The sequence below is a fragment of the Saccopteryx leptura genome, chromosome 1, assembly GCF_036850995.1.
Source record: "Saccopteryx leptura isolate mSacLep1 chromosome 1, mSacLep1_pri_phased_curated, whole genome shotgun sequence".
Lineage (NCBI taxonomy): Eukaryota > Metazoa > Chordata > Mammalia > Chiroptera > Emballonuridae > Saccopteryx > Saccopteryx leptura.
In genome coordinates, this window is record NC_089503.1 from 55861444 (window position 1) to 55933532 (window position 72089).

At 37.2% G+C, this 72089-nt stretch overlaps 4 protein-coding genes, 1 non-coding gene and 3 pseudogenes across 5 annotated transcripts; 4 read left to right on the plus strand and 4 right to left on the minus strand.

The window, feature by feature from the left end:
- LOC136388035 (olfactory receptor 51A7-like) overlaps positions 1–331 on the minus strand; it is a 5360-nt pseudogene extending 5029 nt beyond the window's left edge.
- A 7534-nt stretch (positions 332–7865) lies between these two features.
- Positions 7866–8801, plus strand: LOC136388847 (olfactory receptor 51A7-like). Its single transcript, XM_066360656.1, has one exon. The coding sequence runs from the start codon at positions 7866–7868 to the stop codon at positions 8799–8801; it is 936 nt and encodes a 311-aa protein (XP_066216753.1).
- A 6575-nt stretch (positions 8802–15376) lies between these two features.
- OR51T1 (olfactory receptor family 51 subfamily T member 1) lies at positions 15377–16354 on the minus strand. The gene has a single exon (XM_066360657.1). It carries the CDS (start codon positions 16352–16354, stop codon positions 15377–15379), a length of 978 nt encoding a protein of 325 aa, XP_066216754.1.
- A 12404-nt stretch (positions 16355–28758) lies between these two features.
- On the minus strand, positions 28759–29680 carry LOC136388849 (olfactory receptor 51H1-like; annotated as a pseudogene).
- A 1539-nt stretch (positions 29681–31219) lies between these two features.
- TRNAS-GGA (transfer RNA serine (anticodon GGA)) lies at positions 31220–31295 on the plus strand. Its single transcript has one exon. It is a non-coding gene; the product is annotated as a tRNA-Ser (tRNA).
- Positions 31296–38908: 7613 nt separating this feature from the next.
- LOC136388850 (olfactory receptor 51H1-like) lies at positions 38909–39853 on the plus strand. Its single transcript, XM_066360658.1, has one exon. It carries the CDS (start codon positions 38909–38911, stop codon positions 39851–39853), a length of 945 nt encoding a protein of 314 aa, XP_066216755.1.
- Positions 39854–46772: 6919 nt separating this feature from the next.
- On the minus strand, positions 46773–49476 carry LOC136388037 (olfactory receptor 51H1-like; annotated as a pseudogene).
- A 20000-nt stretch (positions 49477–69476) lies between these two features.
- LOC136388038 (olfactory receptor 51S1-like) lies at positions 69477–71163 on the plus strand. The gene is given in 2 exon segments (XM_066360088.1): positions 69477–69672; positions 70415–71163. Coding segments are annotated over 2 exon segments (945 nt in total).
- Positions 71164–72089: the final 926 nt, after the last annotated feature.

Sequence of the window (72089 nt, forward strand, 5' to 3'; positions counted from 1 at the left end):
CCAAAACAGACACATGTGTAATCAGATTCGGCAACTTTAGTACTTCCCTGGTTGAATGCTGCTTTGTTGCCTATGTAGATAAAAATCACTGGAGCTGATCATTTCAGATTTCTGCATCATAATATATATAAATTATATTTTAATTATAAATTCTCTGGGGCAGAACCAGTTCTCTTTGGTAATGTTCAGGTCTCCACAGTCTGTGGAACATCCCAGTCTGAATTAAAACGATGGCCCTGAACCAGACCCTCTTCTGGGAATTTCCAGGAAATTTCTCAGGGAAATAATTTGTTTCAAGAGGGTAGCAGAGCTGGAGGAACTGGTGTCCCATGAGTGCAAGTCAGGAGACAGCTCAAGGAATCTGGGATCTATAAATAAAGATCCTAGACACTGAAGCTGAGAAGCCTTTTGCCTAAGGTCACTTCTCTTTCTCTCTGGGTGAAATGGTAAGTTCAGCAGAGCCCTACCATAATATTGCTTTTATAATATGTCTCTGTTTCCTGAAGTGTGTCTGAAATATGTGTACTGTAAGAACTGGGACTTAGAGAGGACTATAAATAAGGCTGACTAAAAGCACCATAATTTTGATGCAGGAGGGGCTTAAATTAAAAAAAATTATATATATATATATAATTGCCACAAGGGAACAGGGAGAGCTTTTTCTTGGAATTATACTTGCCAGACAAAATGACAGTTTAACTTAAATTTGGGGAGGAAGCTACAAAAATGAAACTTCACTCAGTCTTCTTTTAGCCACTGGTTGTCACTATTCACTTCACCTATCTATAACTAGCAAAATAGATGCCAAAAAAGCATCTAGTTATTCACACAAAGTTACATAACTGGTTGAATGTTAGATAAAGTCAGACTCTATGTAAGACAGAATCTAAAAAATAGGAAAACTAGTCTGACGAAAGGCTAAATTTTCTTAACCAAAAAATTGAAAGATAGGCATTCCAGGTTCAGAAGTCAGGACAAGGATAACAGTCTTGGCCACTAGACTAAAATCAGAGCCAAGGGCTTTGGTCTAGGAAGTGAGGACAAGTGATATGACATTATGATCTCAGGTGTGGATGAAAAAGGGGCCACATGCTGAGCCTGAGAAGCTTAGGGGAGGCCCGCATGCAGAGGTAGATTTAACAGCAGGCACACCAGGTGCACCCTCGGCCCTGATTTCTGAAGGGCCCCACAAAACCCCAACTTGACACTTTTGTCTAATGACACCAAGTTGGGTTTTATATATGCAATTTTAACATTAATTGTACATAATATTTTTTATTTATTTAAAAATATGGTTAATATGTATTTTTATTTTCCCTGTCTCCCTCTTTTTTTTTTAAGGGGCCCAGTAATTTCTTCCTCAGCTGACCTTAATACGCCTTTAACTGCATGGTGGCCTTGCAAGCTCGGAGACCTAAAGTAACCACACAGGATGGTCTCAAATTAAAACTTTCTAACTCAAAATAGTTTATGGTGGGTATTCATGTCCTAGGAAGGGTTTTTTCTCTAACAAATGTTAATGCTTACCTTAATTGAGCCTATCTATTGTTTTTTGCATCTACAATAATGTACCTGATAACATGCCTTTGAAATGTATTGTAATCTTCTTTTTCTGCCCCTCTCAGGTCAGGCATCCCACAAGAGCAGAAAACACAACCCTCCTCATTATTATTATTAGCATGTTAATTAACTATTAACTATCTTATGCCCGCCTACATTAAAGAAGTTTGAGTATATATATTTTTGCATTTTTCCAATCCAAGAGATCTCCCCACTTTGTTTTCTCCTGCTCCCTAATCTATCACCAGTGGGTTTTCTGTAACCCCCTTATGTCTTCTTCTTTGATTTACTATATAAAATAAACAGTAAAACTGCCATTTTTCTGGAGCACTTTCTCAATCCATTGAGATTTTGCTTCCCAAATTGTCAGCAGTTTGGCTCAGATAAACTCATAAAAATTCACACAGGTTGGGATGTTTCTTACATTAATACAGGTTATTAGAACTTTAGAATAGAAACCAGGTAACAACCTAATTATACCAAATAAGTCATTAAGTCATATGCAGTTGGAAAGGAAGTAATATATTGAATAGAAGAAACATATTGAATAGCAGAGTGCTTGGCATTCCTCAGGAGAGTAAGACACTCCTAGGTTTGAATTTCAGTTCTATCTTTTGCTACTTGTTTCTTTTCTTCCCCCTAATTTATAAAGCAGATATAGTACTTGCTTCATAGGGTGGCCCTGAGAATTAAATAAAATGATGTCTAGAAAGAGTTTAAGATATTATTTGTCTGAGAGAATATCCCTAACTTTTAATTCTTATTAGTAATAAAATTTGGGCCTTTTCCTCAAGATAATCAATATACTTAAGAAATATTTGAGTAATTTTTCTACATAAGACACTGTTCTTAAAAAACAAATACATTGGGCCCTTCTTGACAGTAACTATTATTAGTAAGATATTTATTATATTTCAGACTCTTCAGGGATTACCAACTATACCTCTTATCCTAAAAGTAATTCTGCTATTTTACTACTTTCTATTCATCAGTAAGTCTATGAGGCTTCACAGATAAACATCTGTTTTCAAGTTCACATAAAAAGTAGAGCAAACATTTTGAAAACAGATCTACAAGTAAAATTTGTCTAATATATGGATATTGTAAATGTTTGCACATAGTAATTATTCCCAATATTCTTTATTTTCTCCTTTAAAAATATCTACCTTTTTTTCCCCTTCTCACCTAGTCAGAGCCATCTCTTATCTTCCTCACCTCTGGATCTGGCTGAGCAGGTATTGATCATGTACTTTTGCTTTTACTCTTCCACAGCTGGTGCCGCTTACTGGATTTGGCAACCAATTACTTCTACGGGCCATTTATCTCTCCTCTGATATGATTTTTCTTTTTAGGGATGAAATTAAAGTGACTTGTGTTGATTAAAACAGCTCTAGAGCTAACTTTATAAGGTATTGGAACTGGCAATGTAATAAAGTTCAAGGTTTTAGCCTTTCTTGACATTTGTTACTTATTACCTCACTAATTTTTTATATATCTTCCATTATAATGCAATTTTCTTGTGATTTATTCATTTTTTAAACATATTAATTGACACAGGATAGAAAAAATATAATTGAAAAGCTTAAAATCAGTTCAAAATATATGCCTGTTCATAACAATATGTTTTTTTTTAAGAAATTAATAATTAGCATAATCTCTCTGTGCTTCAGTTTTCAAACTAGGGAAACAGGAATAATAATACCATGTGTATTAAATAAAATAACAAATATAAACTCCCAGCATAATGCAAAGAAGTTTAATAACTACTCCTCTCATTTCCCTATTTTCTCTTTCAATCCACTCTACTTTCCATCTTCTTTTTTCCAAAACTTAGAATCTGGGAATAAATGAAGTGTCCAGTCTATCTATCTATAAAGTGATGTATTTATTAATTAGATAATGCAATATACAAAGGTTAAGAGCTATCCTTTTTAGTTTTACACGTTTTATTTATTGCACTTAAATTGAATTACTTTCGTTTTATAAAGAATATTTTTTTAAAATTAATGCTAGTCTTAAGACCTTCAAAGTTGTATTTTTAAAATATAGAAAATATTTTGTTACATTAACAAAAATATCCTGATGGTATCTTAATAAAGATCATCTATATATTTACTTATTTTATCTAACAAATATTGTTGAGATAATATATGTTTGTAAACAAAAATCTAAAATTTTAAAGAGTTTTTATTCAAGTACTAATTTGCAAACCCAGAAATGTGGCCCTCAGTACAAACTGAGAATGTATTTCTGAATGGAAGAATTTGAGCATGGCTTATAAAGGGAAAGGTTTCAAGGAAGTGATGATCAAAGAGATAGATGAGTTACTAGGGGAAACAAGACCATAAACTTATATCATTTGTTTTCTGATTGGTGGAAGCAACTGAACTTTCAATGGTTGGCTCAGTAATTGAGCAAGTGGGATTGTAAGGTAAGAATAATAAGTAATATACAATTAAATATTTATCAAGTCCAGTTTCAGCCCAGGCCTGTAGAACACAAAGGCTGTCTTTGATCATACAGGGGTATTATTTATCAGTGATACAAAGAGTACAATTTATCAAACAGTCACTCAACCTAGGGGGCTGCTGGCTCTGTAGGTAGTTCTGGAGCCCAAAAGAGCAAAGTCATGCCTTGCAAAGAGCTTCAGAGATCAAGCTACAAAAATCCAAATTTGGGGCCTCAAGGTATGATATTAAAGGTCTTATAAGTCCTCATGCCAGGGGTGAATAAAGCAAAGTTAGTTATGCAAATGCATTTGCCTACTTATGGTAAGTAAATATTATATAAGAACTATTTTAAAAAAATTAAAAAAAAAATAGAATAGAGTGACTGAGGCAGTTAGAGTGAGCATGAAAGTCCTCCCAAGGGATGTGATTTTGGAGAAGGAGCAGTTAGAGCCAAGGAAATAGCAATTATAGCAGTCCTGAGACAAGAAGACGGTAGCAATTTCTTAGGAGCAGCAAAAATGAAAAGTGGTTGTAACTTTCTAGAGAGGTTTCTAGAGGTCTTATCTTATTAGTCATTATCAGTTACATTAAAAACTATAGATTTTATTATAATCATGAAAGAAAATACCAAAGAAATGAAAGATTCTATGCATAATAAAGACTCCTCTATTTGTAATTTTGCTGCCTTTATGTTGATAATTAAACATTTGAATAAAAGTTTATCTAATTTATATTCTACATAGACCAGTTTTGCAAACACTCTGGGTAAAAAAGAGGACATTAAAAATTACTTTGACAATGGCATATAGAATGAAGTTGAGAAAAAGGCCCAGGGAATCAGGAAGAGAGACAGAAGAAACGAGCACCGTTTCTGGTCCTCCCAAAGCCAGAGGGTTAAATCCATGCTGAAAGAAGATTAACTTTGACAGAGGGATATTTAGGGGTATAAAATGCTTTGTGGGTTAAAGGAATTTGTCATCGTGATATTGTGATTTATAATAAGATATATGCATTTGATCTTCCCTGTTCCTAGCATAAAACTCTCTTGGAATTTCTGAAGTGCTGGGAGCAATAAAGGTGTCTTTTGTCATGTTAATTATGTGGCTTTTGGACCTCACTTAAGATTGGGGGTTGGATGCCAGGAGAACTAACTACATGATTAGAAGATTGAAACTTTCAGTCCCAGTCTTGACCTCTGACCTCCAGGGCAGAAAAAGTGGCTACAGTTTGAATCAATTGCCAATGGCCAATGATTAATCCATAATGGCTGTGTAAAGAAGCATCCACAAAAAAACAAAACGACAGGGTTTGGAAAAATATCAGGTTGGTAAACACATGAAGCTGAACACATGGAGATGTGGAAGAGAATGGCACACTCAGAGAAGCATGGAAGCTCTGGACCTTTGCCATACATCTTGCCCTGTGTATCTCTTATATCTGGCTGTTCCTGAGTTATGTCCTTTCATAATACACTGATAATCTAGGGAGTAACTGGGTTTCTTTAGTTCCATAATCTGCTCTAACAAAGAAATCAAACCAAATGAGAGGGTTGTAGGAACTTCTGTTCATAGCCAGTTGGTCCTAAGTATAGGTAACAACCTAGACTTGTGACTAGCATCTGAAGTTTAAGGAGGGGATGGTGGAACCCTCCAATTTATAGCCAATTGGTCAGAAAGAGTTGATAATCTGAACTTTTGATTGGCATCTGAAGTTGGGGAGGGGATTTATTTTATAAGACTGAGCCCTTAACCTATGGGATATGATGCTCTTTTAGAATGGATAGTGTCAGAATTGAGTTGAATAATTTTATGACATCCTGATGGTGTTCTAACAATTGCTTGGTGTTGTATGAAAATACCTCTCTCTTTCCAACACATGTTGGAATTGGGTCTCAGAATGGAAATCAATTCAGTTTAATAAGATTCAATTACTAGAGACTGAATGTGTTCTATTTGTCAGGAAATGTGCTTGGTATTGCTACTATCAAAATCATTAACATTAAGGGATAAACTGAACTTAATGAACTTACTGACTACTGTGAAAAGCAGACAGGTAAATAACAAATCACAGGATAACTTCAGTACTGTAATAGAGTTAGAATGCAAATTAAGATAGAGGTACATAGCCCTAGCCGGTTCGCTCAGTGGTGGAGCATCAAACCTTGTGGAAGTCCCAGATTTGATTCTCAGTCAGTGCACACAGGAGAGGCGACCATCTGCTTCTCCCTACTTCCCCCTTCTCCTTCTCTCTTTTTCTCTTTCTTTTCTTCCCGCACCCATAGCTTGATTGATTTTTTGAGCACGTTGGCTAGGCACTGAGGATGGCTCCATGGAGCCTCCACCTCAGGTGTTAAAAATAGCTCAGTTGAGAGCAGCCTGAGATGAGCAGAGCATCAGCCTCAAATACGAGTTACCAGGTGGATCCAAGTTGGGGTTCATATGGAAGTCTGCTCTGTGTCTCCCCTCCTATCACTAAAAAAATAAGTTAGAGGTACATAAACTCTGCTTAGAGTGATCAGGATGAAGACTTCAAGGACCAGTCTTCTCATTTTAATTAGTTGACCTAATTAGAGTTGCCAAAGATCTAGTAACACTATTCTAAAGGACCTCTGCATTCTTCTGGTTGGGGATTTCAGAGGTGAGGGTGTGGCCAGTACCCAGATTATGACTTAACCACTGCTTTATCCTTTTGGGAAGACAGCTCAGGTTCCTAGAAGAAGATTGGTCCTTAATGACAATTTATTATGTCTCATTCTAGAGGATGAACTAATTGAAAAGCTGTGTTTCTGATTCTTAATACTGTTGCCAAGAGTCTGCTAACAAAGCTGAGCCTCTCACTTAAACTCTCACTTTCTTTAGGCAAAAGATATACTTTTTGTATCATAGAACCTCATTGTCTATGATGAACTTCATTCCATAAAGAGAAACCTCTAAATGTTCACAGTTAACTCATTTGACTACGGACGAAAAAAAAAAAAAAAAAAAGGTCTAAAGTTATAAAACATCTATTTTATAGTGTCAGAAAAAAATAGATTCAAATTCAATCTCCTTCATCACCAACAATCCAGATGACTAAACTACTTAATGATAGTCTATATTGGACTGTAGAGAAAGTCCAAGGATCTCTTCTATCCTCCCAAGGATGGAGAGCGCTGGTATGGATTAGTCAATTTTAAGGTCACTCTGCTTCCATACAAAAACATGGGATTTTTCACTGTACTGTGAGAGAGGGTTGACAGTCAAGCTCACATGACCTGTTTTCTGTCTTTTCTTTGTACTGCTTCCTGTGGGGAATTGGGCAAAATCACCTTTAGAAGCTTCAGTCCTGGACTGGAAATTGTTTGTAGCAAAAAACAAAACAAAACAAAACAAAAAACCTCTAAAAATGGAAAAAAGCATTTATTATTGGCTCTCTTAAAATCTAATTCTTGCATTTTTTTTTTTTTTTATAAAAAAAAAACATTTTAGGCTTACTCTGGACCAAGCAAAAAGAGTTACCCTGTAGTTTAAACTGGCTATAAAAACTTTTTCACTGGATTGGGAATAGGGGAGGGCAAAGTAAAAGTAAAAGGGGGTTATTTGCAGGTCACTGCTCCTTACGTGGGTATTTTATTCTCAGGACCTCGCAGAAAAGTGTGATTTATCAAGACAGTACTTACATTTTTGGCTGTCTTTGTTAATTAACATGATCTCTATTATTAATTATTTGTTTAGAAGAAATATTTCATTCTTTTATTCTCTAATATGAGAAATCTCTCAAAATGGTATTTTCTTTGTTTATGTCTCAGACAAAAATGCTGAAAGGAGGATGATGAGTATAATAGACTTGTGTTGAAAGAGTCCTTTCAGATCTGTCATGAACACTCTCAATTTCTCTAACACTGAGATCACCACCTTCTCCCTGGTTGGAATCCCAGGACTGGAGCATGTTTATGTATGGATCTCTATTCCCATCTGCCTCATGTATCTGGTGGCCATCCTTGGCAATTGTGTCATCCTCTTTGTGATCAAGACGGAACCCTCACTCCATGTACCCATGTACTATTTCCTTTTCATGTTAGCAATCTCTGACCTGGGCCTGTCCCTCACATCCCTTCCCACCATGCTGACAACCTTTGTTTTCAATGCTACTGAGATTTCCCCAAATGCCTGCTTTGCTCAAGAATTCTTTGTCCATGAATTCGCAGATATGGAGTCCTCAGTGCTCATGGTTATGTCTTTTGACCGCTTTTTGGCCATACGCAACCCTCTGAGATACAGCTCTGTCCTCACCAATGCCAGAGTTGTAAAGCTGTGCATGGTGCTTTTCATTAAAAGCATGCTCTTAATGCTCCCATTTCCTTTCACTCTCAAAAGCTTGACATATTGTAAAAAAAGCCTGCTTTCTCACTCCTATTGTCTCCATCAGGATGTCATGAACCTGGCCTGCTCTGACAACACAGTTGACTTTTTCTATGGTTTTTTTGTTGCCTTCTGTATGATGTCAGACAGTGTGTTCATTGCTGTGTCCTACATATTCATCCTGAAGACCGTGATGGGAATTGGATCCCATAAGGAACGGCTCAAGGCCCTCAACACCTGTGTCTCCCACATCTGTGCCGTGCTCATCTTCTACGTGCCCATCACTGCTTTGGCCTTAATGCACCGTTTTGGCAAGCACAAGTCTCCAAGTGTCACGATCCTCACTGCTGACATTTTCTTGCTAGTGCCACCTCTGATGAACCCCATTGTATACTGTCTGAAGACAAGGCAAATTCGTGAGAAGATTCTGGGGAAATTAGGTCTAAAATAAAGGTATGGGAGCCTGACAAGACAGTGGTGCAGTGGGTAGAGCATCAGCCTGGGATTCTGAGGACCCAGGTTTGAAACCTTGAGGTCACCAGCTTGAATGTGGGCTCATCTGACTTGAGCATGGAGTCACTAGCTTGAGCATGGAATACTAGACATGACCCTATGGTCACTGGCTTGAGCCCAAAGGGGGTTTGAAGCCCAAGGTCACTGGCTTAAGCAAGGGGTCACTTGCTCTGCTGGAGCCTCCCAGTCAAGGCATAAATGAGAACCAATCAATGAACAATGAAGGTGCCACAGTCAAGAATTGATGCTCCTCATCTCTCTCCCTTTCTTTCTGCCTGTCCCTGTACCTCTTTCTCTCTCTCTCTCTCTCTCTCTCTCTCTGTCTCTCTCTCATTAAAATAAATAAAATAAATGGATAAAATAAAATAAGATAAATGTTTGAGAAAAAGTGAAGTAGATCCAGCCAGGAACAGAAAATAAAATAATACCTTTCTAAATAAATATTACAGATAATTCATTCTTATGTTTTTTAATCATACTTACAGTCAGTTCAACATATAGACTGGGCACTGAGGTCTGTGAACTTGGAACTGAAACAAGTACAGACAGGTGTGTTTGCAATATTATTAAAATCATGAATCAGTACACTGATGTGAAAGTTTAGTTGCACTGTGTATAGCATAATAATAAAATATACAAGGAAGTAAAGATTTGCCCCCTGATAGAGAATGAATATTAAAGGAGCTAGAAGGTAAAAGATGTTACCCCAATCAATTTACTGATTTTCTTTCAGGCAGCCTTTGGACATGCTGTATTTGTTGAGGAGTCTTCAGTCAATTTAATGAAAATTCTTGATCTCTCGTTCAAGTGGAAGAATTCTGTTGTTAATTATGAGTTGATTTGAGATTTTTCTCCCTTTGCTCTTTCCTTAATAATCAAAAACGAATGACCAATGATTCTCTTTAATTTATAATTCTCTTAGCTTTGAGTTATGAGAATAAACTCTCTTTAAGACAGACCTTTTTTTTTTTTTACAGTAGGGTTCCAAAAAGTTATAGTTATTAAAAAGAGAACAGAGGGACTATTTCACTACAGGAGAGAAATAGGAAAGCTAATAGCATAGAAAATTTTAAAGCATTGATGTTATCAATTACTCTAAAATACATATTCTAAAATAATGGCTCTCATTTCTGTTTAGGTACTTGGTTTTGAATTAAGATATTTACAATTACACTAAACAAGCTGGAAATCATTTTAAGCTAGCAGAAAATATGACCATATATTAAGTGATATTAAATCATATTCATGCATATATGTTCCATTTTAAAAAGATAAATAGCAAACTAAAAATGATTGGCTATCTCAAATTATTTTCTATAACATTCATTTGTTTCTTTTCCATCTGTTATTTGTAAGTACTTTGTAGAGACAAAGGTATAAAACATAAAATTTAGAATAAGTCAACTAACCTGTAAAAATTTTGTACTGTTAATGGGGAGAAAACTATGGATAATAAATTTAAAGCTTTGCCCTGGCCAGTTAACTCAGTTGGTTAAGAGCATTGTCCCAAACCAACAAGTTTGAGGATTCCATCCTTGGTCAGTGCACACATGGAAAGCAACCAATAAATGCATGACAGAATGGAACAAAAAATGAATGCTTCTCTTCCCCCTCTCCTCTCTCTCCTTTCCTCTCTCTGTCTTTCTAGAAATCAATCAATAAATTTAAACAAAAATTAAGCCCTGACCAGTGTTGGTATTCAAATAATTTAACAAACAATTCTCTGTCCTAATGACCATTTTCAGTATAAAAAGACCATATACCAAAAGGTAGTTTATTATTTCATGCATTTAATACTTAAATAAGACCAATAAAAGAGGTACACAAAACTAGATTATGTTATCAGTTTTAAAATATTAATGAAAAAATATTAAATAATACCTGACAAAAAACAATAAACCTGTTAAAGATATTTCCATATTGCTTCTTGATTAGCATCCTCTGCAATTTTTTTCACATACGGACTGAATGAACATTACTACAGGCGCAATATTACTGTTGCACAGATGAACATTAAAAAAGAGGAAGGAATATAAATTTGTGATTTCCACATTGTGTTGTTGCCCAGGCACCCACCTTAGGGAGAACCCTGATTACAAGTGCCATTTTAACAACAGGTTTGCCTAACTCAACAAAAAATTAGGTATCAGTTCTTCCAAACTGGCACAAACTAGCTGAATCCCACCACTTGCCCTGGCCTAATAGCTTGGTTGGGTGAAGCATTGTCCCAGAGCGCGGAGGTTGCCGGTTCGATTCCCTGGTCAGGGTACATACATGGGCAGTTCAATGTTCCTGTCTCTTTCTCTCTGCTTCTTTAAAAAACAACAACAAAAAAAACCAACCAAAGTTTTACTGCCTGAGGTGAAATCACAAATAATTAATATTATTTATGTTTTAAAGAATTATTTTGAAGAAGTTTTCTGATGAATAAATATTATTATATGTTTTGTGTCCCCTGGTAAGTTCAACTGATTTCTTATTGTTCAATAGCTGACCCTGTCTAAACTCACAGCCTAATCCAGGAAAGGAAGGACAACTTTTTGTGCCTCTTCCCAGGTTGTTTTCAATTATGCTGTAATCATTAGTTTACATGTCTGTCTCTCTTGCTCGCATTCTGTTTTCTCAAAAAAACTCTACACATCAAATTTGTTGGCATATCTCCAGTACTTTTACAGTGTATATAAATGACACACTTCTCAACTTATGTAGGGGAAAGAAAGCCAATCATAGCAGCAACAAAATAAAAGGCCTTTGATGATCCAGAATATGATGATAAATTACAAGCGCTCAGAAAATCTAGAATGATAGAAAACTTATTACGAAAATAAGTAAGGAGTAACTATAAATTTTAAGTCAAAACAGCTTCTCTGAAAAATATTTTATGTCTTGTGTAAGCACAAGGAAAAGTGAGTAGGTCATCATGAAAATAACATGAAAGAATACTTAGCCTTCTTTTGGTTTTTGCCCTTGACTCAGAAATCCAAATCTACCAGCCAGAAACAGGCCAAGGCATAAGATGTCAATAAATGGTTATTTCTGGATCAGAATAGTGAATAGGCTAAAATTTATTTATTTTTCTTAATTATAATAAAGGTTTAATGCATTTTTAATTATACTTCCAGTAATATTTCTTGAGAATTTCCCAAAATAATTCTAAAACTAGATTTACAAGTGTAAACTAGAGAATATAAGATAAATAATAGAAAGTATAATAAAATTTTATATGATAGTGACATTTTTAAACAGTATAAAATTGTGAGTAGTTTGTCTAACAAATTAATTTTAAAAAAAACACAAAGAGATAGAATAAACACACTGCAATATACCGTACATTGTATGAAAATAGCCTGCTCAGGTGGTGGCGCTGTGGATAAAGCATTGGCCTGTGACGCAGACGACCCAGGTTCAAAAACCAAGGTCGTCGGCTTGAGCATGGGGTTGCTGGCTTGAGCAAGAGGTCACTCAGTCTACTGAAGCCCCCCCCCCCATCAAGGCACATATGAGAAAGCAATCAATGAACAACTAAGATGCCACAGTGAAGAATTGATGCTTCTCATCTCCCTCTCTGTCTGTCCCTATCTGCCCCTCTCTCTGTCTCTCTCCTCCACTCCAATAAAGAAAGAAAATAATATATAGTTAAGGAATATCAGAACACTACTGAAAATAGTAGAAAAAATTACAACCTATTTTTAAAAACAATATTTGTGTGTTATTGCTTATTCACACACACACAAAAATAAACTAAAATATGTAAATTAAAAATTAAATATAAAAACTAATTTTGAAATTTACTTAAACATAAATAAATAAATAAAGTAATCTCTGGGAACAATTTTCTAAGAAAATGACAAAAATAGAAAGACAAGAATAAAGTGTTAAGTATTTTTTATTGAAAAGCGATTAGTTATATAAACAACATTTAAATAACTATAATTTAGAAGATAATAACATAGGATATATACTCAGTGCTTAGCAGATACCAGATATTGAGCTACAAATTAGCCTGAGAACGGAGGCTGGAAGGCTGGGTGAAAAAAGATGAAGAGATTGAGCAAAGAAAAAGAAAACTTATAAACACAGACCACAATGTGGAAGTTACAGGAGGGAAAGAGGTGGGGAGAGGTAGAGGGGATGGGGTTGTAATAGATGGTGATGAAAGGAAACTTAACTTGGGGTCATGAACACACAATGCAGTATATAGATGGTGTATTATAGAGTTGTGCACCTGAAATTGTATAATTTTATTAACCAATGTCACCTCCCCAAAATTCAATATATATTTTTAAAATTTACATGTATTAACTCCATTAACTTTTGCAAGAATATGGGAAGTTAGATCTCATTACATCCCTCTGTTTTGTGGATTAATAAAATAAGCTTATGAAAAGTTAAGCAACATTTCCAAGGACAAAAATAAAAAGTGTTAGGATCTTGAATTTAAACCTATGTAGTAGGTTTCTAGAGTTTACAACCTCATTCACTTCACTAAATGAACTGTCATTTTGCCTCCTTCAAAATTTAATAATTCACATTCTTGAAATCTGAGAACAGAATCAGAGATATAATCAAATATGTATTTATAAGAATATATGTCAAGGGTTATTTCTTATGATAAAAATACCATAAACTATTGAAATTTTAAATAATAAGAAATGATAACATAAGCCATGATACATAAATTATATTAAATATTATCCACCTAGGCAACACAGCATCAACCACTAAGTGATATTTAATAAGCACGGCATTAGCTGTTAAGGATTAAATGAAACATAAAACATCAGCCTACTATCAAGGAGCTAACAGTCTAGTAGTAAAGTAAAAAGTAAACAAATAAATTCACCAAGTAAAGTATGGTAAGTATAAGCACATGTAGGAAAAAAAAAGCACAAATAAAAGAATGACAACTTGCCAATTTTAGTGGAGAATCAAAAGAAAACTTCCTAGAGGAAGTAAAATCTGATATAAAATATGATTTAACAAAAAAAATCAAACAAATAAAGAAGATATTCTAGTTTATAATATATTGGTGTACTAGAAAAGATTAGGTTATATATCATATCATCTCTCAATAGTAAGATTATGAATAATTATTATCTTTTTAACACTTTTCTCAGTGTCTCAATATATTCACAAAATTTTAATAATATATAATATATATAGTTATATATGTATATATGTGCCATTTACAATAAGAACAACTTCCAAATATATCAAAAACATTCCTTGAAATATAACAAAGAAAAAAATCATGTTGTATTAGCAATTACAACAGAAAATGTTTTTGTATTGAACAGGTGAGTTGCATTTTGAGTCAGATGTGAAAAGGATATTTAGAGTAATAAAAGATTAACATGTACATTGCAGACTGCATTATACATTGACCATCACAAAACCGGTAAAATGACTGCACTTTTCTATAATTTTTTATCTGAAACCCTTGGAATTTATAATTTCTCAAACTTCAAAAAGACACTACCTAACCTTTGAGGCACTACCCTGCATTAAAGCACAGCTACATTTCTAAAGTGAAATGTTTGACTATTTACTCAATATTGAATAAATAATGACCATAAATATATACATATCTGTTCATGTTACTCTTTGCTGACAATAAGTTTTGTCACCAAACTTATGAAAAAATAATTTTTAGGTGTTTTTCCAGATGTTTTAAAACTTATGAATTCTGAATAGTTGTGGATCTAAAAAATAACCAAAAACTTTGAGAAAGGTCTTCCAAAGAACCAATTAAAGAGCCATTGATATTAGTAAGAACTAATGAGGAAAGTTTGTTTGGTTAGATTAGGGTGTGGTATGGGATTTCTACTCTGCACCGGTTGATTGCAGGGTCAGAATCTCCATGGTTGTGGGATGCTCTCTTCCTTCCTGTTTCCTACTTTATCTCCACTGGCCTTTCTTAGCTGCTGGGCAGGCCCTTTCCTTCTCTAACTCAGCAATGTCTAAGATAGAAGTCATGGGCTCTTCTAGAGGTTACTAAGAACTGAAATGAATGTGTCAGAATTTCCTAGAGTTTTAAATCACAAATTTCTATGTATATACTTTTGCACACAAAAGTAACTTCTTCATTTACCAGGTCAAGATAAAAATCTTTATTGTATCTAGGAAATTAGACCATAGAAATAAATGATTTTGTTCAACTGAAAGCAAAAGTAAAATTATTGTCATTTATTTTTGGCCTAAGAATTACTGTTTTTAGGCAGATAATTAAGTTGTCCAGATGAAACAATATGCTCTTAGTGTGCTTTTCACATATATAGGAGTCCATGGAATTGATTTGAATGTTGGAATAACATACATAATTAATTTGGTTTTGAATTGTAGTGGTTTTTGAAAACTTTTTGATGAGTTTAGGAGAAAATTATTCTCTTCTTCCTGCTCTTATAATTTAATTGAAACTGCCTCGGTAACCAGAATGCCTGAGAATGAGATGAACCCAAATACCTTTCCTTCTTAAATCTAATTTATGTTACTGGCAATTTCTCCCCTTTGCTACTACCCATCTCTCAGACTCCTCACATGGGGGCTCCACAGACTTTTAGATTGGAGCAGCTGAAGCATAGCCTGGCGAATGGTCTTGGTCTTCCAGCTGTAAATTATAGGGTTCAGTACAGGTGGCAAGAGCAAATAAATATTGGCTAAAATGCTACAGACCACCGGAGAGGTGGAGTTGAGGAGGCGATGTACAATGGAAAGGCTGATCATTGGTACATAGAAAACAGTGACAGCACAGAGGTGACAGACACAAGTACTGAGAGCTTTTTGTTGCTTCTTAGGAGTCACAGCGCTCAACACAGTGTGCAGAATCATGGCATAGGAGAAGAGAATGAACAGTAAGTCAGTGCCACTCAGGTAGAGCAGAAAAAACATGCCCAAAAAGCTGCTGATCCAAGGGTTGGAATATGAGTATTTGATCACATCTGGATGGTAGCAAAATGGGTGGGAAAGCTCCTGGCCTCCACGGAAAGAAACACTCTTCGAGGCTAGACTCATGAAAAATACAAAAATTACTTGTCGTAGGCAGATGACCAGTCCAATCACCATGATCATAAAGTCTGTGAGGACAGTGACATACTTCAGAGGGTTACAGATGGCCATGAAGCGGTCAAAGGCCATGGCTACCAGCACTGAAGACTCCAGGAAAGAGAAGGCATGTAAAAAGCTCATTTGAATAACGCAAGCTTTAAAGCTGATCTCCCGGGCATGAAACCAGAGAACCCCAAGTACAGTTGGAAGCGTTGAGATGGTCAGACATAGATCAACAACTGACAGCATGGAGAGGAAATAGTACATGGGCTTGTGGAGACGCTGCTCAACAATAGTGACAAGCAGGATCATGCTGTTTCCCAAGAAGGCAATGGTGTAGAGACAGCAGACAGGGATAGAGACCCAGACATGAGCTGTTTCCAGCCCAGGAAATGCAGTTAGGAGAAAGTTTGAGGAGAAGGATGTGGTGTTATTTAAAATTACCATGGTGAGTTAAGGGCGCACCCTGAAAAGAGACAAAAATGAGAGAATTTGTCATATTGGTCCTTTATTAAAACTCTGACTTTTCATAAACTCTTCCTAAATTACACAGTTGTTTCTCTGCATTCAAAATCCCAAATCTAACTATGGTGCCTCTCACAATATCCCATAATATCTTGAATTATTCTTGTCAGAACCTAACCTCATTTTTACTCCTCTGCTCTTTCCCAATTATAATCATCAATCTCTCTAGGCAGATTCTTACCTAACCACAGCCCAGATAAGCCCTGACCTGAAATAGAAAATCCTTATAGATTTATATCACACACACACACACACACACGCACACACACCAACAAAACAGCAACAATGACAACCAATAGGTCTTTGCATTAACTTTCCAAATTATGTAAGTTGCTCAGAAACGATGGAAAAATACATAAAAGCAACTGGGCACCTAGGATAGCAAATTCCATAATGTTGCTGGAAGCTGTTCTAAGATATTGTAGCCAGAGATATTCTTGTACCTGAATCTTTGGCTACCTTCTCCTAGTAGATGCTACTAAAAGTATCCTTTTATATCAAGGATTCTTTATTCCTTTTCCTATAATTTATCCTGTGCTCACTTGTGCTCTAATTCTCTCTCTACTTTTCCAGATCTACTGAAATAATGTTTCCTGTTATTCTTTTCTCTGTCTTACACCTCAGGGTACTAGTTTCTACTCCTTCCCATGGATATTTACCATGTGACTTTAAGCCAACCCAAGATGAATTGACTGCCCTATGAATCCCGTGAAAAATTTCAAACAGTGCTCTGGAATACATGACTTGAGGCATCCAAATCTAAGCACAAAAGTAAGCCTAAGTGAAACACCTTATGAGAGGTATGGGAGCAACATGTGATGGATGACTTTGTAAAAAGCATGAATAGGATAGAAGGACTAATAACTAAAAGAGAATCATCTGGGAACAAGTAGACATTGCAAATATCAGGTGAAATTACAATTTGAAATGTCAAGTAGTTCATTGAGTGAAAAAGTCCACCAAATGGTAGTTGCAAAGAAAATAGAGATGATGTCAAAAAGGAGGAAGAATCTATAATCTATATTTAAGATGACCATTGCAATTCTATTCAGGACTTATTCACTGAGTGTTGGTGTCATCACTGCTGAATATTAAACTTTTACTTAATACATTTAGTCATTGACAGAGAGCTAACAAGAACTGATATACCTAGCCCAGTTGTTATGCCAATATAGTCGGCCATAGTATTCTTATTTTTCAGTAGTCTAAGCTTTCTACCTTTGTGTCTAAGTAGATACAAGGAATTTGTATCAGAATAGATATAAGAAATTTGCTAGTACCAAACCCTGCCAGTTGTTATATAAAAACAAATATGAGGGATTGGTAGTAATTTTCTCCCCCTTCTCAGTCTACTAAATATAGTAATAGAAGTAACCACTTGTTACTCTGAAGGGGAAAAAGAAACTAATTGCTCTGTGTGCTATAATATTTAATATTATTATATTATATATGGTTGAAAAATAACACTCAGAATTAGAAAATCTAGTGCTAAATGAAGTCTGGTTTAGACATGCTAAATTAAATCAACCACTCTGAATGACTATTTTAATGTCAATTACTTTGTGGATTGCCAGGGAAACAGAAATAAGTAAACAATAGTTTCTATATTCTAAACTCTCTCAACACTGGGGAATGTATCAATATAACATGAAAAGCCAAGAAAAATATTAATAAAAGGCAATTACTACATGGGAAAATGAGGCCAGACTAGCCAAACTAGAAAACTGAAAGCTGTTAAGATTTTTCTTTCATTTTTCTTCTTCTCAATCTGATAATTACAGATATTAAAAGTGAATTTTCTTCTCTGTGATAACAATTCAGGAATCTCTCTGCAATGCAAAATCACTCAGTCTATTCATTCTTCTCCAATAGTACTTTATATATGCTTTTATACCACTAAAATCCTATTGCCTGATCACATTTTCTTCTCTCTCTAAAATGCTGGCTTCCAGAGAACATAAAATATATGTGTTAATTTTTATGTTTTCTCCCAAGACAAGCACAGTTATTAGTACATGATAGAAACTCTAATAATGTAATTTATATTAAATGTATTGATGGATGGATAAATGATAGATGATACAGGGATGGATAAATATAGATTGAGCCTGGAAGTTGTGAGGGGAAGATGAGCCAGAGGAAAAGCATTTCCGCAGACATCAGGGAACATAGGAGTGTAGTAGTCTTTTCATTGACTGGGAGAAAAATAGGATAGAGTAAGAGGAAAGGAAAAGAATTAAGATACTGTGTATATGTCAACATTGATAGCCATCTGATATATAATTTTATGTATCCCCCCAAAAAAATAATATAAATGTCTTTCACCTATTTTAAAGAAAGAACCCTGCAAGATAAAATGATTTTAAAGGTAAAATAGTTAGATACAGATTCAAAATTCTAAACCAGACTTACTAACTCCAAAGTTTTCTTTTTTTATATTAACCCATAGACCATTTAGAGAAGTCAGGCTTATGAAATAAGTTGAACTGTTGGACAGTATAATTTTCTTCTTTTAAAATACAAGAATTGCTTATATTCTGTTTTATTTCTATATGATTTGGAGGAGGAATAGACAGATAAGTAAAAGAGATAAAAGTGTCCTCACAACTTATTTAAAAAGAATATTTGTGGAGATAGTTCATGTGTGCTTAAAAGAATATGAGTGTCCTCATATGTTTGTATTGTGTATGTCTCTATGTGCTAGCACATGTAGAAAGGAGTTTTGGAATGGAAAAGTAATAGATAAAGCTGACAATTGCTATTTTCTGTTCTTTGAATTGTATCTCATACAGGACAAGAAGATGACAATGGTTGATGTAAGGGTTGGGAAGAGAAGAGACAATGGCTCATTTTGCTGGTGGAGAACTTGTTTCCTATGGAATGCAAACATGTGGACAAGAGAAGGAATGGAGGGCCTTTTCTCCTAACCTGGTGAGCTCAAACATTCTAGAGCCAGCTGTAGGACAAAATTTGTGCTTCAGTTCATCAAGGTTTTCTCTGCATTGCTCACTAACCAGAAGAATAAGCCAGATTTTCTCTTTTGAGTTCTCCCTCTGACTGACCAAGGGAAAAGTAACATCTTCTAATTTGTATACAGAAGGCTAGATTAAATGAGGATATAATCCACCCAAATCAATAGCTTAATGACCCAAGGGGCAACATTCCAGCTTTCTGGCATCAATAATGGTATAGACTTATCTTCTTAATTTACAGATTTCCATCTCTGTTTATTTCTCAACACTGAAATCTATTTTTTCCACAATCTGGAAACTGCACTGACAGCTCCAGGCCATGTTAACCTGAAACTTACTCTTTGCTTCTAAATATCTGTACCACCTCATGTCTGTACCTTTCATTTGACTCAATAATGAGGCATGGCTGATATTGGTAACTTTTATATATAGGTATCATCTCCTTTATCTGCCTAACATGTGAGTCCCTTAAAAGTTTAGGCATGCCTATTTTACCTCTCTCCATGTGAGCTACTAGAGTAGGATCTGGAATAAAGAGAGCTTTCATTAATAATGTTGGCTGATTGCTAAATAATCTTGACCGCAGACAGAGAGTTCTGGGTCCCATTTCTTTTCTTTTTATTCTTTTTGTTCCTTCATATCTTCTATACCCTCATCTCAATTTCTCCAAGACTCCTTTACTTTCTTTTATTTCTTCATCCTATTTTACTCATAGTTTCCATCATTTACTTTATCATATACCCTCCTTCTCTCAGCATTCCTCATTCTTTAACACCTCCCCTCCCATCCCTTTCCACTTATGCACTCTTCTTACCTGCTCACATCAGTGGGAAACACCACCAACTTCATTCCCATCACAGAACAAGAAAGCTCCCAAGGGTGTAAGCTTTATAAGTAGCTTAGAAGAGTTGCCAGGCAACAGAGAGCTATTTTCATTAATGACTGAGTGTACTGGTTGTAGGAAAAGATACAGAAACCATATGAATATGTTCCTCTACAATAGCTCAGACATATCTCTCTGACATGGTTTAAACCTTGCTTGTGGGCCTAAACAAACACCATATGTCATGGGCTAAAAGCACAGCTCTGGCCCTAGAGGCTGACAGTAATGGGTACCTTCAAAAACTGCCTGCCTGAGTCAGATAAGTACAACCATTCTTCTTCATCTCGCCGTAGGCTGCCTATTCTCAGCCAAGAAGGCTCCCTGAATGTCAGAGAGAAATCAGGAGAGTACAAAGAAAGTCATCCTTGTTTTTTGTTTGTTTGTTTGTTTAATTCAGTATGTACTCTTCCTAATAGTTCTCACTGATCCCTTAGTCATTCCTATGTCCCTCCTCTTACTCAGGTACCTCTCCTAAGAAGCCATCCTATTAACTGAGCCACATATGCAGGCCACCTCCCCTTCTAAACATAATTTAACTAGTATTTAATTTTGGAAGATTGTATGATTCTAGAAATTTTTCTGTTTCTCCCAGGTTGCCCAATATGTTGGTATATAGTTGTTCATAATATATGTATTCTTACAATCCTTTCAACTTCTGTGGTATCAGTGTCTACTTCTCTTTCATTTCTGATTTTATTTATTTGGGTCCTCTCTATTTTGGGTCTGGTTAAAAGTTTGTCAATCTTGTTTACCCTTTTAAAGAACCAGCTCTTGGTTTCATTGATTTTTTTAAATCATTTTTTTAGCCTCCATGTCACTTGTTTCAATTGTAATCTTTATTATTTCCTCCCTTGTACTTACTCTGGCTTTGTTTTTTGTTCTTTTTCTAGTACTGACAGGTGCAGGTATAGGGTTAGACTGTTTGAGATTATTCTTGCTTCTTGAGGAAGACATTATGAAAAGTAGTATGGAGTTTCCTCAAAAAATTAAAAATGGAACTAACTTTTGACCCAGAAATTCCACTTCTGTGAATATATCCAAAGAAACCTAAAACACTAATTTGAAAGAATATATGCGCCCCTATGTTCACTGCAGCATTATTTGCAATAGCCAAGAAAACAGCTCAAGTGTCCATCAGTAGATGAGTGGATAAAAAATCTTTGGTACATTTACACAATGGAATACTACTCAGCTCTAAAGAAGAAGGAAACCTTACCTTTTGAGACAGCATGGATGGACCTGGAGGGTATTATGCCAATGAAGTAAGCCAGTCAGAGGAAGACAAATACCATATGACCCCACTTATACATAGAATCTAATGAGCAAAATATTTTAACAAATAAAAAAAACCCAAAAGCATAGATACATAGAACAGACTGACAGCTGTTAGAGGGCAGGGAAGTTGAGGGGGCTTGGTGAAGAAAAGGTGAGGAGATTAAGCAAATATGTATATATTATACATAAGGGAAAGGATGAGGGTAGGTGGAAGAGGACAAAGGGGGAATAAATGGGAACAGAAAGAGACTTTACTTTTGGCGATGGGCACACAATGAATGCAGAGTGCATATAATGTTATGTTGATTAGTACACTTAAAACCTATATGGTTTTGTTAATCAATGTCACCCCAATAAATTTAATAAAAAATAAACTGGCATTTCATAAATTCATAATGCATACTAAAAATTGCACTATACCTTTTAAACATATCATTGCATTTATTTGTTATCAAATTATGAGTTAATTACTATTCTCCAAAATTTCTCAGTTAAAGAAATTAAAAATTCAGAGAGATTTTAAATAACTTCAATTACCTAAAAGTTAACAAATTACATAGCTAATATGTAAGCCCATGCTTGTCTTACTCCAAAGCTCTTTCTTAAGCTTTAACCAATAACTATCTTCTGTAGTCAACTGCTTTGCAATACATGGTTATCAATATGGACTGCTTGATTTCTCTTAGGTTTCATGTCTTTAACCCTGCCAGTAAGTCTGTTTCAGGGCTTTCAGCAAATGACTAATCACAAAGGAATATCTGATGTCACAAGCCAAAAAGTCCTGGCAAACTTCCATAAAAGACCCTCCTTGGTCCAGCAGCCAATGGGCTAATGCCCCACGACCCGTCTCACTCCCACTGCCAAAAGCCCTTAAAACCCAGTCCCAGGCTGTGCCTGGCACACGACTCCCCTTGCGAGTCAGCCCAGCAGGGTTTCTTTCTTCCTTTCAATAAAGCCTGCTACTCTGGTCTTTTCAGACTCCCATGGATTCCAACATTTGGTGCTGAAACCCGGGACAGGGTACTAACTGCCTGGACAATCCCTCTTTGCCATCCAAACTTACAACCAGGGAAGCAATGGGCAGCAGCAGCTTGTCCCGGGCTTACTCCCTGATTCTGTTTGGACGTGTAATTATAGGTTGATTGGCCAGCAATCTGTCCCTGTCCTGAACCCCTGCCAGATCAGAAAGGTAAGGAGTTTCTCCCTTCCCTCTCCTGGTTGGCTTTAATTTGACCCATAAGTCCCTAATCCATTGTCAGACAGCTTTCTCTGGTCAGCTTCATATTTTGAGGGGTTCACCATTTTTCTGTTCCAGGGACAGCACATTCCAAAAGTCTAAGCACCTAGCCAAATCCCTCCACATCCTATTTGAGCTCCTTCTTAGGTGGTGATAATCCCTAAGCAGGATGACTCTACATTCCCAGGAGAGCTTTCTCCTTTGAGATTGTGACTGGAGGCGGGGATGCCCTCTCTAGATCACTAATCTCCACATTGGGCTCTTCAGAGTCAAAGCCATCTGACCAAACCCCATTGCACTGTCTTCTACCCATTTTCTTTTGCTATACTGCCTGGCCACAATATAAACTAGACAACAACTTCCATTGGCCTGAAAACAGGACGTTTGATTACTATATCCTGCGAGGCCTTGACAACTTTTGCCACCGGACAGGGATGGCATCAGAAATTTCTTATGTGCAGGCTTTCTTTTACTTTCTCTTCTGTCCTTAATTTCTGTACTGCTTGTTCTACATGCAGGCCATTTTTGGCCAGAGAAACCTCACCTAAAACCTCCTCTCCTAATCTTTCCTTCTTCATGGACTCCCAACTCTCTCTCCCTCCTGCCTGACTCCTGAGGGCACCCCTCTCTCGGGACCCCTCTCTGGTCCCTCTGCAAATCTCTTCCACTTGAGTCTCTTCCCTTCAGAAAGCCCCCTCCCCTCCTCTTCTCTGAAACCTCTTTTTCATTAACCTGAAAATATCATTCTCTCTTTCTCCTCCCCTGCTGGAAAAAGAGAGAGCTATGCCCTTCTCCCCCTCGTCCTCTCCTCTCTCTTCAGAGCTCCAAATCTTTTTGACTCCTCTAACCATGTGGTGCCACCACTAGCACTTCAACCTCCTCCTTCTCCTGCATATTCTGACCCTCCTTCTTTTCATACACCTGTTCACACTGTCCATCCATCTGCTTTCTCTATTTCTCCCCTCTATGCTGACAACTCCCTGCCATCTTGAAAAGCTTCATAAAGCAGAGTTGTCTAATGAGCTGTGTGAGTGAGTAATCTGTTTTGTCTCTTTATTTGTCAGAAAATATCTCTAGTATAATTTTAATTGAAATAAGTAAAGCGCACTCATTTAAATTCCTTAATTCATAATGTGTATCTGAAGTCTTTGTTTAATGTGTAACTGTCTCTGTTTCTAAGGCCTTAAACCAATAATTACCCACCTCTTAAATCAAGGCTTACTCATCCCCATGGACTCTCCCTGCAATACCCCCACCCTTCCTGTTCAAAAACCTTCAGGGGCTTATCACCTCATACAAGCCTTACACCTAATCAATGAGATGGTAGTTCCCCTCCATCCAGTAGTCCCTAATCTCTACAAGTTACTGTCACACATTTCCTCAAACACCACTCACTTCATGGTCCTAGACCTCAAGGATGCCTTCTTTACCATTCCTCTACACCCTGACTCTTACTTTCTGTTTGCATTCACCTGGACTGATCCGGACACTAATGCAGCCCAGCAACTTACATGGACTGTCTTACCCCAGGGGATCAAAAACAGCCCACACCTGTTTGGACAGGCACTAACTCAGGATTGAGCAGCATGCAATCTCAAAACTAGTACTCTCTTACAATATGTAAATAACCTACTCCTCTACAGCCCCCCCCCTGCCTGCCTCAAGGAGACATACCACCACCCTTCTTAACTTCCTCACCATAAAGGGATATCACGTCTTCGCTACTAAGGCCCAACTTCACTTTTATTCCATAGTCTATCCAGGCATCGCCTTAACCCCACCACCTGAAGTCTCATCCTAAATCAAACTCAGACCCTCCGCAGTCTCCAACCACCTACCACCGCAAATCAAATCCTTTCTTTCCTTGGTCTAATAGGCTTTTTTAGACACTGGATTCCCAATTTTGTTCTCTTAGTCAAGCCCCTCAGTGAGATCTTCTGAGCATGGCTTTTAAGGTCTATAATGGCCAAGGAAGTAGCAGAAAAGGCAAATAAGGCCCAAAAGAGATCAGGAAATACCAGCTTTTGGCATATGCTCTTAAAGGCTCCAGTGCCCTAAAGGGCTTCAAAAGATTCCTTTAGGGCCCTGTTCCAGAGTGGAAAGAAAGGTCATTGACCTGAAGCCTGCGAGACTTCCCAACCCCACCAGTTCACATGTCTGTGCTGTGGAAAAGGGACACGAGAAAGTAAACTGCCCCCTTGCTCCATGGAGGGAGGGTTCAGTCTCTTCTAGCCCTGCTCCAGCTACCTGTGACCTGACCTTGCCCAGCATGCTGGGAATTGCCACTGAAGGCCCAAGGACATCGTACATGAGCCTAAAGTATTTCTTTCAAGTAGCAGATAAACTGATCTCATTTCTTGTAAACACAAAGGCCATCTACTATGCCTTGTCTGAATATTTGAGTTTTATCCCTCAAAGATCTCTACTGTAGGTATTGACAGTCTGATTTTGTTGCTTTAATGTATAATATCTCCTTTATTCTTCTTGTCTCAATGCCCCATGCCTATTGTAGGCTGGGACCTGCTGCTAATTCCAGCTAGAAGCAGTGGTCACTAGAACTTAAACTCTAGCTGCAAAGTGTAGAAATGTAACCACCTTTCCCTAGGTACTTGCAGGATTTACAGGTTACTCAGCAAACTGTTCAAAGACTATCCAAGAGGTGCTTCCAGCAGTACATCACCCAAGGACTGACTTTCACATGGACAGGTCCATACACCATGATCCTGAGAACTCCCACTGCTGCTAAGGGCAACTCTTTCCTCCAACCTGACCATCTGGAGCTCAGAAACAAAGAAACAAAACCGACCCCTTGTCCTTCTATTCTCTATTTACCTCTCAGCCTGCCTCACCCAATCAGGTGCTTTCTACTTGTGTGGGACCAACACCTGTATGTGTCTCCCTACAAATTGGACAGAAACCTGTACCCTAATCTATCTCACCCCAAATATCAACCTAATCCTACCCCATGAGGCTCTTTCAGTTCCTAGTACACTATCCATCAATCTAAGGACCAAACGAGCTATACAGGTAATTCCTCTTCTTGTTGTTTTAAAATTTTCTATAAAAATAGGTCTAGGGGCAGGGGTACTGGCCACTGCCCTGTCTTATTCCTACTCTCTCTCTCTTTCTCTCTGAAGTCCAGTGAATTCATAAAAAACAAACTGAGTCATGAAATCAGTGGTTTCGCACAAACTGGGTGTCTTGACTATTGCCTTTCATTGGTCCATTCACTCTCCTATTTATTTTTCTAACTTTTGGACTCTACCTCTTATGTTTGTTCACTAGTTTCTTACAGAACCACAGTCAGACCTTCACCAATCAGAAAATTGGAAAAATCTACCTCTAACCTTACACACCAACCCTGAAACCTGCCTTCATGAAACAAAAAATCTGGAACCCTATAAATACACTCCTACCCGACAAGAAGCCATCACTGCATCTCTCTACCCCCCCCCCCCCACTGAGAGTGATCCTTAGAGAGGCCAAAACCCCTCACCGCCCCTACTCAGCAGGAAGAAGTTACAGAAGATAATGACCTCCGTCCCTTTGCCCTTGAGGACTCTCTACGAACCACTCTTTCTTTTCTTTTTTTATATATCAAATAGTTGGGAATCTCAGGTTTCATCTCTTTAACCCTGCCAGTAAGTCTGTTTCAGGGCTTGCAGCAAATAACTAATCACAAAGGAATGTCTGATGTCACATGTTGAAAAGTCCTGGCAAACTTCTATAAAAAACCCTCCTTGGTCCAGCAGCCAATGGGCTAGTGCCCCATGACCTGTCTCACTCCCACTCCCAAAAGCCCTTAAAACCCAGTCTCAGGCTGTGCCTGGCGCACAATTCCCCTTGTGGGTCAGCCCAGCAAGGTTCCTTTCTTCCTTTCAATAAAGCCTGGGTCTTTTCAGACTCTCGTCTTTTTGGACTCTCATGGATTCCAACAATTTCCAACTGCATGCCCACATCTGGTTTGAGCCTCATTTGACCAGAATTCAGTTCTTTATAGTAAGCACTGAATAAATAATACTGACCATATCTAATGATATCTGACTTTTTATTCTCCTTAATATATTTTCCATCTATATTCTCAGTATAATTAGGCACACTGAGTAAAACTGCCTATCCTAGTAAGTATCTAGACAGACTAAGTAATTCTATAAAGTTACATAGTAAGTAGATTAATATATGTAAAAATACCACCACTTTTTACTGGTTCTCATCAGGAAAAAAATAGGAGCCTCTGAAAATTTTGAGTGAGACTTACTAATATTAAATGAGACAAAGAGGTCAGAAAGCATGCAGTCAATCTTGACAAAGTGCAATTTTCATTCATATTTTAACTCAAAAAATACCTATTGAGTGTCCTCCATATGTTCTGAACTACATTGAGTATTTGTGATAGACTAAAGTGAAATAAAAAAGGTCCTTGTTTTTATAAAGTGCATAGAACAGCAGGGAAGATACGCTACTAGGCAGTTATAGTACAGTGTGAGAAACTCTAAAATAATAAAAAGAATGTCAGAAAAGCTTTCTGGATGAAAGGAGGTTGAAACTGTTATCTAAAAGTATATAGAAAGGACTTTCCACTGAATGCACCATATTCTCATACTCTTCACATGCTATTTTCTTTTTAATATTTTTCTCTCTTGCTTCCAGTTCATTGAACATACACACCTTATTTTTATTAAAAATGTTTTAAAAACATATAAATAAACACAAAAGGCAAAATAAAATAAATATGCTATGCTCAAATTGAATACCAGCATGATTATAATGGAGCAAAAACAATCTGGAAATTTTTCTTGAAAAAAGTTGTGAAATGTAATACTACTTAGCAATCCAAAGAAATTAATTACCAATTCACAACAATATAGGCGAATTTCAAATGCATTATGCTAAAAAGCTGACATGAAAGACTACATACTTCATGGTTCCATGACACCCTGTACAAAAAAGAGTTATAGGCATGGAGAACACATAAGCTCTTCTCAAGGGTTATGGATAGAGGAGCTGACTACAAAGGAAAAACATGAGGAAATATGGGAAAGTAAGCTAATTTTTCAGTATCTTTGTGTCAGTGGTGGTTTTATGACTCATGTATTTGTCAAAGCTCATAGCACTAAATACCAAAAAAAGTAAATTTTATTGTATATGTGTTGAAAAACTTTTTTTTTTTTTTTGTATTTTTTTCTGAAGCTGGAAACGGGGAGAGACAGTCAGACAGACTCCTGCATGCACCTGACCGAGATCCACCCGGCACGCCCACCAGGGGCGACGCTCTGCCCACCAGGGGGCGATGCTCTGCCCCTCCGGGGTGTCACTCTGCCGCGACCAGAGCCATTCCAGCGCCTGGGGCAGAGGCTAAGAAGCCATCCCCAGCGCCCGGGCCATCCTCGCTCCAATGGAGCCTTGGCTGCAGGAGGGGAAGAGAGAGACAGAGAGGAAGGAGGGGGTGGGGGGAGGAGAAGCAAATGGGCGCTTCTCCTATTTGCCCTGGCCGGGAATCGAACCCGGGTCCCCCGCACTCCAGGCCGACGCTCTACCGCTGAGCCAACCGGCCAGGGTGAAAAACTTTTTATATGCCATTTTGAGGAATATAGTTTGTATTTTTATCAAGTGATATAATATAAATTATTGGTTTTATGAGAACCATTATGCAATAGCTTGTCATAACCTATTAGATTTATACTGTTTAACAGAGCAGTTACAAGCCACATCTGACTATTTAAATTTACATTTCAGTTCATTGAAAATTTAAAATTCAAGTTCATGGTTACACTAGCAAAGTTTCAAGTTCTCTGTAGTCACATTTGATAGTGGTTACTACAACAATAAAGATCTAGACCACTTCTATCACTGCCAGAATTTCTACTGGCCAGTGCTGCAGTTGCTTTTCTTCTCTGATGTGATTGCATTTGCATAGAAGTAGTAGCCATTAAGGGCCAACCTGGCCCCCATAAAGCATTCAAAGAATTTGTCGCCTGATCTGCTTGGCCCTAACACTGTACACAACAGGATTGAGCTCAGGAGGGAGCAATAGGTAAAAATTGGCCATGAGTGTGTGTACTACTAAAGACAAATGCTTCCCAAATTGGTGAATCAGAGTCATGCCAATGAGGGGCACATAGAGCAACACGACTGCACAGATATGAGAGAGGCAGGTGTTGAGAGCTTTGACCCTCTCTTCCTGAGCAGTAATGCCTAATACTCCCTGGAGGATTAGAATGTAAGAGACCAGAAGAACCAAAGCATCTAAAACAATGATGAAGATCACAGCCAGCAGGCCATAGATGGTATTAACACGTGTGTCAGCACAGGCAAGCCTTTATAGCATCCTGATGGAGGCAGTATGCGTGGGATAAAACATTGGAGTGGCAGAAAGGTAACCTTTTGATAAAGAAAGGCACAGGGAGAACAGCCACCACACTCCGCAACAGGACTGCTGCCCCAATGTTGCCAATGACTCCATGAGTGAGAATGGTTGCATAGTGTAAAGGGAAGCGAATAGCCACAAAACAATCAAAGGCCATGGCCATCAGAACACCTGATTCCACTACCCCAAAGGTATGGATAAAGAACATCTGAGTGATGCAAGCATCAGGAGTTACTGAGCGCCAGTTGAACTAATGAACACTTATCATGGTGGGCATGGAAAGTAGTGAAAGGCTGAGGTCCGTGGCAGCTAGCATAGCCAGAAAATAATACACGGGTTCATGAAGACTTTGCTCAACTTTGATGACAACAAGGATGATGACATTACTCAGGATTGTAGTGCTGTAAAGAAGACAGAGAGGCCAGGCCATTCAGAAATCCTTCCCTAGCATTCCTGGAATAGCAGTCAGGGTGAAGGTCTGGTGGTTATCAGTAGTTTGGTTGGATTGTGGCATAGTATAATGAAATTCTGAGTAAGCAAAAGGAGAAAAACTCATTAAGTCAACCAGTCTTCAATTTAAATCAGTGGCAGTAAGTATTGAGATTATAGTCTTAAGAGAAAGTAACTTAAATATTATTTTAACTCACTTGTGTCTACAGTCTGATACAGTAATAAATAGCTCTGCCCCATGAAGCAATAATTCTATTACTCAACATCATATACTAAAATACCTAGTAGAAAGAAAAGAAAAACTTCAATCCACACCTTACCCAATAAGGATACATTTCACCTGGAAGCACTTAGGAGCTAGCTGTCTTGCTTGTTTGCTAAGGAAGAATTTGACATTCTACATTTCTGTGAGTAATGAACACTGATGCCAATAACCACACAGAAAGTATTAGCAAACACAAACATGACATACAGGATGTTCATAAACACAGAGATGCAGATGTGTGCATGTGTGTCTATCTTAATCGTGATCATAAATTATTAGAATTTAGACATGATACTCTTTGGGACTCAGCTTTTCCACCTGCATGATATAAGACAAAGTAGAATTAATTAAATAAAAAATTATATTTGCTATTTGCCTTGAGCTGGGACTTAGGAGGGAGGAGCAATGATTCACAGGGCTCTTGTTGTTTCTCTAATTATTAGCCATTATTAAATAACATACTCTCTATTTAATTCTCATATCTACAGTTAGAAATGTTCATTTTAATGCTGAAATAGCTCAGTTGGGAGAGCGTTAGACTGAAGAAATGTTCATTTTATTTTAGTGAAAAGGGAGGAGGAAATAAAAGAATAATTCTTGCTGAGACTTTGGTAATTCTATGTTCTTTATAGATATGTCAAAATCACAGGCAACAGATTTATATAATCTATAGACAGACAATAGAAAGGCTAATAGGAACAAATTATATATTATTTTAGTCCTTAAGTAAAATTATCTAATATTTACTGGGCACTTATTTATGCTCAGGTCCTATTTTTAGCCTTTTATGTTTACTCTCTCATTTAATAATCATAAAAACCTTATGAGAAAATTGCTGTTTATTATTGCCTTGTATGCATGAGTAAAACAAGGGTCAGATAAGTTTATTAACTTGAACTAAATCTTAAAACTAAAACTTAAATTGAGGTTCTCTGATCATTGTGCTATAAGTTCTGTTTAGTCCTAAAAGTGATGATTAACTTTTAGCCACAGGAATAGTGTTTGCCATCAGATTCAAATTCCAGATCAAACAATGGTCCGAGCTTACCACTCAGTTCTGAGATCAAAAGATTTTTCGATTAATTGTCCATACTATAACCCCTTCCATTCTGTGACAGCATCCTCAGAGAAAGCACTACCCAGGCCTCAGGTTGTTCCCCAGCTCACCCGAAGCCTCATCTAGGAGATGAGAGTTGTTTCTGATGTTGCAACCATAGCAGCACAGCCAGAGCTTTAAAACCAGGGGCACCTTGGCCCAGAATTCCTTCTTCAGTGATCTTCTGGAGACTTGAGCATCACTCTTCCTGGAAATGTTTCCTGGGTCAAAAGCCAGATGGGGCCCTGGCCGGTTGGCTCAGTGGTAGAGCGTCGGCCTGGAGTGCAGAAGTCCCGGGTTCGATTCCCGGCCAGGGCACACAGGAGAAGCGTCCATTTGCTTCTCCACCCCTCCCCCTCTCCTTCCTCTCTGTCTCTCTCTTCCCCTCCCGCAGCCGAGGCTCCATTGGAGCAAAGATGTCCCGGGCACTGGGGATGGCTCCTTGGCCTCTGCCCCAGGCGCTAGAGTGGCTCTGGTCGCAACAGAGCGACATCCCGGAGGGGCAGAGCATCGCCTCCTGGTGGGCAGAGCGTCGCCCCTGGTGGGCGTGCCAGGTGGATCCCGGTAGGGCGCATGCGGGAGTCTGTCTGACTGTCTCTCCCCATTTCCAGCTTCAGAAAAATCCAAAAAAAAAAAAAAAAAGCCAGATGGACTTAGGCTTCTGGGCTTATTGGTCTTTTTATGTTGATCTCAGAGGACCTAGTTTTTCCTAATGTGATGGCAATCTTCCGAATACAGACTCAATCTAAGTCCTACATAAATGGTGCCTCACTAGTTAGATCAAAAAACAAATAAATTTTAGTGACTAATCTTTACCATTCTATGACAGAGAGAAAAGAGAAAGAAAGAAAGAAAGAAAGAAAGAAAGAAAGAAAGAAAGAAAGAAAGAAAGAAAGAAAGAAAGAAAGAAAGAAAGAAAGGAAGGAAGGAAGGAAGGAAGGAAGGAAGGAAGGAAGGAAGGAAGGAAGGAAGGAAGGAAGAAAGAAAAGAGAGGGAGGGAGGGAAGAGAGAGGAAGGAAGGAAGGAAGGAAGAAAGGAAGGAAGGAAGGGAGGGAGGGAGGAGGGAGGGAGGGAGGGAAGGAGGGAGGGAGGGAGGGAGGGAGGGAGGGAGGGAGGGAAGGAGGAGGGAGGGAGGGAACGAAGGAAGGAAAGAAGGAGGGACGGAAGAAAGGAAGGAAGGAAGGAAGGAAGGAAGGAAGGAAGGAAGGAAGGAAGGAAGGAAGGAAGGAAGGAAGAAAAAAAGAAAAGAAAAGAAAAGAAAAGAAAAGAAAAGGAGTGTAAAAGAAAAGTTCTCTCTTGTTTTCACATGTCTTCTAGTAATTCTCATTTTTCTCTCTTTACAGTAAAGCCTTTCAGCATGGTGATCCCTGTTTCCACTTACTTCCCATTCTCTCCTCTCCTGAGAATTCTTTCCTGCTCCACTGAAACTACCTTCACACATGTCACCAATGCTCTGCTTTTTAATAAACCCTGTGAATATTCTTTCCTCATCTCATTCTTCTCAGCAGATTCAATAGTGAAAAATTACCTTGATGTTGAGTTTCTTTTCTGTGTTGTTGTTTTTTGTGACACAATGTTTTCCCTTCTGTTTTAATTTTCACTCCTCAATATCCTTTGATGGCTTGTCTTCCTCTTACATCATTAAATGTGAATGTGCTTCATTTAGACTTTTGCTTTATACATTAATCTATTTCCACTCTCACTGAGTAATATTATCAAATCTTATTGCTTTAAGTATTATCTGCATACTGATTATGTCCAAAAGGATATCTTCAGTCCTGAATTCTGCTTTGGTCTCCAGATCAAATTCCTACGTCATAATTCCACTTGGAAACCAAATAAACTCAAAATTAACAATGAATACTGTAAAACAAAAACAAAACTATTTCTTTCTATTTGCTAATGGTTAACTTCAATAAATCACATTAACCATACCACAGTCCACTTAGTTGTATACATTGTGTGCACAGTCCACACAATTCATACAATTGTGAGACAACAAATTGGTTTTATTTTTTTATTAAATTTATTGGAGTGACTTTGGTTAACAAAATTTTATGTTCCGGGTACATAATTTTACAATACATCATCTGTATGTTGTATTGTGTTCACCACCCTAAGTCAAACCTCCTTTCATTACCCCTCATCTTCCCTTTGCCTTCTTCTACCTCCCCACTCCCTTTCTCTCTTGTAATCATGATACCCTTATCTGTCTATGAGTGGGGTTTTTTTGCTTAATCTCTTCACCTTTTTACCCAGCCCCTAACCCGCATCTCCCCTGAAAGCTGTCAGTCTGTTCTCCATATCTATAAGACTGTTTTTATTTTGTTAGTTTGTTTTGTCCAAACTGGTGTTAAAACTTCTGTCACATAAAAAGATTCTTCCTGATGGTGGTTTGAGGTCAGCTGTGGGCCTGTCTCCAGCTCTAGAAAACTATGAATATGCTTTTTAAAAATAATTTGCATTTACTAGAAAATTTATATGAATGGAATAGCACAATATATTGCCTTTGTGTCTGGTTTCTCTCCTTTAAGATAATGTTTTGAGGTTTATCCATGTTGCTGAATATATTTATGGTCTATTCATTTTCTTTATCCATTCACTAGTTGATATACATTGGATTGTTTATAGCATTTGACTATTATGAATAATGCTACCATAAATGTTATCACACAGTCCTTTTGTGGACATGTTTGGACAGATATCTGGGAGAGAAATTGCTGGGTAGCATGATAGGTGTTTGTCTAATTTTGAGGAAAATATCAAGCTCTTTACCAATATGGCTGAACCATTTTATGTTCATATCATTAGTGTATAAGAATTTTAATTTCTCCACATTCTTTTTTTTTTTTTTTTTTTGTATTTTTTTGAAGTGAGAAACAGAGAGGCAGAGAGACAGACTTTTGCATGTGTCAACAGGGATCCACCTGGCAAGCCCACTAGGGGGCAATGGTCTTCCCATCTGAGGCCATTGCTCCATTGCAACTGGAGCCATTCTATCGCCTGAGGTGGAGGCCAGAGAGTCATCCTCAGTGCCTGGGCAAACTGCTCCAATTGAGCCTTGGCTGTGAGAGGGGAAGAGAGAGAAAGAGAGAAAGGAGAAAGGAGAAGTGTGGAGAAGCAAATGGGTGCTTCTCCTGTGTGCCCTGGCCAGGAATCAAACCCAGGACACTCACACGCCGGGCCAATGCTCTACTACTGAGCCAACTTGCCAGGGCTCAATTTCTCCACATTTTTGACAAACATGGTATTGTCTAGATAAAATCATAAAGTTTTATTAAATATACAGAAACATTTATGATAAAGCACCAGCTTTATGTTTATGGCATAGGTGGTTTTCTGTAGGTTTTAATATACACTGGAGAAGAAATGGGTTTAGAAATAAAAAATATAAACTTCTGCCATAATTCTTTGTTGTACCTTAATAAAAAGAATATTATCATATGAATTATTTATGTCTCGCTTTTGTTTTCTGCAGTTCTAATGTTACCATGTCTATGAAGGAAAATAAATGAAGCCAAAATGAAGGAGGATAAACTAGAAGAATGCAGAAGAGTGGGTCCTGAAATATCTGGGGTCTTACGCTCCAACCCATGACCTCAGTGTTCAGGAGCAAGAGCAAACAGAAAAGTTTGGAAAATAACAAACCACATCTATGGACCTTGCTTTTTATCAGTTCCTAGAAATGAACTCACAGCTCTAAAGAGAAGAATAAGTAATAAGTCAAGGACAGACCCTCTCGCCTCCTCTCTTTTCCCCTGCCTTCTTGGAGACACAAAAGTCACGTAGGCCTGTAGACAAAGAAGTCATAGAAATCAGGCATTTGTCACTTGAAAGCTAAAGCTATAAAGGTATATAAGATGTAAGAAATATAACTTCAGGGAGCTTGTGTTCTATTGCCTCTGTTTCTCACTTCATGCTGCTCTGCCAGCTATTAAAATCCTACTTTCTTTATCAAGTTGTCTGGGTGTTATTTGTCCTCCTTTGATTCCTGCAACAAAAAGAAACATGAAGAGGTGGTTGACAGGGTCTGTGAACAATTTATGGACTAACCACATACAGGCACAAACTAATGGAATAACCAGCTGTTTCTGTAATTTTTGGAATTACCTCACTGATGAAAAATTATCATTAAAAAATACATTAAAACAAATAAAAATAATTATATTCAATATATTGAAATAATAACCTGGGAAACCATACAATTCCAACAAATTTAAAGAACTTGTCTTCTATGTTCCTGATGGAGAGTTCAGTTCATCTTTCTCTCTGTTCAAAAATAACAGTAGAATAAACAATTAAAATGCTATAGAAATGTCTACCTGAAACCTATAAATATTTATTGATCAATATCATCCCATTAAAATTAATTTCTAAATTAAAAAAATTGTATTAAAAAATAACAGTAGACCCCAGTCCTATTTCAGGGTAAATCACAACATTACATCATCACTGAGACTGAGGCTAGCTTTGGAGTCAGAAGATGCGGACTGACATTGAGCTGGAATCCTAGAATTTATTTAGTGACTTAACACAAGACAAATATATACATAGGCATGTATGTGTGTACATGAGAATAGGAGAAGTAGATCCTTCTTTCTTTAAACTTGACTGAGCAGACACAAATAAAATAAAAATTAAAAAAGATTTTGAGATGTGTTTATAGAAGAATGTACAGTTTAACAGATGAAAAAAATGGGTTGGGGTTCTCAGGAAATCCAGGTGGAATAGGCCAGATGGTACTACCTAACACACCTCACGGGATTTTTCCAGTGCAGTTTTAAAATTGTTGTAGAATCATGATGGCTCCAGGTGCCACCAGAGATTTCAGAATTCTATGTAAGTACTCTCTTTGCTAGTCTCAGAGAAAGAAAGAAGCCTAATGAATTCTGAACTCGAGTCCAGAGGTTGATACAGGTAATACATTAATCTTAAAATTATTTATGAATATTATTTTATTAAATCCTCATAGCAATTCTAGTAAGAGGAATGATAAGGACAGGTGAGAAGTCTGTAGAGTGTAATGGGTGGCAGAAAGCAAAGAAAAGATGGCAAAAAAGTAAAATATAGATGTTTTTATCAGAAAAAAACCCAGAAGACATATATGTGGGGGAAGATCTAGTACACAGAGAAGAATGAAATAAAGATTGGATGAAAGAGTAAATGAGAATTAAATTGGGAACTAGAGAAAAGAGGGGGGCTGAAAATTTGGGGAGAATGAAAAAGAAAAGATAAAGAATAGAAAAAGGAATGAGAAAAAAAGATAAGCTAAAACATATATGTATAAAAAAATCAAAAGCAGTAAAAAGGAAGAAAAAAATAAAAAAAATCAACAATCTCCATAGAACAACAGTGTTTCTGCAGACCCTGGGACTTATTCAAAGGTTATCAAAGATTTTTCAAGTTCTTCCCAAGAAAACCATCCAGTAAGGATGAACCAGACTACTCTTCCCTAGTGAAAGCCATCAGAATTCCTTGAGATGAGGAAACAGCAGTGACGAGCCTGTATTTTACCATGTAAGGCATTGTAAAGCCCCTTTGTCCAAACCCAGAGTTGGGGTTAGACTACCACCACGGTATAGTTTGTTTAGATCTAAGCATTGTGATTTATTGGGAAAGAGGCCTGGATTCTGTTTGCCATACACAATAGAGCCTTTGTAAGTGGACTACACTATCTTTCAAGGAACACTCAGAATCTGCAAAATAACTTCTTTGCGGTGTTGTCTCCCAAAGAGAAAAGAAACAGGAAGTGAATGAGCAGAAAAGACCACCTGCTCGTGTGCAGTGGACCACACCCATGCCCCCATGCTGCCCCACCTAGGCTCAGCATTCCCAAAACAGCTCTAAAGACTTTTTTCTTCCTTCTTTCTCACAGTCAGTAACTAGGTAAGAATAAAAACATAGTAATACCTCACAAAGACTCCCCATTTAAGTTTCTTGTCTGGGCTCTTTTGGGAAAACAGATTTCTCATTTGGTTAATGATTTTCAACCCACATGAAGAAAATCAGGGAGAGTCTGAAAATTTCCAAGACTTCTAGAAAAAAGAATGATTTCAGTCATTCATATTTATTTATTGTTTAATTCCTTTTTTCAACCATATGCAAAAGTTATTGTATGCTTAGCATATGACCTATTAGGTGATGAGCAAATAAATATTCCTTTCTTTCAAAGAGTTCAACTTCTAGTAGGAGAGATAGATATTGAACAAATCCTTATGCAATATTTAATTAACTGTACTCAATAAGAAGAAAATGCCCAGAATATAAAGACGGCAAACTGATGACTCTTAAAGGACAGTGGACATTTGGGAAAAGGATTATTGGGAAGGGCATATAGGCTTTGATTAGGCAGAGGAATGCATAGGAGGTAGAGAAAGGCATAGGAATAAAGGAGAATATATGTGGAAATCATGTATCAGGAATTATGTTAGTGAGAACCAGAAATTCAAACACTAAAAATTTGGCTGGATTGAAAAGACCAAGCTGAGAGAAACATTGTGAGTTGGTGCTAGAGAGGGAGATAGGGGCTGAATCCTGGTAAGCCTTGATGGCTAAGATAAGGGTTTGTGACTCTGTTCTAAGTACAATGGAAGCCCTTTAAGGAGCTTTTATTTGTGATGAATGAATATATCCCAAATTTTCAGTTTTTTATGACTACAGAATGAAGAATTATTAAAAGGAGGACCATCAGTTACATAGTCTGGGAGAAGTGGGCTATATTATTTACTGGCTATATAAAAGGAAGTAAAAGGATAACTATTTAATATGTTTTGAAAACAAGTTTGAAAGTGGTTAAGTGCTGTTTGAATAAAGAAGAGCTTTTAAGAATGCCCGTAGGTTTCTGGTGAATTATGAAACTTTCAAAATAAAAATCCTATTAAGTGATTACTCTCATGTCTCATGTGTGGTTATGAGTCACTAACCATTATTCTCGCCTGACTAGTCAGTGGCACAGTGGATAGAGCATCAAACTGGGACACAAAGGACCCAGGTTCGAAACCTCAAGGTCACTGGCTTGAGCTCAGACTCATCTGGTTTGAGCAAGGCTCACCAGCTTGAGCCAAGATTGCTGGCTTGAGCAAGGGATCACTCAGTCTGCTATAGTCCCCCAGTCAAGGGACATATGAGAAAGCAATCAATGAACAACTAAGGTGCTGCAACAAAGAATTGATGCTTCTCATCTCTCTCCCTTCCTGTCTGTCCCTATCTGTCTCTCTCTCTCTCTCTCTCTCTCTCCCTCTCTCTCTCTGTCACATACACAAAAAACATAACCATTATTCTCTGTTCCCTGCAAATTTAAAATGAGATATGAAAAATTAAAAATTGTTAAAATTTGTAAAGATTAAATACTTATTTGAATAGTTTTATTCACTAAATTGTCTATTTACAAATGTAGACCATAATAAATACAGTGAGATAGATACTAACTCATGTGGAAGAATACACACACACACACACACACACACGCACGCACGCATTCATGTGGACATGGGTTTGTGAAAGCAGTGGAATATGTTTAGCTGTATGTATGTGGTAATGTGAGTTTAGTTCTTTTTCTAATTATTTAGCAAAATTTTCTATGCTATTTAGTTCCTGGGTATTAGTGCTTCTTTTCTGCCAACCCTTAAGAGCTGTTAAAGGAGGAATTATCCAAATGTTTTATTGTCTAAACACTAGGGGTTTAGCCTATCTTTGTTTTTTTGGATGAACAAATTAAATTCAAAAAAGGTCATCCCATGTGATTACTTAGGAAGTAAAAAGACAATGATACAAAAACCTATTAGATGTTGTTTTCAACTTAATTTTCTTCTCTGTTATTCCATTTGTATATTCTTAAAGCCATTTATCTGTCTTAAGGGAAAATATATTTTCAATTTAGGAGCTGCAAGCTAAGTGGGAGAATACAGCCTCACCCAATGATGGAAACACCCATGATGAATTCTAATGCATCAGCTGTCAACCACCATACTTTCATTCTGACAGGTATTCCAGGGATGCCAGATAAAAATCCATGGATGGCTTTTCCTCTGGGATTTCTCTATACACTAACTCTCTTGGGAAATGGTACTATTTTAGCTATTATCAAGGTAGATCAGAGTCTACATGAGCCTATGTACTACTTCCTCTCCATCTTGGCTCTAACTGATGTTAGTCTCTCCATGTCCACCTTGCCTTCCACGCTCAGCATCTTCTGGTTTAATGTCCCTGAGATTTCCTTTGATGCATGTATCACACAGATGTTCTTTATCCATGGATTTGGAGTGGTAGAATCAGGAGTATTAGTGTCCATGGCCTTTGACAGATTTGTGGCCATCTGCGACCCATTACACTATGCTTCCATTCTCACCCATGGCATCATTTGCAAGATTGGAATAGCTGTCCTCACCCGGGCAGTCTGTGTGGTCTTCCCTGTGCCTTTCCTTATAAAGAGGTTACCATTTTGCAATTCCAATGTCTTGTCTCATTCATACTGTCTCCACCAAGATACAATGCGACTGGCCTGTGCCAGCACTCGCATCAACAGCCTGTATGGCCTTATCATAGTCATCTTCACATTGGGGCTGGATGCCCTCATCATTCTTTTTTCTTACATGCTCATCCTGAAAACTGTGCTGGGCATTGCTTCCAAAGCTGAAAGACTCAAAGCCCTCAATACTTGCCTTTCTCACATCTGTGCTGTGCTTCTCTTCTATGTTCCCCTTATTGGAATCACCATGATTCACAGGTTTGGGAAGCATTTATCACCAGTAATACATACGCTCATGGCCAATATCTATCTGTTACTGCCCCCTGTACTAAACCCCATTGTCTACAGTGTGAAGACCAAGCAGATACGAAGCCGGATCATCCGTGTGTTCCAGACAAAAAAGAACTGAACCTAGGAAAATGGGAAAAATGTGTAAAATTTGGAATACTAGTATTTTAAGCAATTATATTTAATCCTTTAATGCATTCAAATTATACACATCTGATAAAAATGCAAGAGAATACAAGATGTGAGTAAAGATACAGCACAGGTCATTCTTGGTCTGCATACATTTCATTCGAAGATGTATATATTTTGACATCTGCAGTCACATACAAAATTTGATTTAATTAACATTGTAATTTTTTTTTCCCTGAAACTGGAGATGAGCATTAGTGGTAACATAAATTATCACCTGTTTGTCCAGATAATACTTATGAATGCTTATTCATATAATGTTAAGTAATATCTTTTACATTAACAATTGAACAATAATTACATTAAGAAGGATTAGAAGCCTTATAACACTGCTGAAGAGCTGAGTTTCTGAGATAGTATTTTTTTCTTAAAATAGAGCAAAAAAACCTTACAGAATTAAATAGCATTTGTTTTTATGTTTCATTGTTTATTAGGTAAAGAGTGCCTATGATAAAATTAAATGAACATATGTGAATTTATTGGAGTGACATTGGTTAATATAATTATATAGATTTCAGGTGTACAATTCTAGAATACATTGTATTGTATATTCACCACCCGAAGACAAGTTGTCTTCCATAAATATTTATCCCCTCTTTACCCTCTTCTACCTCCTTCTACAAACTTTCCCTCCTGTAATCACCATAATGCTGTCTATATCTATGAGTTTTTATCCTTGCTTAATCTTTTCACCTTTTTTACCTACTCCCCCACCATCATTCCCTGACAACCGTCAGTCTGTTCTTCATATCTATAAGTTTGTTTCTTTTTTGTTAGTTTCTTTTGCTCATCACATTCTACATATGAGTACAATCAATGGTAGTTGTTTTTCTCTGACTGGTTTATTTCACTTAGCATAATACTCTTCAGCTCCATCCATGCTGCTGCAAAAGTTAAAATTTTCTTTTTTTTTGTACAGCTGAATAATATTCAATTGTGTAAATGTACCACAGCTTTTTTATCCATTCATCTGCTGATGGGCACTTGCACTGCTTTCAAATTTTGTCTATTGTAAATAAAACTGCAATGATAATAAAGGTGCATATATTCTTTTGAATTAGTGTTTCAGGTTTCTTTGGATATATTCCCAAAAGTGGAATTGCTGAATAATAAGGCAGTTCTATTTTTAATTGTTTGATATATCTTAATAATGCTTTCCACAATGGCTGTACCAATCTGCATTCCCACCAACAGCACACAAGGGTTCCTTTTTCTCCACATTCCCACCAATGCTTATTTATTGAGCTATTGATGACAACCAGTGGTGGGATTCAACCAGTTCTTACCGGTTCCATAGAACTGAGACCTATTTTTTTTGTTGAGTTCGGCACACTAGTTGTTAAAATGGCACTTGTAATCAGGGTTCTCTCTAAGGTGGGCGCCTGGGCAGCCACCCAATGTGAAAAACACAAATTCTCATTCTTTATTTTTTTTAACATTCATCTCAAAAGCATATTCTAAGCACCCATAGTAATGTTCATTCTGTCCATAAATGAAAAATTTTTATTGCAGCTATGGTGGTAATATTTATTTATACATTTCATAAAATTCATTATACCTTTGATGATATACTACATTTTAATTCTTTCACGTTTATTACTTCAGTAAACAAATATATAATGTAAAGAGAAAAGGTACCAAATGACTAGGGGTGACAAGCTATCACTGGAAATATCTTAAAACAGTTTAATTTTTTTGTCAGGTATTATTTAATATTTTTTCATTAGTATTTTAAAATTCTTCCTTATAACATAATCTGTTTTATGTGCCTCTTTTATTGTTTTCATTTTAGTATTAAATGCATGAAATAATAAACTACCTTTCAGTAAATCTTTTTTTATACTTAAAAAGGTCATTAGAGCACAGAACTGGGTGTTAAATTATTTGAATCCCACCACTGATGATAGCCATCTGATAGGTGTCAGATGACATCTCACTGTGATTTTTTTTTTAATTCAGTGAGAGGAGAGGAGGCAGAAAAACAGATGCTTTCATGTGCCCTGACTGGAATCCACCTGGCAAGCCCACTAGGGGGTGATGCGCTCTCTGCCAATCTGGGACCTGCTCCATTGCTCAGCAACCAAGCTCTTTTTAGCATTTAAGGTGGAGACCATGGAGTTATCCTCAGCATCAAGGGCCAGCTCACTCCAATCGAGCCATGGCTGCAGGAGGAGAAGAGAGAGAGACAGAGAAGTGAGAGGGAGGAAGGGGTGGAGAAGCAGATAGGTGCCTCTTTTTTGTGCTCTGATCAGGAATTGAACCCAGGACATCACACACTGGGCCAACACTCTACCACTGAGCCAACCAGCCAGGTCCTCTTTGTAATTTTAATTTGCATTTCTTCTGGTGATTAATTACATTGAGCATCTTTTCATATGTCTATTGGCCATCTTTATGTCCTCTTTGTAGAAGTGTTTATTCAGACCATTTCTTAATTGAATTGTTTGAATTTTTTTGATGTTGAGTTTTATAAGTTCCTTAAAAATTTTTATACCTCTTCTTTTAGGTATATTACTTCTTTATAGATTTATAATAGTTCTAGTTTTTTGCTACATACTTAATAGAATGATAGGTGTTCTGACTTTACTCTTTTGACTCAACATGAGTGAAGTCTGTTTTGCTGCGTACTGGAGAATTGAGCAAAACTTTACCAAATAAAATTACTGATGGGCTTTGCATGAGGACAAATGAAAAATTTCAGCACTGGGAAAAAGTTTAAGAAAACAGTGGACATTGCCTGGCCTGTAGTGGCTCAGTGGCTAGAGTGTCAACCTGGAATGCTGAGGACACTGGTTTAAAACCCTGGGCTTGCCCAGACAAGGCATATATGACAAACAACCAGTGACCAACTAAAATTAAGCAACTATGAGTTGATACCACTCATTGCCCCACCCTGTAAAGTCAGTAAATAAAATCTTAAAAAAGAAAAAGAAGACAGTGCGTACAAGTGTGGGGATGAGTATGTCAAATGCAATATGCCTTTACGTTGATGCTTGTACCTGCTTTAAGTATTTTGTTAATTATTATAATCAAGTGCTGAGGGGATTATTTACTCATTTGGTAAATATACACTTAGCACTAATGATATGCCATACATGATGTTAGTTGACTCTGCAGATACAAAGAAAAATCCACCAATTTTCTACTCAATTCCTGGCATTTTTCTCTGCAAGAAAGTATGTATACAATTACAAGTTAAATAGGGATTAATGACAATATTACATTTAATTTGTTAATAATAATGCTAGTTGCCTTTATATATTATTTCAATAAATTCCCCCAACAATATTTGAGAATAGATGTTATCAACATGTTACACATGAGGAAAATGAGATTTAGAGCAGTTAAGTAACTTGTTCTAGGTCATACAGTTTCTAAATTGCAGAACTAAATTCAAATTTAGATTTGATTATTCTAAAGCCTGAATTGAGACTCGAATCATGTCTCAAAGTGTTCTAGGCTTGCAATCAAACTCCAGGGAGAGAGAAGAAACCAGTGATTCTAACTTTATGCATAGAAATGCATGAAAGCTAAGTTGGTAATTAATATTGTTGAATTTTTAAGTAAGAGCTTCAGCTTGTCAGGATGAAACAAGACAGAGAGGTAGATAAAGACTAAATCTGCAAGATTGATAGAGTTTATATTTTCAATGGAAACTATATGAAAATTTTTGATTTGTGAAGAATGAAAATATCAGCCAAGACTTCAATATTAATGTTATCTAAATGTAAAACATGAATCTCAAAGAGAACACATTAACATCAATTTGCCTACAAAAAGAAAATAAAGAAATTTTATTTCTATTTAATTTTATCTAATTCTTCAAAATATTTTAATATTTTTTCTTAAGGAGTTACCATATACATAAGATATTAGTGTAGTAGTGTCTGTGTGCACTTTTCAATGAACAAAATCAAATATAAATATATTAGAAAGTGTCCATTTTATTTCCTTGTACAGATACATAACCAAAAATTTGAAAACTATCACTCTAGACTAAGGAAAAAAGCCAATACTGCATAATATATTTCCAATGTTCATAAATTGTGATAATAGAGACAATTAGCTAAAAGTACCTTTTAATGCCATCATTCTCTCTTTCTCAGATGGGACCACTGGATAGCAAAATCAAAAATATAAATTATTTCCTGGCAATCTGCACACATACTCCACATCCTCACTGCAATACCTTCTCTAGCTCCTGCAGTCTGACTCTGGTCTCCATTGCTGTATGAAAGCTATGTTTTTCTTGGCTCAGACCTCTTTCTAATTAACAAATTAACTATTTACTCTCATTCTTCTGTCAAGTTGATTTATTTGGATGAATTATAAATATTTACAGTCTCTTGTTTGTTAATCCTGAAATGAGAGTAATAACATAGTGGAAAATTATGGCTGTACCTACTTACTTGCTATGTGAACTTCACAAAGTTACATAATCCTCTATGCCTCAGTGTGTTTTTTCTCAATTGAGAATAATAATAATAATAATAATATCAACTGATATTTATTCAATGCTTATGACTTAGGTCCAGGGGCCTAAGCCTTACATGCATTTTAACTCCTTTAATCTTTACAACTCTACGAAACAAACAATAGTCCTATTTGTATTTTGTTGATGAGAACAATTAGCATTAAATAAATTAGCTCTCTTACCCAGATTACACAGATAATAAGTGGCACAGCCAGAACTTCAACCCAAGGTGTCAATATATTCACTCATAGAATTCATCCTGAGAGCAATGAGACCATGTCTAAAACCCCTGTTCATTGCAGTTATTATTTAGTTTATGGTATGGTATTGCAGCTATTACTACTACTACTAGTACTGTTCTAGCTGTGGCTATCATCATCTTTGTCTTTAAAGAAGAAAAATGAAGAAGACAGAAAGGAGGTAGGGTAACCAACTAACTCTTTCACCAGTACATTTGTTTCTGAGGTCAGCCTTTATGTGTACTTTATGTCTAAGGTCACCAAAGACAATGGCTATAAAAAGCATTTCTGTTTGTCTCTAAAAGGTAGAATGTGATTTAGAAATTTTTGGCATAGATTAAATGACAAACACTACATATAGATAAAAACACCCAAGCCCTGAAAGTCCTCAAAGAGACTTGTTCATCCCCTGAGGTTCATCCCCTGCTTTTAAGTACCTTTCCCCATGTCAAGAGAACAGATATGGACCTAGCCTCTTAACAATAACAAGAATAGCTCTGGGTTGCATTCCCTGCTCCAGACTTGAGACTATGATGTGTTGACAAACTTTTAACAAGTGCCTCCAAGAGTGGTAAAGCTCAACTCTTTCTACAGTCCAGAATATTTAAATAATGTTTTATATTTTAGTTTTGTTAAATGTCTGAAATGTGCTTATGTTTGTTAAAGAATTAAAAAAGAACAATAAAGATTAATTCAGTAAAGCTTCCTAGATTAATTCAGTAAAGTTTCTTGAGCCTGAAAGTAGTATTTAAATAGAAATACTCATTTTTGAACGCATAGTCTTATTGAATTAATCTTAGCTAGGTTAGGGTCTGCCTTAACATACTTCTAAAATAGCTACCCTTGATTTGAGTAATAAATAATTAAACTCACTACTCAAGTCACAAAGAATCTTTCGTCTTAAATTTTAACAATCAAACAATAAATACTTTAGATAAAATCATTTGGACCGTTGAAAGGGATACATATAGCTCAGTGTATACATGTGTCATTGTTCCTCCTACTTTTCATACTTAGTTTGCCTATCAAACAATACCCATAATGATTTTTTTCTAAACCTCTATTATAAGTGTCTTCCCCATTCTGCCAACCCCTTTTTATCTATTTACCATGATATAGATGGTGTCCCTCATTATCCAGGAAATCCGCCTGTGTAGGCCAACAAATATATTGTTTTGTGCCATGATATCTTCGTATTAAAAGAATACATAATACTCTTTCTTATGAGAATGCTATAATTATTAAATAAGATAACACATAAAAAGCTCTGACATAATGTGTTTCAATTAGTAGGTAATATATATATATATATATATATATATATATTCTCTTATTCTCTTACATTTGATATTTTCAAACACTTCATAGGTGCACAACACTTCAAACTTTATAAATAATTGTATTTATATAATTGAATTTAATTTTGTAACAACATCAGAACCCAAGTGATATTATTTACATTTTCAAAATGAAAAATAAGAGTGAAAAGAAAGTAAGAAATACCCAATGTCACACACAGAAGAGCTCAAACTTACCCTGAATCATTTGATCCTAAAGTATGCACAGTCCCTGCTCAACTGTATACTTTTACATAATTAACTATAAAATTTGATCAGATTTTTTATTTCTACCTTATTTAATAATGTATTATCTCTAGGTGTTCTCTTTATTTAGTGAGTATAGTTTATTTCTACCTTATTTAATAATGTGTTCTCTTTATTTAATGAGCATAGTTTATTTCTTCCTCATTAAGCTGTAGAAGCCATTCTTAACTCAAACTAGAATGTTAAATTAAATCAATTTAATGAGCTTTAATTTAAAAAGCATAGAATTAATGGTTTATTCTTTTCAAAAGAGTTACTAAAAAGTAAAATATTCTCTGGTTTTAGCTGTTATATGCCATCTTATAGGTACAAGGCTAAAGAGCAGTACATTAAACAGTTCCTATAGATGTCACTCTTCCTATACTGGGAAAAAGACAGTTTAACATTAGAAAAGGAAAATATGCTCTAAGAGCAATGAAATCTCCTTTTGCCCAATTCAAGTCACACAGAAATGTGAGAAACAATATAAACCTTTACTTGTCATAGTCATAATTGAGCTCTTAATAGATTCTTTCACTTTCAAATTGGCGGACCTTAACTCTCTGAAATAATCTTGGTTTGAACAAATATTTGGGTGATCTTCTTTCATATCTCTTTGGTCCTCACAGCATAGACTATGGGGGTCAGCACAGGGGTTACAAGCAGGTAGGCATTAGCCATGAGGGCATGAGTCAGCAGTGAAAGGTGCTTTCCAAAATGATGGATGACAGACACCAATGTGCAGCATATAAAAGATAAGTGCTGCACAGATGTGTGAAACACAGATGTTGAGTGCCTTTAGCTGGCCCTGTCCTGAGGCAATTACCATTACTGTGTGAAGTATGAACACAAGGGAGAGGGGGATGGAGAGGGAGTCAGGACCCTTTGTGAAGGTGACAGCAATGAAGCCATAGAGACTATTGACAGAGGTGCTGGCATAAGCAAGGGTTACAACATCTTGGTGGAGGCAGAAGAAGTGGGACAGGATGTTGGAGCAGTAGAAGGGAAGTTTCTTGAGAAAAGGCAAGGGGAAGATCATACAGACAGCCCTTGCCAAAATGACCACCCTTGTTCTGCGGACACACTATTGGTCCGGATTGCTATGACCCAATCAAAGGTGATAGTCACCAGCACACCAAACTCAGTGGCTGAGAAAGTATGGATGAAGTACATCTGAACAAGGCAAGCATCAAAGGCAATGGACTTGTAGTTAAGCTAGAATATGCCCAGCATAGAGGGCCAAGTACAAAAAGCCAGTCCCATGTCTGCCAATGCCAACATACACAGAAAGTAGTAAATGGAGATATTCAGGGACATTCAGACATTATGATAGAGATGATGACATTGCCAAAGAAAGCCATGACATACATAGCACCCGGTAGGAATGCCATCCAACAGTACTTTTGTACAAGCCCTGGAATTCCAGTTAAGACAAAGTAAAGGTGTTGAAAGTGGGAATAGTTATTATTTGCTATGAAGCCAATGTGACGTAAGCATGAAGAAGGAGTTTGATCTTGGTAGATGACTTCCTAAAAATACAGTCATGGGATTAACAAGATATTAGATTCCAACTTCTCTGGGAGTAGAACCATTTTATTTTCACATGGGAGGGGAAGGATGTAAGAGGAAACTAAATAACTGAAATTACTACCCCAACATATATCCTGTTGAGAAAGCTTCTTCTGGCCCAAAGGAAAATGACCCACCCAAGCACAAATAAGTAATATTCAGTTTAAAGCACACATGGTATTGCCAATGAATTATATCAAAAGTTTTGCCTCTCTTGACCTTTCCTTCTTCCTTCTAATCAATAGCTTTTAAACTATTAATTCAAAGGTTGATGACAAATAACTAAGATAAAATCAATATGAAATATGAATTATTTGTTCCCCAAAAAGGATGTCGTTCATACTCATCACACTCTGTCTGCCCAGAACTCTCATGAAGACAATAAACCTTGTATGTAGAGCAGAGATGGAAATGCCTGGTGTACACGCCAATGCTTCTATTTGAGTGTGACCCTCCTTCATTTAGCCTGAGCCTGGATGTGGCCTCAGAATCATTCTCATCGCAGGAAACTCAGAGAGCCACTTCTAATTATAGGAAATAAAATTTATTTACCATCTTTTATCTATTGAAATTTTAGCAGAAGGGGAAGTAAATTATACTTAGGAAAGCAATAACAACAATTCTTTTTTTTAGAGGAATTGTATTCTTCCAAAAGGAAGTGAGACCCCTATAGCTTGCCTGAAGCTTTCTTTCTTTTCTTTTATTTATTTTTTATTGCTAAGGCACAGTGATCATTCATAATGGCATGTTACACTCTGATTGAGAGTCAGTATAGAGGCCTTAGTAGAGATCTAGAAGACATGCTCAGATCAGTTACCAGAATCAATAATTTTATTTATTCCAAAAGGACACCTAATGGGGTCATTCAACTTTAGACATAAATGCCAGTAGACTCTCTTTGAGAAGCCCTCCGCCCTCAGATACTCATCAGTTGCCTTCAACAATTGATTAAAATCACATTGACTAAGAAGCAATGCTGTATTAAGAACACAGACTATAGGTGCACACATCTTGTTATCAGATTCCAATTCCCCCTGCTCCTCAGTATAGCCCTAAAAATGTAATACTTGTACAGTAATAATACCTTACAGTGGTCATGTGAGGATTAAAAATTCAAAAGCTTTAGAAAACAAAATATGTGCTTTTAACTCTGACTGCTCTGAATAAAAAGGTTTCTTCATATGTTCTCAGTGTTAATATTAGAAGTTTTGTTGTTTCTTTCCTGTTTTTTGTTTTGTTTGTTTGTCTGTTTTGAATTTTTTGGCCAGAATTCTTTGCAGTTAGTAGAAGTGAAAACTGATAGATTCTCTAAAGTAATAATTATCTTTGTGGCTCTTGTAACCTTTAATAATCTACCTCCTGTTCTACAAATATCGAGTGTCTCTTCTTCAGTCTATGTATATACTTCCAGATACCCCTGTTCATGATGCATCAAAAAACATATTTCAACTGTTTTTGAAATCTTCCAAAAGATTCTCTTTGAAATATTTCTGATTCATATTTCCCCAGCCTCAGTCACTGTTTGGTCTTCAAACATTTTTCCTTTTTATATAAAATATGCTTTTTGTTGCATCACTATTGTGAAAGACAGCAAGTTAGTATAGACACCTGGACTATTAAATTGCTGGCATATATTTTCTGTTCTTCCACTATACCAGGGGTCACGAACCTTTTTGGCTGTGAGAGCCATGAACGCCATATATTTTAAAATGTAATTCCGTGAGAACCATACAACGACCCATGTACATTATGTATTATCCAATAAAAATTTGGTGTTGTCCCAGAGGACAGCTGTGATTGGCTCCAGCCACCCACAACCATGAACATGAGTGGTAGGAAATGAATGGATTGTAATACATGAAAATGTTTTATATTTTTAACGTTATTATTTTTTTATTAAAGATTTGTCTGCGAGCCAGATGCAGCCATCAAAAGAGCCACATCTGGCTCGCGAGCCATAGGTTCCCGACCCCTGCACTATAAAGTTGTTTTAGTTTTTATGTATTTTGGTGGTTTTTGAGAAAAAAAATTTAAGTTTTTCAAGTAATTATAGGACAATGCAGAAATGAGAGAAAATTTAAGAAATAAGCAAATGAGAGAGGGAAGTAGAAAATAAGATGAGGGGAAGAAAGGAGAGAAAAGGAATAAAAAGCCGAAAACAGAAATATCCAACAAATAGCAGAAGTAAAAGTTGACCTACTACTTTTCATTTTACTAATAAAGAAATTGAAGCCTAGGTAAAGGAAAGAACTTTCCCTGAGTCAAACACCACCTTAGGCCTGACCAGGCGGTGGCACAGTGGATAGAGCATCGGACTGGGATGTGGAGGACCCAGGTTTGAGACCCTGAGGTCGCCAGCTTGAGCGCGGGCTCATCTGGTTTGAGCAAAGCTCACCAGCTTGAGCCCAAGGCTGCCAACTCGAGCAAGGGATCACTTGCTCTGCTGTAGCCCCCCAGTCAAGGCACATATGAGAAATCAATCAATGAACAACTAAGGAACCTCAACGAAGAATTGATGTTTCTCATCTCTCTTCCTTCCTGTCTATCTGTACCTATCTGTCCTTCTCTCTGACTCTCTCTGTCTCTGCCACAAAATAAATAAATAAATAAATAAAAATAGAAACCCGCCTCCTTAGTATCAAAACAGATGAGAAGGTGGGAGGTGAGGTGTATGTGAGGCAGAGCCTTGTTGAGAAAAATTGCAACTAAGTGCAATGGAGCTTGAGGTTTCAATTAGAGAAGACCAAGTGGCCAAGTCAAAACTGAATCTGGAGGTTTCTTTTTCTAATTTTGATTTTTAACTGAATTTATTTGGGTGACACAGGCTAACAAAATTATGCAGGTTTCAAGTACACAATTCATTACACTGTATATTGTATTTTATGTTCACACCCCCAAGTCAAGTCTCTGTCCATCACCATTTATCTTCCCCATACCCTCCTCCACCTCCCCCCACACCCCTGGCAATCGCCACATTGTTCATGTCTGCCCAAGTGTACAACAGTAGATGAGTGGATAAACAAGCTGTGGTATATTTACCTAATGGAATACTTCTTGGCAACTTTCTAACTCCCTGATGTGGGTCTTCAGATTTTGTTCCTTATTGGTATTGTTCAGGGTCTAGAAAAGAGTTGAGTTCAAGTCTGTCCTTTGAAGATTAGGTTCTTAGATTCCCAAGTTCTTCCTTTGAAAGTTTCATCTAGCTCTGACCTGCTTCTGTCCATACTGTCACATTTATAAAAAATATAGACTGTGTAAGTGTTTACATATTCTGTAGGCTACCACAAGCTATATGACCTCATTATATAGTATATTCTAGATTGAAGGGGCAGGTGAACAATAAAATAAAATTACTAAATTATTCTATTGTGTGAATAGTAGCAAAAAACAGAGTTCTATTTGCTAAAAGTACTAGGGAAACATTCAGGTTTTGAGGCATTCTCAGGCATTTATGGATGATAGAATAAGGGACTGGCCTTAAAAGAACTTGACTGATTAGTGCTTCATTATACCAAAATGTATGATAAGCAGGGTGGACATGCAGAAACAAAGAAAAACCCTCCTGATCTAAATATTAATTGTAATAAGTCTTCACTTGATGGTAGAGGCAATTTCCCTTCTCAAGGGGAAATTCTTAAACTCCAATCATTCTAGGTTTTTAGATGAAAGGAATTTTAAAAGTCTAATGTTTAACCAATATAGTAATACTCATACAGTACTCTATAGGTGAGAATTATCTTCTGCCTATGGTAGATCAAGTGATTGGGAGTTTCATGCTTTCTAAAGCAATTCACTTACAATTGGAAATCAGATATACTGCATATCCATCTCTTTGAAAAAGATGACTTATTCATCATGAGGCTTAAGAATCTTTCTTCACGTCTTTCCCTCATAGCAGGTCTGAATGAGCAAAAAGATGAGAAAACAAGGGCATGGAGTGCTTGGCCTGGAGAATGAAGAAGAATAGAGAGATAAAGGGACATGAAAAGAAGTGATTGGGGGACAATTAGAAACTTCATTGATGATATCTTACAATATTCTGTTGATAAACAAATTTTATCTGTGATTTTGTCCTAAAATTTACCTGTTTGCTAAGTGTTCCCAGCTAGGAGAAGCATCTAAGCAATCTGAAGCTCTCTTGGCAAATGCACTGATGCCACCCATATAAGAAATTTTATTTCCTGAGCTGCTCCCAAACCCCTCCTCAAACCCTATCTGGAGAGTTTCACAGATCAATGAACAAGGTTATCACCTGCAGATTGAGATGGAGTTTCTCCAGGACTATACAGTCACCTCCTAGATTCTCATGTCTAACAAATCAGATAGGGTTAAAGTGGCTAAAGAAAAACACGTGTGTGTGTGTGTGTGTGTGTGTGTGTGTGTGTGTGTGTGTGCAGTTCCAGATGTTGATTCATGCTCAATCACAGTCTCTCAGAGCTGTCTTATTCATCTCACTCTTTCCATGCCTTTATTTGTTTCAGAACACAGAAAAACTATGTACAAAATTATCCCCCGAAAAAGTGATGGCACGATTCCTCATTCCATTTTCCCATGAATTATAAAGGTAAAATGACTCCTTAATGTATAAATTTTTCCTCATGTCTAACCAGCATTTTTCAGTTTTTATTATTAACCTAGTAAGTCCTACCATATTCTGTGTAAAAGATCAGCAGGGGGCCCTGCAGAGTCATTAATAAATGTCTCAATCAATCAAGAGATAATTAATATACCACAATATCCAATTATCACTTTCAGATAATACTACTGTCCCTACCTGCCTTCTGATTAATCAAAATATCAACAGTAGCATTAATAATAACAGCATAATATCTACTATTAATTCTGACCTTATTAGTTCTTTAATTTATTCTATTTGCATTATCCTTTAAGCATTATAATCCTCACAAATACTCATTATTTTAATATTTCTGTAGCATGCATAAACTAAATATTATTGCTACTGACACTGGGCTCAAATTTTTTTTAATTTTATTTATTTATTTTAGAGAGGAGAGAGAAAAAGAAATGGGGGGAGCAGCAGGAAGCATCAACTCCAATATGTGCCTTGACCAGGCAAGCCCAGGGTTTCGACCTGCGAATTTCAGCATTCCAGGTTGATGCTTTTATCCACTGTGCCACCACAGGTCAGGCTGGGCCTGAATTCTTGACATAATTGTAAGAATTTGATTGTAGAAATTTTCTTAGCATAGAAATAATAGGAGAGGGGATCCTCACTGTTCCATGTATGTTCTGGACTTCCTGAATCATGAAAGTTACCATGACAAGGTAAGGGAAAAATTTTCATGTAGACTGAGGCTCATATACCATATTTTCCCACGTATACGACACATCTTAATTTTGGGGCCCGAAATTTGAAAAAAGAGAATGTATTACATAAAGTTATTGAACTCAAGTTATATTCACCATAAAATTCATACAACTCTTCATCACTGTCAAAATTCCCATCCATTAGCTTGTCCTCATCTGTGTCTGATGACAAATCACTGTCTTCATATACTGCCTCATCCTCAGTTCCATCTATGGCATTTGAAATGCCACACCACTGTGTAAGACACACTCAGATTTTAGACACCAAATCTTTCAGAAAAAGGTGCATCTTATACATGGGGAAATATGGTACTAAGCTCTTATTCACTTACCATTTAACTACATGATAGCTCCAGAGTAATTTAATATTAATGTAGATTACTCTTTCAATACTATAGACTCTCAAAGTATTGTTTTTTAACTCAAAATTTATTTCTACATCATATAATAATTTGAAGTAATTAAAATGTAGAATTCTTCTCCTTGTAATATATAAACCTCTACATTCCACTTCTCATTATAAATGTGGCATCTTATGATGTTGAAGTCATGCTTTATTCATATTTTTCTTCTGCATTGACAAATAGAGTTTTGGAAAAACTGAATGACTATAACTTTATTCCAGTGTCTCAGCCAACATTATTTTTGTTTGTTCTTGTTTTTTACTTATGCAGGTTAAAAATTTGTATCTCACATTGACTCTCCACTTCTTTTAACCTTCCATTATATACTACTAGTACAAATATAAAACTAAACAAATATTACCATCTCTTTTATTTTAAAATCTCCAAAAGTGAAAATAAGTAGAGGAGACTGTTTATAAGACAGGTCAGATTGCATGATCATGTATATTTAGACAATCTATCTCTAAAATTAATTAATTTTTTGATTAGATACTAATATCATTCTTGTTAAAAGTTTTTTCAAATATTCACCACATTTCTGACTCCCATTCACTCTTCCTCTCAACATGTTCTGTAGAAAAATCTTTTCCCTACTCCTTCAAAAAATTGTGATAATTTGTTCCAATATTTCTCAATATCTGCCTCTCTCAACTCCTTCCTGAAATACATTCACACTCATTCTTACCTTCCCAGAATTAAGTAAACTGCCTCTTCCTAGGTTCAATAGTAACTCTATTCCATTCTTAATATTTTAAACTTTATCTTCTATTTAACAACTTGCTTTTCTCCTTTTACCTTCTCCCCGGGCAACTAAATTTACATATATATTCATAGATTTGTTTATATTAGTTATATGAATAAATAGATATATTAAACTATATCTATAAACATATTTATTCCAAATCTATCTCTCTGATACTGATTCTGGTGTTAAGTTTCAGATAGTTAAATGTATCTGCCTAATTGCCATCATATTCCCCTCCATATCACAAATAGTTACCAAAATCAATAAATCCGTAACTTTAAAAAGAAAATTTAGGCTTTCTTTTCTATATTTTAATTGGATAATTTTTTCATTTTTGTACCTTAGTTGATAATTCAATTCATCTTGTCATGTAAAATAGAAAAATAAATGTTACCAAATAAATAATAAGTCCTAACAATTTACCCCTTAAATATTTAATTTTTTTTCTTATAACTAACAATGATATAGAAATCTAGAGTGACGTCACGGAAATGGCACCATGAGCAGCGCGTCCGACAGATCTCCCCAAAATCACAACAAATTTATCAACTAGAAACAGAAAAATTTATCCTCGGAGCATTCCCGAGTTCCACACAAACTGAAAGTGAAAGGACTGTTATCACTTGAATCTGAGAAAGGAGGGTGTAGAGGAAGCTACCGCAGGGACGTTCATTCAAGCCGTGGAGGGAGTGCGCCTGTGGTGAGTCAGCCCACACTCGGGAGCGGCGAGCGGCTGCTGGCGCGCGCCCGGTCCGGTTGCAGAGCGAGTACCGCCCACACTCGGGAGCCGTGGAGGGAGTGCGCCTGTGGTGAGTCGGCCCACACTCGGGAGCGGCGAGCAGCCGCCAGCGCGCGCCTGGTCCGGTTGCAGAGCGAGCACCGCCCACACTCGGGAGCGGCGAGCAGCCGCCAGCGCGCGCCGGGTCCGGTTGCAGAGCGAGCACCGCTAACGTTCCCAGCGGCCCGCGCACTGCGAGTGAGAGACCCCAGCCACCGGTGCCCGGAGCACCCCATTCGCGCGTGTGCCCTGGGCAATCCACGCGCCCAGAGCGCCCTACTGGCCCGCACACCCAGGGTGCCCCATTATCCTGTGCCCGGTGCGCCCCAGCCGCCAGCAGCGGGAGGAGCGGGAGAGGCGCCAAGGCGGTCTTCCCTACTTGGGAGATTCTCTCCGTGGGCGGGGCACCTCACCCAGCCATTCAAGCTAACAATCAAGCATTGGGGGAGGGGCGCTCAGGCAGCCTGAAATACCTTCGGGAGCACAGCTGTGGACCCAATCACTGAAATTAGCTTAACCCATGAAATCTGCGCACCCACGGGTTCTAATTGATAAGATCTCTCTCAATTCAGCGATCCAAGACAAGAGGCGTGATATTTTTTAGTGCCTCTCGCTAAAGGGGCGGGGGCAACTTCTGATTGATAGAGCCTCCATATTCAGGGATAAACGCTAACAAGAGGGACTTGGCAGATAATAAGATCTATACTACACTAGTCGCAAGCAGAGAGTAGTGCCTCTTCTTCCCAGCCAAAACAGGCTACAAAGTGTGGAAAGCCTGGGTTGAGTGGTCCAACTGAATGCTAGGTGCTAAACAGTCACCTTGACAACAATTGACTCCCACTCCTGCCTGCCTGATTACACTGGAGGCTCTGACTGCCAGAGCCTTTCCCAAAGCCTTGCGCTGAGTGGGGATAGAGTGGGGATTTCCCAGCTCTTTGAGCCTCTTACTTCCCAGGCAGAAGCAGTTGCAGCCTTATAGCTGGATCACCAGGCTGCTAATTCAGGAAGGGGGGACTAGGAGAGAGACTCCAGGAAAGCAAACTCTCTCATCGTTGGACCCTGCAAACGCCAACAAGCCTTGACTACCAGCAAGACTAAAGCCAATTATATGACATTGCCATAGAATCCCATCAACTGCAAATCCCTACCTAAGTGTGACACAGGGGCAGAGCCTGGGGTACAGAGTCACTGACCAGGAAAAGGGAGAGAAAAGAAAAAGGAAGGAGTTAACCTCTCAAAATCAAGAAAAATCCACAGACTTTACAACTTGTTCCACTAACTTTTTTGTTGTTGTTGTTTGTTTCTTCTATCTTATTGCCTTTATTATTATTATTTCTATTTCCTCCACCTCGGTCCTTCTATTCTCTGCCCATCTTATGCTTCCCTTTTCTTGAACTACACTACCCATGAGTGTTACATTTTATTTCTCTTCTTCATCCTCACTTTCCTTTAAGGTTATACTCCAAAACACTTAACTCTCACTCTCTCCTCTTTTGTTTTTTTTTTGTTTTGCTTTATTTTGTTTTTTTCTCTTCCTTTTTTTTTCTTCCTTCATTTTTCTCTTTTTCTTATTTTTTCCTTTCTATTCGTTTTTTCTTTTCTCGTTTTACTTTCCTCCCATTTAATCCTCAATCACGAACAAATTAGTTAATTTGGGACTCAAGGGGTTTTTATGGCTTTATTTTTTTTTTCGCTTTTGTTTTTGTTTTTTTCTTTTTTGTTTGTTTATTTTTGAGGCATTTTGGGTACTTTTTACGTTGCTTTTTAACTCACTAGCATTCCTCCCAACCCAAGGTCTCCATTGTATTTAGTCTTCGCTCCACTTAATACAACAGATTTTTACTTATTATTTTTATTTTTTTCTTCTTTATTACTCCTTTTTTTTCCTCCTTTTCTCTGGTTCCCTCTTATCCCTCTCATTATATCTCTTAGTCGACCATCACTTACAAGCAAATCATCTTATGCTTGTCTAAGATTTTCTTCCTTTTTTTATTTTTTTTATTTCTTTTTTGCATTTAGTAGGTCCCTACTCCCTTTTTTTGCCCCTTGAACTCTTCACCCCAAATCAGGCCCTCCATTATAGGCAGTTTTTGTTCCATTTAGCATAATATAATTCACAGGTCATCACGATATTTCCCTGAGGAGGGGAAAGGAGGGAAAGAGAAGAAAGAAAAAAGGGGGAAATAATAAATTATTACTTTTTTTTTTTTGTGGGGTGTTTTACTTTTTTTTTTTTTTTTTTTTTTACTTTTTACTCTTTATTAATTCTAATTAGTGCTATCAACAAGACCACCCTCAGATGCCAATAAGAAAGAGGAAATCGAATATTATGGATACAAAAGAAAGAGAGGTAACACAAATAGATGTGGAAAAATCTATGGAGAAAAGACGTAACATATTGGAAGCCTTGGAGCTAAATGACACAGAATTTAAAATAGAAATCTTAAAAATACTCAGAGATATACAAGAAAACACAGAAAGGCAATTTAGGGAGATCAGAAAACAACTCAATGAACACAAAGAATATATTACCAAGGAAATTGAAACTATAAAAACAAATCAAAAGGAATGAAAAACTCAATTCACGAGCTGAAAAACGAGGTAACAAGCTTAGCTAACAGAACAGCCAAGATTGAAGATAGGATTAGTGAAATAGAAGACAAACAACTTGAGGCACAACAGAGAGAAGAAGAAAGAGACTCAAAAATAATAAAAAACGAGAAAGCCCTACAGGAATTATCTGACTCCATCAGAAAGAATAACATAAGAATAATAGGTATATCAGAGGGAGAAGAGAAAGAAAATGGAATGGAGAATATACTCAAACAAATAATAGACGAGAACTTCCCAAGCCTGTGGAAAGAACTAAAGCCTCAAATTCAAGAAGCAAACAGAACACCAAGTTTTCTTAACCCCAACAAACCCACTCCAAGGCACATCATAATGAAGATGACACAAACCAATGACAAAGAAAAAATTCTCAAGGCAGCCAGGGAAAAGAAGAGTACAACATATAAAGGAAGGCCTATTAGATGATCATCAGATTTCTCAGCAGAAACTCTACAAGCTAGAAGAGAGTGGACCCCAATATTTAAAGCCCTGAAAGAAAGGAACTTTCAGCCAAGAATACTATACCCATCAAAGCTATCCTTCAAATACGAAGGAGATATAAAAACATTCACAAATACAGAAAAGATGAGAGAATTTATCAGCAGAAAGCCCCCACGCCAGGAAATACTAAAGAGGGTTTTCCAACCAGATTCAAAGAATAAAAGAAAACAACACCACAAGTAACAGCTCCACCAAGAACACAATAAAACCAAACTTAAACTGTGACAACAAAGGAAAAAAGGGGGGAGAGGATGGAGATTAACAGTAGCAAAGGACGATGAAGTGCAGAAATACTCATAAGATAGGGTACTACAATGAATATGGTAGGTACCCTTTTCATTACTTAATGGTAACCACCCTTGAAAAAACCACCACAAAAACACTTGACTTAAAAAAGGTAGCAACAGAGGAAAGAAGTATGAAACACAAACAAACAAAAACAAATGATAGAAAAACAAAAGAGAAGAATCAAACAAGATACAAAACTAACAGAAAGCAATTTATAAAATGGCAGTAGGGAACCCACAAGTGTCAATAACTACACTAAATGTAAATGGATTAAACTTACCAATAAAAAGACCCAGAGTAGCAGAATGGATTAAAAAAGAAAATCCAACTATATGCTGCCTACAAGAAACACATCTAAGCAACAAGGATAAAAACAAATTCAAAGTGAAAGGCTGGAAAACAATACTCCAAGCAAACAACACCCAAGAAAAAGCAGGTGTAGCAATACTCATATCTAATAATGCTGACTACAAGACAGAAAAAGTACTCAGAGACAAAAATGGTCATTTCATAATGATTAAGGGGAAGTTGAATCAAGAAGACATAACAATCCTTAATATATATGCACCAAACCAAGGAGCACCAAAATATATAAGACAGCAACTTATTGACCTTAAAACAAAAGCTAACAAAAATACAATCATACTTGGAGACCTCAATACACCGCTGATGGCTCTAGATCGGTCATCCAAACAGAGAATCAATAAAGATATAGTGGCCTGAAACGAAATAAAAGAACACCTGGATATGATAGACATCTACAGGACACTTCATCCCAAAGCGACAGAGTATACATTTTTCTCTAGTATACATGGAACATTCTCAAGAATTGACCATATGTTGGGCCACAAAGACAATATCAGCAAATTTAGAAAAATTGAGATTGTACCAAGCATATTTTCTGATCATAAAGCCTTGAAACTAGAATTCAACTGCAAAAAAGAGGGGGAAAAACCCACAAAAATGTGGAAACTAAACAACATACTTCTAAAAAATGAAAGGGTCAAAGAAGAAATAAGCGCAGAGATCAAAAGATATATACAGACAAATGAAAATGAAAATACGACATGTCAGAATCTCTGGGATGCAGCAAAAGCAGTAATAAGAGGAAAGTTCATATCACTTCAGGCATATATGAACAAACAAGAGAGAGCCAAAGTAAACCACTTAACTTCACACCTTAAGGAACTAGAAAAAAAAGAACAAAGACAACCCAAAACCAGCCAAAGAAAGGAGATAATAAAAATCAGAGCAGAAATAAATGACATAGAGAACAGAAAAACTATAGAAAAAATCAATAAAACAAGGAGCTGGTTCTTTGAAAAGATCAACAAAATTGGCAAACCCTTGGCAAGACTCACCAAGGAAAAAAGGCACAGGACTCAAATAAATAAAATCCAAAATGAAAGAGGAGAGATCACCACAGACATCATAGATATACAAAGAATTATTGTAGAATAATATGAAAAATTATATGCCACCAAATACAACAATCTTGAAGAAATGGATAAATTCCTAGAACAATACAACCTTCCTAGACTGAGTCATGAAGAAGCAGAAAGCCTAAACAGACCAATCAGCAGGGAGGAAATAGAAAAAACTATTAAAAACCTCCCCAAAAATAAAAGTCCAGGCCCAGACGGTTATACTAGTGAATTCTATCAAACATTCAAAGAAGACTTGGTTCCTATTCTACTGAAAGTCTTCCAAAAAATTGAAGAAGAAGCAATACTTCCAAACACATTTTATGAGGCCAACATAACCCTCATACCAAAACCTGGCAAGGATGGCACAAAGAAAGAAAACTACAGACCAATATCTCTAATGAATACAGATGCTAAACTACTAAACAAAATACTGGCAAACCGAATACAACAACATATTAAAAAAATAATACATCATGATCAAGTGGGATTCATCCCAGAATCTCAAGGATGGTTCAACATACGCAAAACGGTTAACGTAATACACCATATCAACAAAACAAAGAACAAAAACCACATGATCTTATCAATAGATGCAGAAAAGGCTTTTGATAAAATACAACACAATTTTATGTTTAAGACTCTCAACAAAATGGGTATGGAAGGAAAATATCTCAACATGATAAAGGCCATATATGATAAACCATCAGCCAACATCATATTAAACGACATAAAACTGAGGACTTTCTACCTTAAATCAGGAACAAGACAGGGTTGTCCACTCTCTCCATTCTTATTTAACGTGGTGCTAGAAGTTCTGGCCAGAGCAATCAGACAAGACAAAGAAATAAAAGGCATCCATATAGGAAAAGAAGAAGTAAAGGTATGACTTTTTGCTGATGATATGATCCTATACATCGAAAACCCGAAGGACTCCACAAAAAGATTATTAGAAACAATAAACCAATACAGTAAGGTTGCAGGATACAAAATTAACATACAAAAGTCCATAGCCTTTCTATATGCCAACAATGAAATATTAGAAAACGAACTCAAAAAAATAATCCCCTTCACGATTGCAACAACAAAAAAAAATACCTAGGAATAAACATAACAAAGAATGTAAAGGACCTTTATAATGAAAATTACAAAGCATTGTTAAGGGAAATCGAAAAAGATACAATGAGATGGAAAAATATTCCTTGTTCTTGGATAGGAAGAATAAATATAATCAAAATGGCCATATTACCCAAAGCAATATACAAATTTAATGCAATTCCCATCAAAATTCCTATGAGATTTTTTAAAGAAATGGAACAAAAAATCATCAGATTTATATGGAACTATAAAAAACCCAGAATAGCCAAAAAAATCCTAAGGAAAAAGAATGAAGCTGGGGGCATTACAATACCTGACTTTAAACTATATTATAGGGCCACGATAATCAAAACAGCATGGTATTGGCAGAAAAATAGACACTCAGACCAATGGAACAGAATAGAAAGCCCAGAAATAAAACCACATATATATGGTCAAATAATCTTTGATAAAGGGGCTGACAACACACAATGGAGAAAAGAAAGCCTCTTCAACAAATGATGTTGGGAAAACTGGAAAGCCACATGCAAAAGAATGAAACTCGACTACACCCTGTCCCCGTGTACTAAAATTAATTCAAAATGGATCAAAGACCTAAATATAAGACCTGAAACAATAAAGTACATAGAAGAAGACATAGGTACTAAAATCATGGACCTGGGTTTTAAAGAACATTTTATGAACTTGACTCCAATGGCAAGAGAAGTGAAGGCAAAGATAAATGGATGGGACTACATCAGAATAAAAAGTTTTTGCTCAGCAAGAGAAACTGATATCAAAATAAACAGACAGCCAACTAAATGGGAAATGATATTTTCAAACAACAGCTCAGATAAGGGCCTAATATCCAAAATTTACAAGGAACTCATAAAACTCAACAAAAAACAAACAAACAATCCAATAAAAAAATGGGAAGAGGACATGAACAGACACTTCTCCCAGGAAGAGATACAAATGGCCAACAGTTATATGAAAAGATGCTCAGATTCATTAGTTATTAGAGAAATGCAAATCAAAACTACAATGAGATACCACCTTACCCCTGTTAGATTAGCTATTATCAACAAGACGGGTAATAGCAAATGTTGGAGAGGCTGTGGAGAAAAAGGAACCCTCATTCACTGTTGGTGGGACTGTAAAGTAGTACAACCATTATGGAGAAAAGTATGGTGGTTCCTCAAAAAACTGCAAATAGAACTACCTTATGACCCAGCAATCCCTCTACTGGGTATATACCCCAAAACCTCAGAAACATTTATACGTGAAGACACATGTAGCCCCATGTTCATTGCAGCACTGTTAACAGTGGCCAAGACATGGAAACAACCAAAAAGCCCTTCAATAAAAGACTGGATAAAGAAGATGTGGCACATATACATTATGGAATACTACTCAGCCATAAGAAATGATGACATCAGATCATTTACAGCAAAATGGTGGGAACTTGATAACATTATACGGAGTGAAATAAGTAAATCAGAAAAAAACAAGAACTATATGATTCCATACATTGGTGGAACATAAAAACAAGACTAAGAGACATGGACAAGAGTGTGGTGGTTACCAGGGGTGGGGGGAAGGAGGACATGGGAGGGAGGGAGGGAGAGAGTTAGGGGGAGGGGGAGGGGCACAGAGAACTAGATAGAGGGTGGCGGAGGACAATCTGACTTTGGGTGAGGGGTATGCAACATAATTTAATGACAAAATAACCTAGACATGTTTTCTTTGAATATATGTACCCTGATTTATTAATGTCATCTCATTACCATTAATAAAAATTTATTTAAAAAAAAATAAAAAAAATAAAATATTTCCATATTGCTCCTTCAAAAAAAAAAAAAAAGAAATCTAGACCCTCTATTTCTCCTATGTGGACTTTTTCAATAACAAACTAACTTTTTATTCACGTAAAAATAAATTGCTTTGCTTATTCTTTTTTTTTTTTTTCAATTATAATTTTATTTTTTTAATGGGGCGACATCAATAAATCAGGTTACATATATTCAAAGATCAACAAGTCCAGGTTATCTTGTCTTTCAATTATGTTGCATACCCATCACCCAAAGTCAGATTGTCCTCTGTCACCTTCTATCTAGTTTTCTTTGTGCCCCTCCCCACCCCCTTTCCCTCTCCCTTTCCCCCCTCCCCCCGTAACCACCACATTCTTATCAATGTCTCTTAGTTTCACTTTTATGTCACACCTACGTATGGAATAATGCAGTTCCTGGTTTTTTCTGATTTACTTATTTCACTTCGTATCATGTTATCAAGATCCCACCATTTTGCTGTAAATGATCCGATGTCATCATTTCTTATGGCTGAGTAGTATTCCATAGTGTATATGTGCCACATCTTCTTTATCCAGTCATCTATTGACGGGCTTTTTGGTTGTTTCCATGTCCTGGCCACTGTGAACAATGCTGCAATGAACATGGGGGCTGCATGTGTCTTTACGTATCAATGTTTCTGAGTTTTTGGGATATATACCCAGTAGAGGGATTGCTGGGTCATAAGGTAGTTCTATTTTCAGTTTTTTGAGGAACCATCATACTTTCTTCCATAATGGTTGTACTACTTTACATTCCCACCAACAGTGGATTAGGGTTCCTTTTTCTCCACAGCCTCTCCAACATTTGCTATTACCTGTCTTGTTAATAATAGCTAATCTAACAGGTGTGAGGTGGTATCTCATTGCAGTTTTGATTTGCATTTCTCTAATAGCTAAAGAAGATGAGCATCTTTTCATATATCTGTTGGCCATTTGTACTTCCTCCTGGGAGAAGTGTCTGTTCATGTCCTCTTCCCATTTTTTTATTAGATTGTTTGTTTGTTTGTTGTTGAGTTTTATGAGTTCTTTGTATATTTTGGATATTAGGCCCTTATCTGAGCTGTTGTTTGAAAATATCATTTCCCATTTAGTTGGCTTTCTGTTTATTTTGTTATCAGTTTCTCTTGCTGAGCAAAAACTTCTTAGTCTGATGTAGTCCCATTCATTAATTTTTGCCTTCACTTCTCTTGCCATTGGAGTCAAATTCATAAAATGCTCTTTAAAACCCAGGTCCATGAGTTTAGTACCTATGTCTTCTTCTATGTACTTTATTGTTTCAGGTCTTATGTTTAGATCTTTGATCCATTTTGAGTTAATTTTAGTACAGGGGGACAAACTGTAGTCGAGTTTCATTATTTTGCATGTGGCTTTCCAGTTTTCCCAGCACCATTTATTGAAGAGGCTTTCTTTTCTCCATTGTATGTTCTTGGCCCCTTTATCAAAAATTATTTGACTATATATATATGTGGTTTTATTTCTGGACTTTCTATTCTGTTTTATTGGTCTGAGTGTCTATTTTTCTGCCAATACCATGCTGTTTTGATTGTCGTGACCCTATAATAGAGTTTGAAGTCTGGTATTGTAATGCCCCCAGCTTCATTCTTTTTCTTTAGGATTGCTTTGGCTATTCAGGGTTTTTTATAGTTCCATATAAATCTGATGATTTTTTGCTCTATTTCTTTAAAAAATGTCATTGGAATTTTGATGGGAATTGCATTAAATTTGTATATTGCTTTGGGTAATATAGCCATCTTGATTATATTTATTCTTCCTAACCAAGAACAAGGAATATTCTTCCATCTCATTATATCTTTCTCAATTTCTCTTAACAATGGTTTATAGTTTTCATTATATAAGTCCTTTACATTCTTTGTTATGTTTATTCCTAAGTATTTTATTTTTTTTTGTTGCAATCGTGAAGGGGATTATTATTTTGAGTTCATTCTCAATTGTTTCATTGTTGGCATATAGAAAGGCTATTGACTTCTGTATGTTAATTTTGTATCCTGCAACCTTACTGTATTGGCTTATTGTTTCTAGTAGTCTTTTTGTGGATTCTTTGGGGTTTTCAATGTATAGGATCATATCATCTGCAAAAAGTGATACCTTTACTTCTTCTTTTCCGATATGGATGCCTTTTATTTCTTTGTCTTGTCTGATTGCTCTGGCTAGAACCTCTAGTACCACATTAAATAAGAGTGGAGAGAGTGGACAACCCTGTCTTGTTCCTGATTTAAGGGGGAAAGCCTTCAGTTTTGTGCCATTTAATATGATGTTGGCTGATGGTTTATCATATATGGCCTTTATCATGTTGAGATATTTTCCCTCTATACCCATTTTGTTGAGAGTCTTAAACATAAAATTGTGTTGTATTTTATTGAAAGCCTTTTCTGCGTCTATTGATAAGATCATGTGGTTTTTATTCTTTGTTTTGTTGATATGTTGTATTATGTTAACCGTTTTACGTATGTTGAACCATCCTTGAGATTCTGGGATGAATCCCACTTGATCGTGATGTATTATTTTTTTAATATGTTGTTGTATTCGATTTGCTAGTATTTTGTTTAGTATTTTAGCATCTGTATTCATTAGAGATATTGGTCTGTAGTTTTCTTTTTTTGTGCCATCCTTGCCTGGTTTCGGTATGAGGGTTATGTTGGCCTCATAAAATGTGTTTGGAAGTATTGCTTCTTCTTCAATTTTTTGGAAGACTTTCAGTAGAATAGGAACCAAGTCTTCTTTGAATGTTTGATAAAATTCGCTGGTATAGCCGTCAGGTCCTGGACTTTTATTTTGGGGGAGGTTTTTAATGGTTTTTTCTATTTTTTCTCTACTAATAGGTCTGTTTAGGCTTTCTGCTTCTTCTTGACTCAGTCTAGGAAGGTTGTATTGTTCTAGGAATTTATCCATTTCTTCTAGATTATTGAATTTAGTGGCATAAAGTTTTTCATATTATTCTACAATAATTCTTTGTATATCTACGGTGTCCGTGGTGATTTCTCCTCTTTCATTTTGGATTTTGTTTATATGAAATCTTTCTCTTTTTTCCTTGGTAAGTCTTGCCAAGGGTTTGTCAATTTTATTGATCTTTTCAAAGAACCAGCTCTTTGTTCTATTAATTTTTTCTATAGTTTTACTGTTCTCTATTTCATTTATTTCTGCTCTGATTTTTATTATCTCCTTTCTTTGGCTGGTTTTGGGTTGTTTTTTTTCTTCTTTTTCTAGTTCCTTAAGGTGTGAAGTTAAGTGGTTCACTTGGGCTGTCTCTTGTTTGTTCATATATGCCTGAAGTGATATGAACTTCCCTCTTATCACTGCTTTTGCTGCATCCCATAGATTCTGATATGTCGTATTGTCATTTTCATTAGTCTGTATATATCTTTTGATATCTGCACTTATTTTTTCTTTGACCCATTCATTTTTTAAAAGTATGTTGTTTAGTTTCCACATTTTTGTGGGATTTTTTTCCTCCTTTTTGCAGTTGAATTCTAGTTTTAAGGCTTTATGATCAGAAAATATGCTTGGTACAACTTCGATTTTTCTGAATTTGCTGATGTTGTTTTTGTGGCCCAACATATGGTCAATTCTTGAGAATGATCCATGGACACTGGAGAAAAATGTATACTCAGTCACTTTGGGATGAAATGTCCTGTAGATGTCTATTATATCCAGGTGCTCTAGTGTTTTGTTTAAGGCCACTATATCTTTGTTGATTCTCTGTTTGGATGACCGATCTAGAGCCGTCAGCTTTGCTTATTCTTGTTTCCTATGTTTTCTTCTTTCTCATAACTATGAGTGAGTAATAAAGTTTCTCTTAATTTGGTCAATTTCTTTAGAAAATATTAGTCTAATAACATTTGGCACTATCCAAACCTGAATTAGATAGATGTCTTATTACATCTAGTTAAATGATTTCATTGTCAAATAAATTTGATTTTGTATAAAAGCCTTATTAGAAAACATAATCATGAGCAGTTAAAAGCACAGGTGCCAATAATTCATAAGACTGTATAATATAACTTGTCTATCCTTAAGCTATTTTCATAACATCAAGATCATTTTTAACATTAATGAAAGTGTGTGTTTTTTCCAAAACATATTCTTTCTTATGTATTCTGAAAAACTAGATTGCTAGAATTTTTCACAGATCTTATATCCAAATGGCAGGGATCAAAGACAGGAGAAAAAAAGAAAGGAGAGAAGCAGGGAACAAGTAAGGAATACATAATGAGAAAATGATAGTGAGAGGAAGGAGGTAAGAAAAGATGGATGATCCTAAAAAAGGTAAATTTTAAATAAAATTGCAAATAGTCTTATGAGAGTTTCTATTTTTAAAAAGCTTTTGAAATTTATATCCACTGAAATTCACTTTTTGAATAATAATTCTATAAATTTTCACATGCAAACTCATTTGGATTCAGGCAGATGGTGAAGAAACTGCGGAGCCAAACAACGGCCTCCTTTTGGCTAATGAGATAGTCAATGTCCAGTTCCATATTTGTCACTGCTAGCTGTAACAAGTGATGTGACGCGCTTCCGGAGCCGTGAGACGTGTGCGTCCCATGTCACCGGAAGTAGTACTGTACGTGAATGCCACTGCATCCTGTGCTCCTCTCACGGACCACCAATGAAAGAGGTGCCCCTTCAGGAAGTGCGGCGGGGGCCGGATAAATGGCCTCAGGGGGCCCGCGGGCCATAGTTTGGGGACCCCTGAGTTATACAATAATTATAATAATTACAAAAGTACCCTTCACAATGTCTCCCTGAGCACTCTGCCCAGGGAGTTACCTGGAGGCCAACCTCTAGCTTTCTACCCAACAATAGGTGTAAAGATCTGTATAATCCAGGGCTATGTCCTTTGAAGAAAATGTCCTTGGTACATTTCTGCAACTGCATGGGAACAGCTTCCTGGTGCAAGAGGGCCTCCACAGGTGCTGCAGCCCCCCTACAAGGACTGTTATAATACTGTCCTTAAGCAGTGTGTCCATCCAGCAAGCAAGCCAGTGTCCTACTCTGGTCACAGTCCAAGAGTCCATTACACCACTCAATGATCAGTCCATGATAGACAACCAAGCTTTCTGTGCAAATTACCAAAGTAAAGGTCCATTACAGGCAATTATCCATATAGCTCTTTATTAATGGACCTCAGTGCCTTGCTATAAGTGCTCTGTCTGTTGCCAGAAGTGCTATTCAAACTCCTCAGCAAGCTCACAAGGCCTGGCAGGATCAAACACATTTAAGGCCTGTGTTGCTTTAACAGTTTTCTCAGCTGCTGCTGCTGTAAAAAACAACAACACCTATTACCTTCTAGTACCAACATCTGCTGCACATTAGCAGGGACCAGTGGGTTGCCAATATCACATGGGGCCTCCAGCCCCTTCCCCATCCTTGTTGGATGGGTCCCTCAGCCTTCCCCCGATTCAAACTGGGAAAAAAGGTCTTGGGGATCTTTCTCTTCCACAGCTGTCTCCAACAAGTAATCCTGCAACCACACAACCTGAATGCCAGCCATTTTCTTGGCAGCTGCCAGACCCACTTCCCCCACTTTTTCAGTGGCTAGAACTTCTGTTGCGGCTTATGCTGCTGCCAAAGCTCTAACAGAACTTTATTAGGCCTGCCGTCCGTCCAATTTCTCCCTATCTTCCCTGGCCACAATCAAATCTACCCACATCTGAGTTCTGGTAACCTTTACAGGCTCATTTCTTTTGCCAGTCAGGGAGTAGCACAGGCAGCAGCCCTCACAGCCTACAGTCCATCTCTGTTTCAGAGAGCATGATGCCATCCACCCCTATGTCTCACAACTGCAGCAGCACAGCAACCAACCTGCCAGGGACTCAGTGGATTTTTGCCTGAATTGTACCCACAACTCCATCAGCTCTATCTGAGCTGCTCCCACCAGCTCAGAGCCACTCCACTGGCACAGCTCCTTCTTCAGCAACCATCTTGACTCCTGCGGCTGCTGGCTCTCAGCCTGAAGCTGAGACTCAAGCTCTTGAACCCGCAGTTGTTTTTCCAACAAATGCTGGTGCCAACGTTCCATTTCCAGGGCAAATTGGAGCTCACAAACCTGTAATTTCTTCTCTAGAGATCACTCCAGTTCCAAGCACTGCTGTTATTCAGCCTGCATCTCACACTGCAGCTCTCAAACCCAGTTGGACTCTTTCTCCAGCGCTCACTCCAGTTCACATCATCGTCGGTGCTGTCTCCAGCTGACCCTGAAGCTTTCAACCTCACACAGCTTCTTGCACAGAGCTCTTGGTTTCTTCTTGCAGGATTGTAAAAATCACCTAGCCCATGGTCCCCAGCAGAAGAGCCACCAGGAACAGCCACTCTTCTATTCAACCCTTCAAGGGTGTTGGCAGCTCCATACCAATCTGATCTGAATCCTGCCCACTACGCCAGATGTAATGCCAGTGGCTGAGGCCAGGCAGGTCTGCAATGGATTTGGATAGATGGTAGAGAAACTACAAAGATGAAAAGCATTGGGCCATTACCATTTAATAGATTTTCACAATGGTGAACGAGCACACAGACAGGGGAAAACCACTTTGCAGGCAAACAAAAAGCAAAAATGACCCCTCACAGTGGCAGGCAGGCAATCTGCAATCTGCCTCCCACAATCTCCTCTGAGTACAAGCAGCAATAGCCTTACACAGGCTATGCACATGTGGCCCTTCCATGTGCTCATGCACTACTCAAGCAAAGTGCTTGCAGCTGATAAACTGGTAAGCAAGCCTAACACAGCTGTTTTCCCAACATCCCTGGATTGTACTGTCCCCCCACCTATAATTGGTAGCCTTGTTGGCACTTTGGAGTCAGGGGCTAGAGATGGCTTTTCAGTTAACTCCCTGGGCAACCAGCACCTGTTCGCCTCAGATGGAAGTATATTATTACTTGAGTGCTTAGGGAGATAGCATTATGAAAGGCATCTTTGTAATTTCTTAATGGCCTATAATGAGTTCTCTCACTTTGTTACACGTAAAACCAGCAGATCCTGGTATACAGGCCAATAAGGTTTGGTACACCAGCCCGGGGAAGCCTCTGGTACCAGCTACTGTTCTGTCTGCTGACAGAACTCTAGCCTGTATTCTGCCAGAATGGAAAGATTTGCCTCTCTTGGTGCCACTGCCAACTCTCTCATTTTGCCCATAGCTTGTGCTTTTGTAATTCTGTTGCTGTCGTCTATACTGTTTCTGTCTATGTAATGTATCTCACTCTTCACACAGGGACCATCACAGAAGATACCTGTTGTGTAGATTGTGAGGTGAACAACCACAAAAGGGTAGAATATGGGGAAAACAGTTGTGTTAGGTTTGCTTGCTGGTTTCCTGGCTACAAGCACTTTGGACAATTAGTGTGTGAGCACATGGCAAAAAGCCACCTGTGTGTCTCTATAAAAAGCTATGGATGCTTTCCCTCGGGGGTGTTTCTCCCAGATTGCTCTCCTACCACTGAGAGGTGCAGTTCCCTGATTCCCTCAGCCACCACCATGATGGGTGGTTTTCCCTTGCTCTCCACTGCGAAAAGAGGTTTTCCTTTGCCTGTCTCTGCGAGCCTCCAATAAATGGGTAATGGCCCAACACTTTCCAGCTCTGCAGTTCCTCTACCATCTACCCAAATTCAGTGCAAACCTGCCTGGCTTCAACCACTAGCATTACATCTATTCTGCTGGGTCTTGCCCTTGCTAATGCTCATGCTGTTCCTGCCTCAACCTGCCTCCTGCAGATGTTCTTTTTCCATGTCTTTTCCATTGTGGAGTCCTCTGTCTTGCTTGCAGTGGCCTTAAATCAGGCACTGGCTATCTGACGCCCTCTCCACTACCCAACACTTCTCACAAATGACATCATTAGCCAGATCAGCCTTGCCATTGGTTTCCAATGCTTGAGTCTCCATCTGCCTCTGCTATTCCTCCTGGCCCACATATCCTACTGCCACCCACAGGTCCTGACTCATTCATATTTCTTCCACCCAGATATGGCCCGACTGGCCTGCCCAGGAGCTTGGGGTGCATTTTCCACCCTTTTTGTGGCTCTTTCAACCATGGGATTGTACCTGCTGCTTATTTTCTTCTCCTATGGCCTAACTGGCAGAGTATTGCAAGGTTTGAGATTCAGTGATGATCACCAGAAGGCTTGTCAAAACTGTGCCACCCACGTCTCTGCTGTGCTCCTCTTCTATGTGCCCATGATCCCCCTGTAACTCATTGACCATCTTAGGGTGCCAGTCCCACAGTCTGTCCATACTCTTCTCTCCTATGTCCACTTCCTGCTTCCTTCATTGATAAATCCTACTTTCTACAGTGTGAAAATGAAGATTAGAAAGAGGATACTCAAGAGATTGCAGCCCAGAAAAGTAGGTTGTGCTCAGAGGTAAGGCTGTCTCTCCACATTTGGTGACTGAGCACTACCTGGTACAAAGGTTTCTAAGACTGAAAATTTAGTTCATTATGCATGAAATGGTCACTTGGGTACACATAAGCACATGTAAATGGATGGATGTGCCTATTCCTAAATGTGTGCCTGTGTACATTGATGAAACTTTATGAACCCCAGAGAATGGCAGTGGCCTACCCACTGTTACACTACATATCAATGGCATGGAACGTGCCAGAATCTAGGTCTGTTACAATCATCTAAGTACTACTGTTGTTGTTTTGTTTTTGGTCATTTCTATACTATGTATATATCCTGATAACTGAGGAAATTAGAAGAGTCAACCAGTTACACTGAAAATAAAAAAGATAGAACTATTCTACTCAACTGGATGGAAGACCTTCAATTAATGTCAGGCCTTCATAAAAAGTAGAGATTCTGACATATGCATAGGATTGAATGAAAGAGGAGAGCATAAGTAAGTATCTCATTTAGGCTCTTCACAACAAGAGATGTGCTATATAACTCTGATCAGACCAGGAACAAGTGAAGGGAAAGTAAACTTTTTTCACCCTTTATTTAGTTCAAAATGTTAGTATAATTCTTGAATGTATATGCATAATTATGACTAAAATTTCAAATAAGTCATAAAAACAGAAAAGGTAAATATTGTTTTAAATTATGTTATCCAAATATAACCATAATTACCTTTTTAGTGAACACTAATAAATGTAAAGTTTTATATAAATGGAATCTTACACGTAGTAGATGAAATTGCTGGTCTTAACTCCTATTTATCCACATCGACATCATAGAGATCAGAATGGGAAAATTGTACTCACCTTCACTTTTACTTTGAGCTCTGGTCAACATAGTCCATATGACTAGCTTTGGTCAATAGGATGTGATAAGAGCAGGGGCCTACAT

Bases quoted from the DNA above. Each gene is read 5' to 3' on its own strand.
- LOC136388847 (XM_066360656.1), top strand. From the start codon at position 7,866: ATGAACACTCTCAATTTCTCTAACACTGAGATCACCACCTTCTCCCTG.
- OR51T1 (XM_066360657.1), bottom strand. From the start codon at position 16,354: ATGGTAATTTTAAATAACACCACATCCTTCTCCTCAAACTTTCTCCTA.
- LOC136388850 (XM_066360658.1), top strand. From the start codon at position 38,909: ATGATGAATTCTAATGCATCAGCTGTCAACCACCATACTTTCATTCTG.